Below are 72,089 nucleotides of genomic sequence, written 5' to 3'. Positions count from 1 at the left end.
AAAGCTCAAATCCACATGTGACTGGCATCCAAGCTGTAACGTGCCTAGGTCACGACATGTTTTAGTAGTCCATCAGGAGTCTAATCTAAAAGATGCCGCCTGGCACTCCCACGGAACGTCACAGGGTTTGTCGGTTAGTGACTCTCGAGCTTATTCCGCAACGAAACATATCAGCCAACCCTGTCAGGATCGACCTGAATCTTGGTTAGTGACTCTCGAGTTTCCTACTTACCTAAGGGCACATTAGTGGTAACACATACAAGCAGGTTCCTTAATTAACCCGTTAACTGACATGTTCCTTTACGTAAATTTATGCACTGACACGAAAACACATCAAACAAATTCCTTGAAAGTAAACTTTATATTAAAGTTTCAACTGAGATACAAATCCCATCCATGGGATGATTCTTGCAATCCGTAAGGATGCGTCTTATTTTTCTCCACGTTTTTGCCCCTACACTAGTAACAGGGCCTCGAGATTCCTTCTCAAGTCACGTAGACCATCCGAGTAGGACCGGAGGCAGGGGATTTATAGCTAGAGCCCCCCTAGCACCCAAGCATCCTCCTACGAACATATGTTTCTATAAAGAGACCTCTCACAACGGGTTCGGTCCACATTCTTGACGTGGCTATCAAAAACCCCCTTGGATAGGGTTGGCGACTGGTTGGGGGTGCTCAACACGCCTTTCCTAAGTGTTTCAACCTGAATTTGATTTTGAAAGATTTTCTTCTTATCAATTCCTTTGTTAGATGACTCATTTTCCAAATAGGTGTTCCTAAGTACAAACACAAGCAGAAGTGCACAATATGTACTAGACAATTCCTTGTTCTCTTTGCCGAAAGAAATTCCGATTTGATGCGATAGCATCTAGTCTCGGCTTTATCCCCGTTATCGTTCAAGATTTCTAGAGATAACCTAATTTAATTTCCTCATTCTTTTGAATGAATGAGTGTCCTTGCAATGTTGATTGTAATTTGGGACATTGGCTTCCCTACAACAAAACCCTACGTGTTCAATCACAAGTTCAATCTATGGTTTGTGAGATATATAGGATTTCCTATTATTTCAACCAAGCAAACGGATGCAAATGCATAAAGTCTATCTATCTTAATTGTAGTTTAATGTGTATTCTTGAAACTTTTTATATATATATTAGCATGAAATTTCCATGCAATTTAACGGCTTCTAAGTGCAATTTTAATTGATCACCTAAGATGAATGCAATGAACAAAATTTTCCTAGTATGCTCATTATCTCAAAACATGCTAAATTAAGTTGTGATAATTAATGTAAACGTTATTTTCTCCCAAACTCTTTTCCCTAATACAACGGGGTGCACCAAATTCATAAGAGGTGCATTTTTCGTAGTTGCGGTCCCTTGGTTCGCGGTCCCATTAGTTGTGGTGGGAGTTTCAATGTTTGGAGAAATCTTTCACTTGCGGGCTATCGTCCGCAAAGTGGATTCGAGAGATAAAAAAGGAGAAATGGATTTGAGATGGAAGAGCATAAGAGAAGATGGCTTAGTCGAAGACTGAGATAGGGGAAATTGAGCTAACTCTCTCCCTCACAGCCTCTCGAGATGACTCCTCTCTCTCTCTCTCTCTCTCTCTCTCTCTCTCTCTCTCTCTCTCTCTCTCTCTCTCTCTCTCTCTCTCTCTCTCTCTCTCTCTCTCTCTCTCTCTCTCTCTCTCTCTCTCTCTCTCTCTCATAGCAGTGCACCCTCCAAGAGTTCTACAGACCCTCAACCACCCCCCTCTATAATGAGGACTGCGGCCAACCGACTAGTGGCTCCACCCCGAGAAGTCACCTTGATAGAGCTACAAAGAGAGGCAGAGCTCGCTACCCACACCCAGTCCTCCATGGGAGACATCACCTACAGATACAGAGGATACTACAGCGCCACCGAGGAATGATACCCCGTTGCTTCGGCCTCTCCATGCTAGACAAGCCCATGCGGGACATCTTAAGATGACCACGCTCCATGAGCAGTTCCACACTGCACTTGAAGTGCATCTAGATTGTACCGAGTCTATATACCATTTTGTACCTACTCACCTCTAGTTCACCATAACACCAGATAGTAGCTTTACTAAGACTTGGAAAACTTTCCATACATTTTGTATGTAACCTTTTGGTCTCATAGGCTAACTTGGCCTTTTGTAGACATTAATATAACTCTCTCTCTCTCTCTCTCTCTCTCTCTCTCTCTCTCTCTCTCTCTCTCTCTCTCTCTCTCTCTCTCTCTCTCTCTCTCTCTCTCTCGTAATCTCTTGGAGGGGTATTCTTCTACCTCCCTCTCTCTCGCAACCTCTCGGGGTCTCCTTGTGCTTTCTTAATTGCTCCCCATGCCTCATATTTATAGCTAAACAAGAAAAGAAGGGTTATGGCTGAGAAGAAGAGTTCTTTAAGAAGGGATCTTGGAAAAATAAGCAATCTGATGCTCAAATCACAATTCTGATAGTTCTGTTGGCTCCGAAAGGGGGGTAAAACGCCAAGACACTTGCTTAGAAATCTTCCAAATCATTCCTTCTTCTCCCTATTTGAAGTGTTGTTTACTACTTGTAATCTACAATCGCGACATGCATGATTTCGCCAATCCTTCTTTTTTGTATTAAATTTTCAAAACAACCTGAAAAAATCACTTGCGTTTTTTACATGACATCCTGTTCTAGAAATTTCCATAGCTTTTTAGGATATTTACAATAAGTAATATCTAAAATATACTAGTTTTACCCAAAAATCTAATATTTTTGGACCATCCATACTATACACATTAACACTAGTGATTAATATGACTCTTAACTCTCATTCACGTTGTAACTTCTATGAAGGGTGGCTACAGTCCTTGTTAATGCAAAAAAAAAAAAAGATTACAACTCTCAAATTTTTAATATTTTTAATTAAATAAAAAGTGCTAGTTATTAATGTTTGTTAGTTTTTACTTTAGTTAGTAACCTTACTAACTTATTAATTGACTAACTAAATTTTGAACTAACCAACTAATTTTTAATTGCGTGGAAGTATTACACAAGCATCCAAGATACATCAAGTACATAGCTGTGAGTGTAAGACCCAATAAAAGCTTCAAGCCTATAAGGTCACAGACCTTTGAAGCATCTAATGATGTAACTGACAACTAATTTAAATGTCCTAAGCTCAAATCAAAGCTCAAATGTATTCAATAGCATAACCAAAGCATTGAGCGTCAATGTCATGCACCAATACATCTGATAGAACACTCGGATAGTATGAAAGAGCTCCCTATTAAAAGCTTGTTGTCCAATGTATGTACAGAAGTAAAATGATCGTTAAGTCTGAGAAAAAGTGAGCTTAATCGAAGCCCAAAATCATTCCGTGAGCATGGCCAAGCATGTGGCATCAACCCATAGACATCAATGTATCATCCCAAGTAGTTGGGAAGCATCAACAAGCAATAGGCATCTGCTTTCACTAATAAAATAGCCTTTAGCCTTACTTATTACAACAACAAAAATGATGGTAAAATTGAGCCAAAAATGGGTTCAAATCAGTCCAAAAGCATTCCAATATATTGGCCACATTTTCCAAGTGTTTAGCATCGAATGAGCATCCCAGGAGCATCACATAAGCCAAGAGCATGATATTTCCCAGACAAATAGTATTCCTCCATGTTATGACAGTTTTGATATCTATGAGAAATTTGAACTAAAAGAGTGCTCAATTTAGTCCAATAGCGTCTATCCCTATTTTATGACAGCATGATGTCCTATTTGCACAACTAATAGTTGAAGCTCAATGACTCAAAACCAATGCTCAATGTTAATGGTCAATGCTGGGAGGAGTGGTAAACAATGTCAAAGCCTTTGTCCAATGCCGGGGGAGTGGTTGAGCAAGCACAAGTGCTTGAAAATGGCCATAGCTATAAAAACGTTTTTGTATTTCCAACCTTGAATACTGAGCTAAATACTCCCTCATTGTAGGCTCAAGAATACCCTAAGATATCCCCAATAGGTCTTGAGAAGTCCTAAAGCAATGAGAGCTCAATATGAACCTCAAAGTGGAGCTATGGTTGCCAATGATGAAACCCTGCTTTAGGTAACTCAAATTAGAGCGGAAGCAATGCCAAATTGAACTTGATCTCACGGAGAAGAAGGCTATGATATCAATTGAAGGGAGAAGCCCAAGTGGAAGCATGAGCAAGTGGGAGCAAGAGAGCAAGAGAGACAGACTAAAGATGTGGGAACTTCAATAGTCATAATGTGTGACTAGCCTTCCGCTTATTCAAATGTCATTTGAAGAATAAAGAATAAAGTGAGTGTGATGGGCATCCGGTGCCTGCAATGTGCAAGTGCAAGTATTGTTGCAGTGTAGTAATACACAAGTGGCCCTAGGCACATGCACCTTTACCCCCAACAATGTATGCAATGAACCATCTCACTTAATTACATGGATAAGCTTCATTTTCAACTATGAGCCTAGTGATAGAGCAAGACTATTAGCCTATTGTGCAAGAGGGGAGTAGATAGTTGATAGAGTGACACTCATGCCACAACTTGTAGAGCTCACCTTAGGAATACAAAACAGGGAAGTGAAGTATAAAGGATCGACAAGAGCTCCTACTATCTTACAAAAGTAGAAAGAATCACCAAACCTTACACAACACACTCTCTTGTTTAGTACTATCATGGAGGAGAGGTTGCACATGTCTTCCTTAATGAGGATCCTCAAACACCTCATGGAAGTCATACTTACTAAGGAGATCATAACCAAATATCTAAAGGATCTTTGCATAGAAGGTGTTCACAAAACCATTGTTAAGGCAAAGAAAGTACTCGCTCAAGCTCTTGATGTGAGATCCTCTCAGCCAAAAAGGATGATCATTAACTTTGTGAGTACACTCACTAGTGTGATTAAAGTAGGATTCGAACTCTCCATCAATGCACCATTTGCCCTTGGAATTTTCACACCGCTAGGAAAAGCCGTTACTTTATGAGACACAACACAAGAATAGTCATAGACAAGAGGATCTAGGGAGGAGAGAGGGAAGAAGAGAAAAAGATTGAGTCCAATGAACCCTATGTAACAAAATAATTACAAGAAGTTGATTTTCTATGTCCACATAGCATGATATCGTGCTTTGCTAATTAGAAAACTAAAGCAAAGCCAATTGAGGAAGGTGTGGGTTCAATCTTGATGATTGAATGCCTATGGCTGGGTTGGCTTGATCAGTCAATTAACTTTCCGACACTAGATAAAGCTAATTAGATCATGACCCCCCAATGTTAGTAAAACTAGTTTTTGCTTCTAACAATGTTTTAGGTGGCCAGATGTGAGATTTTACCTTATGGGTAGGGGAATTGTGTTAAATGCTCCTCTCTCACTCTCTTTGAACCAAGTGTAGTGTTAACCATGCTCTTGCCTCTGATTGATTACAAAGTGATCATTGTTAGGTGGGTGCCAAATTGTTATCATGGGTGACCTATCCATCCTTCCCCCATGAAGTAGAACAGGGATTTCCATGTTCAACTAAGTCCTGTGACATTTCCCATGAGAAGACTAGATGGTATTGTACATGGACACAAACCTCAGTTGACAAGGACTCTTGTGGGTCCATTGGAAGAGGTACCTCATACATGGTATCAGAGCTAGTGTTCAAAAGAGCTAAGGCTACAAGGTTAAGTAGTCAATGATTAAAAAGAATTAATGAAGTAACCACACCTATTTGAATGAATTGTTATTGATTGTTTTACACTAACGTCAACATACATATTGTGCCCATAAGAAATCGAGGATGAGGAACTTGCATGTTTTCAAGATATATTTACCCTTGATGTATCAAGTGGCCTTAGGGTCAATCTAATCCTTAGGTAAGCTAGAGAAAGCAAGGGTTCATCATCATTACAATTCTACTTGTTTGACTAGGATATAGTAGTTTTGGTCACACATTGCTTTGCTTAATCTCCTTTCTATTGTTTTGGGTATTTCTTAGTCTAGTGGGTAGTTTCTAGACTCTCAATGAGGCCCTTAACTAGTAGAGGTTGAAGGTTTTTGCATGCTTGTTTCTCCATGTGCACTTTTTAACTTCTCTTAAACATTTTCTTTGTTGTTGTGATCTTGTGTTTTTAAGGCCATATTCTTGGCTTCAACATTGGGATCTATGGCTTTTTGCTTTGGGTTCTATGGGTAGTTTTAGGCCATTAGTTTGATCAACCTTGGTAGCTCTTATGTTGGGGCTTAGAGGTTTTGATATAATCCCTAACATTAAGTTCAATCGATGTTGTGCCATTTATGTTTTTGCTTGTTATTTTCCTCTCAAATCTCTTTTTTGCATTTTTCTTCAAGTTTCTTATTGTCGGAGTTCCTGGTCGGCTTGCACTTCTCATCTTGCTCTAGGTTTATGTTTTAGCATGTAGAGCAGTTGCACTCGAGCCTTCATTAATATTTTCTTCATATGAATGAAGGGATACCACTATTTTTATTGCCTTATCAAGTAAAGCATCACTTTTTAAGCATTATAAACACGTGTGTGATGCCATAATCATGGCACCTAAGTCACTATTTTTCTCATTTAGCTCCCTCTTGTTATATTTTGATTTGAGATTCATTATATATTCATTAAATTTTTGCAACTTTTTACATGCTATCAAAAACTACCACAAATTATATGAAGGCACTAGTTTTCATGTGGTGTGTGCATCTCGAATTCTAGATTAGAGTTGTGAAGGTTAGCCTTGAGGCACTCTTAATTGTAAGAACCACCTTTACAAGGGAAAGAACTAATGCTAAATTCTCATTTTGCAACTACATTGGTGTATGTGTGTGCTTGGTTGTTCTAGTTTGAACAAGACTTCGTAAAAATATGATCTAATCTCACAGTCTACCTTGCTAGTTAGAAAGTTAAAACTTTTTATGTTACAATGCAAACTCGACTTCGAGCTAAGTTCAAGTGCTCTTAGTGATTGCTTGATTCAAGTCAAGTGTCAACATATCTTACTATCATGGTATCGAAGGTGCAAAACTCCAGAAAAGTTCCAACTCCAAATATATTGCAAAACATTGCAACATCGAAGTGGCTCACTTACGACATCATGATACATTGCCATTTTAATTCTAGAGGTTCTAAGGAGTGGACTGCTAAAAAAGAGTTTAAGGCACCTTCTATCCCTAGCTTGTTCTAATGATAAAGTGTCCTTTGTAGGTGAGCGAGCACTTCTTCTTGGCCACCTAAAGTGAGGAACTTCTTGATTGAGCTCATTGGGGATCAATATAATGTCATGACGATCTATTCACTACAATGTCACACTCGTCAATTGCATACCTAATATGAAATGTGGAGGGCCAACACAAACCATGCCAACTCAACCAAACACTAATATTTGGCACACTCAACAAGAAAGGGCTCCTTGAGATGCTGGCCACTAGCCATGAACGAGATGCAAAGTTGCCTATTGTGTTCAAGGAACTTCGTATTTGATATCAAAGTGCAAAGGATGCTCAATGATCTTGATTGTCCACCTTGTAATGGAATCCTATTTTCCAAAATAACTTTTGATCTTCAAAATATTTGGCAATTTTGTCCACATTGCTTGCTAATCAGGATTGTTTTGAATATAAATTTGACATTTTTCTAAGTTTGGAGTGAAACACCAATTTGAAGCTGCAAGAATTTTCATTACATTCTCAAACTATCAACTACATTTTTATTGCAACATGGCAATGATCTGGTTAATTTTGTGATGCTAGACATGAGAGCTAGAGATTCGAGTCCTTCAAGCTCCTATAGTATTCTAAGTGCCCAAGAAAATGTGCATCTTAAAACCCATGAGTTTGTAGTCATATAAACTTTTAAAAAGGTTCAAAAAACTATGCTACTTTTCTTTGGATGTTCATCTAGTCATTCATCACATCTCTTCCACTTTTCCTCTTACACTAACCTAAACTAGCCATCCTTCGGTTTCATAATGCCTCGCCCTCAGCACATCTTATTTTGCATCCTTTAGTGTCCCAACAATGGACCCAAGTTGTCGATGCAAAATCAAGATTCAACACAAATGGAACATGGATGGAGCTCATATTTCTTCAGGAGCCCTACACTATTTCATGGTCTTCTACATCGTTTCCTACCTCTCACCTAGGATGCTTCTTGCTCATTCTCTCTCATAAGTTCAAACAAACATGTTCTTATCGTCAAGCAAGCAACAAGCAACCTTAACTTGATGTGAGAAATTAGATGCCCACAAATCCATCGTTCCCTCCATTGTAGTCTAAATATATGGAAGAACAAATTCATTGCTCTTCAATCCTTGTGCAACCTCTAATGACTTCTTGATCTAAGCTCAATTGCTCTGACTCCAAGCCCAAATGGCTTCAAACACTACTCTCTCACAAGTAAGAAGTGAAGAAGTTAACAAGAAGAGAAGGTGTCTTTCTCTACTCAAGCTAACTCCCTCCCACACTCTATTCTCTCATGAGCTATGGTGGATGGAGGAGAAAATAAGAAGCTAGAGAATACTACATTAGTGCACACACAAGAATGAGTTCTTTCTTCATTTTCCCACATCATGTACATAGGGAATCCCTTTGGAGTTTTACCCTTCCATTCAACTTATTTTGGTTCTACAAAGTTGTGGCAATTGATCATTGAGAAGTTAAAGGATGGAACTTGTTAAAAGGTATCAATAAAGAGAGATATAAAAACTCTTAGTCTAAATCGGTTTATTTAGCTTGGTCTTCAAAACAATGGCTATTCCAACTCTCTTTTCTTTTGGCAAAATCATTTTCTTGAATCAAAGCTCTATTCAATATTTGCGTAGTCCATCATTAGAATGTTGTACAAAGGTTGTTGTTATTTACAATTTATGTGATAAAAGAAATGTTGTAGTTCATTATGAGACAACTAGACCATTTGAGGCATCAAACATGACTTCTTCCAAGTACATCCATGATAGCCTTTAATATGTATCTCAATTACATAACAACTACATCCTTGACAATATTTGACACATAAATTAACTCTAAAACGTATACTTATTATGTAACCACATCACAAGAAATGTTGTACTTCATTATGAGACAACTAGGTCATTTGAGGCATCAAACATGACTTCTTCTAAGTACGTCCATGATAGCCTTTAATATGTAGCTCAGTTACATAACAACTACATCCTTGACAATATTTGACACATAAATTGACTCTAAAACCTATACTTTTTATGTAACCACATCACAAGAAATGTTGTAGTTCATTATGAGACAATTAGACCAATTGAGGCATCAAACATGACTTCTTCCAAGTACATCCATGATAGCCTTTAATATGTAGCTTAGTTACATAACAACTACATCCATGACAATATTTGACACATAAATTGACTTAAAACCTATACTTCTAATGTAACCACATCACAATACACCAATGCATGATTTTGAGATTTCATGTGCTAGTTATGATTGTATATCAAGATGGGTATTAATGAATCCCTAGCTAAACAAAAACTTAGTCCAGCACACAAGTTTCTATCATCTAAATGTTATGAACTTGTTGCTCTAGAGTTGAATTGGTACTTTTGTCATGAAAAATTATCACCTTCTATCATTCCCTTCAAAAGGTTTTGGTGCAAGGAATGATAAAGTTACACCAAAAAACTTTTAATTCAATTGATGCCAAGTTAGTAGATTGCCAATTTGTGAAGAAAAAGCTTTCTCCAACCTTAAACTTTGAGAGAATACATAACATCTTCAAAAGAGAACTTCGATATAGTGGTATCATCAAGACTAGATAGTTAATGTACCACAATCTAACAACTACTTCTAAGAGGTACCCATCAATCTTTGTAGAAAAGACACGCTAAGACAATGGACAATAAGGTTTCCATATTTGTACATCTAAAGGATGCACATACCCGAAGGCAACAGCAATTAGACTCCTCTATTGTTGCCAAAATAAACCAACATTTATAGCTTGATAGTCACAAGCATTAACACAATTCAACACACCCATGTCTTTGGGTAGGGAACCAACAATAGGGTTGATAGGAGGCACATGAAACCATGGCTTAATGAATTAAAGTTTATGGATACGAACTTCCTCATGAAAGTAAAATAGTAATATGAACTACTATTCATCTATAATTTAGAAATTGCATACATCCCACTTATAAGGGCATTCAATATATCGTGTACCTTCTCATTTCAAGATTTGCAATGCCTTCATGAAAAGCTTCCTAAGGTAGCACAAAAAGACTATTAGAACTTCAAAATCAAGTGATAACACTTTTGTGAAGACTTATGATGATCTTGCCTTGTATCTTCAAAGGTCAAGTTTTTCATCATCTTAATTATGCTACTAGATGTTCTTATTCTTGCACGTATGATTGGGGACCAATCATCCTTTTTTTATCTTTTGCATTCCTTCTATGATGGAGTTTTCAGAAAGGGACGTCTATTCATCATGTACCTCAAGATTCCTCGTTTAAATGCAAAAAGAGACTCCTAGTTTAAATGAAAAAAGGACGTTAGAAATAAAAAAAAGGAAGGGCAAATATTAGAACCAATTATTTGTTGTCATTTCCCAAGTCTCATATGCCAACACACTTACCCCAAGTGAGAGATCTAAGTGCTACATCTTACATCACAACTAAGAGATGAGGGTACACACATATTAACTAATTATAGGATCTAAGGAAAATATCAATCTAAGTATCAATGATAATATGATGATTTTAGTTCTTATTTCAAGCTCTAATAATTAGATACAATGCACATACTTACAAAAACTTTTTGGTTTACCATCCATGTGGAAGAGATGTTTCCAATCATGAAGAATCCAAGTATGCAACACATGTGCTTGTTTTAATACTTATAAACCTCACACATGGGTCATGAATGATGAAGCTAACAAAGTACAAGCATGCAAGAAATGTGGGGACTAATTGTGAGGTGATACATGACATCTCATTTAATGTAACAAAAAAAAAAACAAGTGCAACACTTTCATCATCGTTGTAAAAGAAAATGTGTCAAAATGCATGAATAAAGAGATACGATTACCCTTAAACTAGATTAGTCTATTTAGTTTGGTCTTCAAAACAATCGTTATTCCCAACAATATTATCCCACTTCACAACTTTGGCTAAATCGTGTTCTTGAATCAAAGCTTTGTTGATTGCTTGCCTAGTCCATCATAAGAAGGGACTAAATCAACGTCATAGTTCATCAAAAGACAATCAAACCACTTGAGGCAACAAAAATGACTCCTTAGAAGCACATCCATGGGTCATTAACATGTAGCTCACTTGCATAACGACTATATCCATGGTGGGATTTGACATGTAAATTGTTTCTAAATGCATATCCCTTATGTCATCACATTACAATACACTAATGCACGTTTTTTAAGCTTGCATGTGCTAGCTAGATTTGAATATCAATATGTGTATTCATGAACCATGGCTAAACAAAGACGTAGTCTAACATGTAAAGTTTTGCCATCTAGATTTATAACCTTATTGGCTTAGACTTAAATTGCTACTTCTCTCACGAAAAATCATTACCTTTTATCATGCCATATACAGGTTTTGGGGCACAAGAAATGCTAATGTTAGACCAAAAAAGCTTTTAATCGATCTGATGTTAAGCTAGTAGATTACCAATTTGTGAAGAAAAAGCTTTCTTAAGCCTCAAACTTTGAAAGAATACATAAAATCTTCAAAATAGAACTTTAATGTAGTGGTATGGCCAACATTACACTATCAATGTACCACAATGTAAAGATGCTATTGAGAGGTACTAATCAATCTATGTATAAAAGATAAGCCAAGTCAATGGACAATGATGTAAAAACAACAACTAGTAGGTACTCATTTATCATGATTTGGAGAGGCACGTCCAAGATTTCAATAGTTATACATCTAAGGGATGCAAAACCTCCATGGAAATGATAATTATGCTCCTCTATTTTTGCCAAAACAACCACATTTTTAGTTTGATGGTCAGAAGTATTAACATGCTTGGGGGCATGCATGTCTTTGATAATGGACCCAACAGTAGGGTTGATAGGAGGCACATGAAACCATGAATTAATGAATTCAATGTTTATGGGTACGAACTTGCTTGCCAAAGTCAAATATGATTATGAAGTACTACTGATCTATAAATTAGAAACTACAAAGGGCATTCAATATTTATATGTTTGCATTTCAAGATTTGGAATGGCTAAAGCTTTTCAAGCTGTTGCAAAAAGACTGTCAAAACTTACAAAGTTCAAGCTATAACTCATCTTTGCGAAGTCTCATGATGCTATTGCCTGTTATCTTAAAAGGTCAAGTTTTTCATCGTCTTAATTGTGGTGCATCAATAGTGGGGGACCAAAGAGAACTTAATTGGCTTTCAATGGCATCTTGCATTGCCATCTACGATGGAGTTTTTAAAAAGGGACCACATCGTCGTGCACCTCATAATTCCAAGTATGAATGAAAAATGAGAATCTAGAAATGAAAAAAAGTAAAAATTAGTTCCAATCTCTATGTTGCTATTTCTTAAGTCTCTATTCAACACACTTATCCCTATTGAGAGGTCTAGCTAGTACAAACATGTTATTTAATTGTAGGTTGTAAATAAAAAATCAGTATATTTCTCAGTGCCAACATGGTGATTTAAGTTCTTGGTTTGATGTACCTCTTGTAGTTAAAAACAATGATCTCAATTGCATGTGCCCAAAAACTTTTCCCATTTGCATGACATGTTTACATGGTGAAGAATCCAATTATATAATGAAGAATCCAAGTATGCAACACAAGTGCTTGGTTTTTTTTATACTTACAAACTTTACATATGAACCATGAATGACGAAGCTAACAAACCACAAGTATAAAAGAACCGTGGGGACTAATTGCTGAAAGAGACATCACATCTCACTTATAATTTAAGAAAATAAATGTAATGATTTCATCATTGCTTTAAAACTTTGCATGCATGACTTCTAAATGTTACCAAAATTTAGGTGAAGAATGTGTTTGAATGTGGTCCATTGATTTCAAATATTTACAGGTTTAACGTGGACTATATCCTCTCGTCTTTTAACAAAGCTTCAACCACAACAAAGTTAGAGAGACATAGGACAACTTTGACAACTTACCTTGCTTAGAAGTAGGAGCTACTCTACTTACAATGAACGTGAAGCATGTTACCATGGTGACACAATTCAGTAGGTGCTTATATCTACCAGTTGACAATTCCCTTTCTCTAGAAGAGGGTATTGCTTTTTGGAATTACCAACTTAATTTGTTGCAAGAAAGTGGACATGTCATTTCTTGCATATAGCTATGGTTGAGGCATACAATGGATGTGACCTGGTTAAAGGGCAAAGTTCAATTAAGAAACATCTAGTCAATACACATCTAATAGAAAGAATCTTTATGGATGACCTACTTTCAAGCACATTGAATATCGAGATTTTGGGTAAGTTTAACACCTTAACTAATGCCTAAGAGTAGTATTGATGGGTGTATATTCAATGGATAACAAAGTTTTAAATATCCTTTCTCAAAGCAAGCTCAAGATTATGTTATACAATCCATCCATACATGATTTGGTCTTCAAGTAGACAATCTATTTGAGTTTTACTCTTAAATACAAATACATGGCCTATTTATATCAATAAACCATGTAATTGCAAGACTTGTCACGAAACACATCAATTATATAAAACTTTGCCATTATTAGGGGACTTCATTTGAAGAAGATAATGTGCTTACTTTACTAGACAAAAGTCATCAAGCATAATTTTTTCGGTTTCACAAGGCAAACTAGGCCCTCTGTGCACAGGCTATGCAAAGTGTGACACCAGGTTGGTGCTTCACACCAAGGGTTGGGAAGGCTTGCACAAGCAGTTGAGGGTTGGGTAGCACATAGGTGGTAGATTGTACGAGTGGTCATGTGCAAAGGGCACGAGTGGCTAGACATGTGGGCAAGTAATTGGGCATGGGTGGGTTATGATAAGGACTCTCTCTCTCTCTCTCTCTCTCTCTCTCTCTCTCTCTCTCTCTCTCTCTCTCTCTCTCTCTCTCTCTCTCTCTCTCTCTCTCTCTCTCTCTCTCTCTCTCTCTCTCTCTCTCTCCACGAGAGGAACTTCAAGATTCACACATGGGAGAAAGAGAGATACTATGGAGGTCATCCATATGCATATCTTGATAATGCAAAAATTAAATAATTACTTGCTCATTAATAATACCATATTAAAACCTTAAAGATTTATATTAACAAAGCGAGAAAGTTTAAAAATTTTTAGTAGTCATGTAACAAAAAATATCAAAATAAACATAAAAAAAGTGTTGGGAGAGAGAAAGAGAGAACCATAATATAAAGTTAAAGAGAGAGAGGGTAGAAAAATCAAAGAACTATTAGCACTTTAAAAATTGAAGAGCCTCTCTCTCTCTCTCTCTCTCTCTCTCTCTCTCTCTCTCTCTCTCTCTCTCCTTTCTTTTTTTCCTATTTCTATCTATACATACATTTACATACATACATACATACATACATACATACATACATACATACATGTGTGTGTGTGTGTGTGTGTGTGTGTGTACTACAAACATATATTACTATCGTCATTATGTATGTAATACATTAACATATATACTACAAATATATATAATATCGCATGCGTGCGTGTGTCTGTGACACACACACAATTATATATTTATACTACATACACTAATATATATAAATACACACACATGCGTGCATGAGATTAAACGTATAGAATATGCTTCCCCCACCATTCGTTTTATCCACTCTTGGTTGCAATCTATCTACCTTTCTACCTACGAGATAGATGGGGCTCTCACACAGTAGACAAATGGGCACATCGGGACACAAAGCACATAGGTGGGGCTTTAGGCAGGGAAGTCTAGGCATGCTTAGGGGACACGTGGCTGTTGGGGGGAGTGCGAAGCCACCATGTTTCCCCTAAAAAAACCTTTCCTTAATAAATAGAAAGGATTATAGACTATAGATATAGATTGATCTATAAGAAGACATTTCACTACAGGGAATTGCATATGTATGGTCCTATTTCAAACAAGCTTTCCATTTCTATGTTTTATGCTTATGTCAAAGCGATAGCTTTAATACATTCTCATGTGGAGTTGGACACCCTTTCACTACTCTTAATGCCTAAACATATATTTATTGGAGGTGATGCTTTGTGCTCCATAAGAAGTTGTGAAGTCACATTAAAATGCTAGACTTATGTTAATTCAACATGAAAACAATATTAAGACACCCTCCATAGTAAATGGGCTAGATAACATCACATCTAAGACCTTAGCCAATGGAATAACTTGGTTGGTAGATCTAGTGCTCAAACTTAATCATCTTCCACCCCTTAATATTTGGGTTTTGTTTGAAGCAAAGGTAGTTAATGGAAGAATATCAAGCTAATATTTGAATAATTATTTTTCATTTTCCAAATCCATAGTTTTAGTGACATGTTTCTTTTATCCTTTGAAGTGACCTTATAATGGCATGATTGGCCTATATGTCATTGTGGAACAATTGTGGTACATAGAAAAATGTAAATGCTTGTGCACACCTTTTGATATAGTGGAGCTCCTTTGAATCTATAATGGCTATTTTCAAAGTATATAGCATGCCTCTTAAAGCTTTTAGTGGCCAAACATACTCTAGCAATGAAAGTGTATTCAAGTGAGTGGCCAAACATTGATTTTCATTATTAGCATGTGTGTGCGTGCAAAAAGAACTTGCCCATCGAAATGTTTGATTTGTTTTGGGTAGATCCTAGAATGTACATTCAATTCCTAACGTCTTCTTGCTCTACCCTTGCTTGAAGCTCATAAGGCCCCTAGACCATGAGAGATCCATTAGTGTTGACTAGTTACCCAAGGTCTTGTTGTTATTATAAATTGATTGAGAGGGTCCTTGAGAAAGAAATGAGGTGGTAGATTGTTGTATGCGGATGCAAATTTTGTTATCATGCTTAATGCCTTATTGTGCTCGTATTTAAACCATTAGAGAAGCAGTAGTCAATCAAGTTTTACATGGAGCAATGTTAGGAAGAGTTCATCACCTCATATTAAATATTAAATTTATGTAATGAGGCTTATAGAGCATGCCCTTGAATTAGGGCAAAGGGCTAGTGGTAGAATAACTAACTACTTGCAGCTTGTTCTCAACACACACATGAAAAATCAAGCTCTTGTTACCATAGAATGTTCGCACGATCAACAAGGCATATCGAAACTAAAATTTCTCATTGTGATCGTAGGTGGTGTGGCAAAAGTCTCTCTTTTTTCTGAAATGGATGTGGGGTGGACGCCAAAGCTAATGCGAATGCTAAACAATAATGAAATAAAGTTAGAACCATTGTTTGCACACATACAACATATCCATACCAACTTACCCTCATTCACTTGTGTGGAATGACAAGTTTGAAATGTTTTATTATTGGGTCCCTCTAGCACATTGTATGTGTACTGTTACTAGGGGTTGTTCTCCAATTGGCCCTTTGTTGGGTTGTTTAGAATGGCATTGGTTTGGTAGCCAAAGGGATTCTCATCAAGTTGATAAACAAGCCAAATGGCTGAGGGTTTGCAAAATGCATTGTAGATTTACTTGTGAAGTGTGCCATCATGTTGTGTGGCAACATGGAGCTAGGTGTGAAGTGGTTAAACAACTTGAAGCTAGCAAAGAGAGAGAATTCAAACAATGTAATTGGAGAGAGAGAGAGAGAGAGAGAGAGAGAGAGAGAGAGAGAGAGAGAGAGAGAGAGAGAGAGAGAGAGAGAGAGAGAGAGAGAGAGAGAGAGAGAGAACGCATTGAGCATACCTTGTTGCCATGGATACTATTGTTCTAATGGGGAAGGTTTGCAAATGTTCTATGAGCTTTTGACACTAAAAAAATTGTGCATGCTTCAATTTCATCTAGTGGAGTAATGTAGGGCATCAAATTTATTTCCTCACATCACCTCACTCTTCTAAACCTCTACACAAAAGGATTTTCCCAAATCTTAGCTACATAAAATTCTAGAAAGGGCATTGGTTAGTTGTCACCAAACTAAACAAGCCCCCTTACCCTATAGTCAAGTTGATAAACATGTCCCTTATATTTTGCTATTGGTAAAGTAATGATGATGGTGTGAACACGCTCTACGTGTAGGGGAAACTCCTTTTCTTCAATTTCTTGTGTTCTTGGTTTCTAACGCACAATGCATTTTCCCAACATGTGAAGGAACCAACAACGATACACACACAAGCTCCCGAGTCCCCCCCCCCCCCCCCAAACTCGCTGTCAGATTCCGCTGAGGTGCCCAATCCTCTCTCTCTCTCTCTCCTCGTAAAGGGACGAGACCCACCACTACTTCCTACCATCCCATCCCAATCATCACATCACAACGGCACAGAGAGAGAGAGAGAGAGAGAGAGAGAGCTTCCCCTGTGTTCCGCCATCTCGCCCATTTTTCACTTTCTTCTGCCAGTGAGCCGTCGCATTTCTTGGTGGAGAGACGACGAGGCGCCCCACACACGCATACATACACTCACTCTTCTCTCTCTCACACGCACGCCCAGAAAAGAGAGAGAGAGAGAGAGAGAGAGAGAGAGAGAGAGACACCTTAACGAAGAGGCAGAAGAAAAGAAGGTTGAAGGAGGAGAAGACGGAGAACAGAGCAGCAATCACCAGCACGTTGTTTTTTAAAAAACAGCTTAAAATTATCAGTAGGAGAAGGGTCATTTGGTCATTTTGGTTGGTTGGGATAGGCAGGCGGGTGAAAGGGTCCCTTCTCTCCCTCCCTCCCTCTCTCTCTCTCTCTGTGACTGGGATGATTGCTCAGCTGCTCTGTTCCTCTGTTTCTGCAATTGAGGACCTTTGTATACATCTCTCCATTGGGCAGTTTTTGTATTGTCGTATTCGCCTCTGCTCGAGTCAGGAAAATCACTTGCTATGTACAGCAAGCAGTAAGCATATTCAATGCAGGTAGCTCTCTCTCGCCCCAAACATGGGCTCGTGAGTTTTCGAAGCAGAGATCTGCTTCCATCTCATATGAATGCCTCCTCCTCTGTTTAGTCTTGCCCTTCTACCTTCAAAATGGCCAACGATGGGGATCTTAGCAGCAAACTCTCTCAAAAGACCACCCTCTTCGGCCTCAAATTATGGGTTTTAATAGGTGTGGCAGTGGGTATCTTCATCGTTCTGATCCTCTTCCTTCTGTCCATATGGTTGATATTGCGAAAGAAGTTGAAGCATTCATCCGAGAAGCCATCATCTAACAGCATACCAGTAGACTCCAAAGAGATCAAGGAAGTCAAAGTGGATAGGGTCATGCCATCAAATGGCGGTCTTATTCTGACCATCACTGATAATTCGGGGGAGGGTGCACCAGAGAAGGTCATGGTTCGTGTTGGTGTGTCAAGGAAACCATCTAGTGGTGACAAGAGGAGTACAAGAGGGTCATCAAGCAAGGAACTTGTGGAGAAGCAGTCCCTTTTACATGATGATCATCAAATGCCAGCCTATCAGCAGGATAATAGTTTGCATTTGGAGGATCAAGAGGCTTGTGGAAGAAACCCAGGAGATGCAGGTTCTAGTGCTAGTGGGGAGCTACAGCTTTCTATATCTGGAGAAGAGCTGCATTTTGGGTGGGGACATTGGTTCACTCTAAGGGATCTGCAGATTGCAACTGATGGGTTTTCTAAGATGAATGTGCTGGGGGAAGGAGGCTATGGGATTGTTTATAAAGGTCGACTCAGCAATGGCACAATGGTGGCTGTCAAAAGCCTACTCAACAATATGTAAGATGTTTATGATCTATTTGGTGTAGGATTTCAATATTATCTTTTTGGCATTGGGTTTGAATGCACAGCTACCTGGAAATTGTTGCAGGGGCCAAGCAGAGAGGGAGTTTCGTGTGGAAGTGGAAGCCATAGGGCGGGTGCGACATAAGAACCTTGTGCGATTTTTGGGCTATTGCATGGAAGGCACACACAGGTTGCGAGCTTTTCTCATGTTGGGGGGTAGTATCTGCCAAGAATGAAAATGACAATGTCTCTGAAACTTGTTATAATTCCAGTGGTGCTGGACTTCGTTTTTCCAGGATGCTTGTCTATGAATATGTAGACAATGGAAACTTGGAGCAATGGTTGCATGGGTCCCCAGGCAGGCTTACATGGGACAGTCGAATGAAAATTATGATTGGCACAGCCAAAGCGTAAGGCTAGCTCATCCTTACTCATCTCAGAACTTAGCATTCTGGTTTTTTCTGTTTCTATAATGTGATGCACATTGCTAATTTTCAGGCTGGCATATCTCCATGAGGCTTTGGAACCAAAAGTAGTGCATCGGGACATAAAGTCCAGCAATATATTAGTTGACAGTCAGTGGAATCCCAAAGTCTCAGACTTTGGCCTGGCAAAGCTTCTAGGTGCAGGGAAAAGCCATGTTACTACTCGCGTGATGGGAACTTTTGGGTAAGGAGTCGAAGTCAATTCTAGTACTTCTTTGTGCATTGTACACAGAAATGCCTTTTGATGGTAGTCAATGGACTGTTAATTTGCAGGTATGTGGCCCCTGAATATGCTAGTAGTGGGCTGTTGAATGAGAGAAGTGATGTGTACAGTTTTGGAGTCCTGCTCTTGGAAACTATTACAGGCAGAGATCCAGTTGATTATGCAAGGCCTGCAGCAGAGGTATGCTTGCATCTGCATACAGCTATATATTTGCTGTTGCATTCAGGCACATGCTTAGGGTGTGCGCTCCTCTATTTATGTTTCTTTAGATTTGGGCATTTGAGATTTTGGCAAATTATCTCTGTATATTTATGTAGTCAAACATCTATTAACTTGGTTGCATTGGGATCTTCAAAGGGTTTTTTCTACCTATCAATCTGTTAAGCAAGATGTAAAACTTTCTTTTGGGTGCTTCTCTTAGATGAGAATGTACTGGAAATCACGATCGCACAGTCAACACAATGCCATCTTCCTTTCTTTAAAGAATCGAAGTCTATTTAACATGTGAACAGCTTATCTGTATTACGGCTTGCATCACAGAATAAGAGCTGCACCCTAAACCTAAACCTATCTTTGCCCTGATGTGGCTGTGTAAGGGGTACTTTCTGTACTTCCTATCACAGGGAAGCAGTTGATTTATGGTTTTACTTTTATGGTGCCTTTTGTTATGCATATCGTGAAGGCCCCTATTGATTCTCAGCTTAGATTCTTGGTTAGTGGAGCTGTTCATATAGCTGTTGTGCAGCATTGAGTGTATGTTTGTGAGGATAAGCAATTCACAAACTTGTTTTAAGCTCTACTCCTGATGCCTCTGACTTTAACAGAATCCTGCCATAATGCCCATACCTTTGGTGTCTCAATGAAGAGAATAGATCTGAAGGTGGATGCACACATGTTGAAACTCTTTATACCAAATATGTCATGCTGCACAAGTGCTGCTTTATCTTGCCTAACTTTTTGCCATGAAAGACCCTCTTTTTGTGAGCCGTAATCAATATCTCCAATGTCACCGCACCATCCAACCTAAAACTAGAAAGGGAAGCTAGCAATAAGGCAGCAGAAATAAAAGACTAGACTTGAGTAAAACCGTTTATTGGAATGTGTAGAATGAATGGCCAAGCTTGTATATAATCACTTGAGTGCTGGTCTTTTGTACAAGGCTCAATGGATTGTGTGCAAAATAGGGATCTCTGAGCTTATGCATAGACAGCCACCTTTACTTAGCTTCATCTTACACTAAGTCCAAAGAAGATGTGCTCAAGGTGATGGATATCATGCATGAAAATATTAACTATTTGTTGAGGAAAAATGTGTCCTCTTAACAACCCTTAGTATGCTTGCTTTTAGAGTTTCTAGTCAATGCAAAAGTGCTATTTGACGAGTGGAAACAAACACTACAACCAACAATGAACATACCTTTGTACATCCTTGGACATCCAAGATTGGAATCCACAACATTGGTCACAATCTTGAGTCACTTATTTCTACATTAGTATGGTTTGTGTTGTGTCCATACTAGGTTGGATCTACACGGGCATTTCATTGGTTTTAGAGCAACAATTTGCTTTGCTACATTGGTACAATGACATGTACAAAATCATTGGAAGCTCACGAGACCACGATGAGCCCACATGTTGATGGATCTACTCTCATCTCGAATAGGTGGTACAAGATTGGAACATTTGTGTAAGGGGGCACAACATGCAATGAGAAAAATCTTATACTTGATTCTTGTGTTGGAATGGTTTATACTCGTTGGTTGGTGGGTACAGACCTTGGGATGCTCCTAGAAATCCCAACAAACCCCTTCGGAGTTCAATTAGGAACCACGAGAAGAAAAATGAACATTTGGTGCTCAAGGAGTTTTTGTTGCTAGAAAAGAAATCAGCATTGCACTACTCTTCTTGGAGTATTCCAATAAATGAGGGATCAACTTCAAAAGATTAGATCCCAATATTAAAGCAGTAATATGAACTAGAGATTAGCTATAGAAAGATACTCTAAAGACCTCTAGCAAGCTTGTAAGATAATATTATTCCTTTGTCCACTTGCCTCCCTTGCCTTGTGTCCTCTACCCTTTCTTCTTTCATTTTTGCTTTATAGTAAGGAACATGAGAACTTTGAAGGTTTCACTAGGGTTACGTAGTCAATGAAGAAGAACACGTGGTTGGCCCATAGTTGCATACGAAAGCCAACACCTCAAAGTCTCTGGTAAGAGACCATCCATTGGATGTTGGTTTGCTGCTTAAATAAGTATTCAAAATTGAATGGGCTGCATATTTTTTGCCAAGGAATAAAACACAACTATCGGCAATAGCAAAAAGGGGCATTATGACTATTGGTGATTGAAGCAATGTTATAGTGAAGGATCATTGTGGAGGGATCATGATTAGCAAATGCACCTTTGTACTTCACATGGTTATTACCCACATACACATGGTCATATGCTCTTGTGCATCCATCAACATGTGGACATTGGACACACCCTATTGGCCCCAAAAGTGGCTGGGCTAATGGCCCCTTGATTTTCACCTAGGACTTGCACAAATGGAACCACCAACTGGCCAAATGCTGCCCTAATTTACAATGGATGGGTTGGTTTCTGAAACCCCTATCAATTCTACGAATTTCAGGTGCTAATTTAAATGTACGATGCCTTCTCTTGTTAGCACAGGTCCCAAGGTGGCTGTCAAACCCTAATTTTTACTAAAATTCAGGATTTATAGCAGAAATCCTCCTGCTGACCACCAAATGTGACTGAGATTTGCTCCAAATGGTTGAGAAATTCTGAGCTCTCTTGAGAATGGGTCGGAGAAGGTAAGAGAAAGCCAAGATGAAGAAGAAGAAGAAGATGTTGGTGGCAGGCAACGCTGATGGAGGGATGGCAGAATAAGACACCTTTCAAATGCAAGGTCTTTCTGTGGCGGGTAATGATTGGTGGTCTTCCTCTTGCCTCGGCCCTTTCCAAGCGTCGAATCTCGAATGGCAATTGCTTCTTCTGCACCACTTCGGCGGAATCGGCCCGACATCTTTTTCTTTCTTGCCCGCTCGCCAAGAATATCTGGTCACTCTTGTCGCAAATCTGGCACGCGGTGGTGGGGTCCTCACTGACTCCTTTCGATTGGGTTTTTGTGCGCCCGAAGTATCCCACGCCGCCACCGTTACATATGAAGATCCTATTCCATTTTTTCAGATACTGGGGATGCTGGCACATTTGGACCACCCGAAATGCTTTTCTCTTTGATTCGGCTTCTAATGTACCGCGACATATTGCAAGGCTTAAAGGGCTCTTGCATTGGCAGCTAGATCTCATCAGGCACTCTGACTTGCTCCCTTGGGAGGATTTGCATTCCTGGCATTTGGCAATTGCCTCTGGGTCCTTGCCATGATTGGTGTAACCTTTTAGTACCCTAGTCCGGGGATTTCCCACACGTTGGCCTACGGCCCTCATGTCTCTTGTACTCGTGTAATCATGTAATCTTGTACTTTTTTCGTCATTAATACAATTACCTTTTACGAAAAAAAGAAAGCCAAGATGAGATAGAAATTTGATTTTCTTCTCGAGAAAGCCCTAAAATCTATTGCCAAACACCTCCAAAATGCTCACTTGATCAACAATGCTGTTGCCAGCCCTTGGAAGGCACCGCCTTGTTGTCTGTCACTTGTTGAGACCCCTAAATGGTTGTCTTCTACAGCAAATTGCTGTTCTCTAATCAAAAAATGGATTAACAGTCCCTCCCTCTCTCCTAGGTTGTAGAATTTAAATGGTTGGGACCTAGCCCCCAACAACCTTTTCTCAGTTTGCATGGGTATTTTTGCAAAGTGGCAACCTTCTAAACCAATTTTCAGCATTATCCAGCTATTTAATGAATTTTCAGAATTAAATCATCTTGAAAATTAACTTCAGCCCTTTTGACTTATCCAAAATTAAATGTGCCTATCCAAAATTAAATTGGCTTGGCCATTTGCAACCTGGAGTGTGTTGAAACTTGCAGAAGATAATTTGTGAAGGACTAGCCATATGGGGGAGGACAAATATAAATAGACCTTGGGCTGAAAGTTGGTTGATTGTTGCCAAAATATGCCCAAAAGCTGATTGACTTGATAAAATAGTAAAGGAGATGCTATCACTATTGTAGATACTAGTCACCCCATCTTGGCTAGTGTGAACGCAATCCAGACCAATTGAAAAAGAAATACACAAGGTGGAAAATAACCAGCTAACCCAAAACCGATTTGAAAAGAAACGCGTGCTCTAACAGAGCTGTCTTTTTCGTTAAAACACGATAGATTGAATGTTAGAGCTCTTGATGTCCCCATTTGACTCAGGCTAAGGCTCACAGGTAGGAGATAATTACACGACACATGATTGCTAATATGTATATGCAATGAGTGAGGAGATAAATAGGCCATGAAACTAGACTCCAGACAATTGGTCTAGTCATTAAAGGCCGCCCAAATGGCTCCTTAAGTGGCTGCCCAAGGGCCCAAATGCAACTAATAAAATCCACGAAATGTACTAATGCTAACAATTTTCCTCTCTTTTTCTTGTCAACATGAACATAGGTATCACATCCAAAGATGCAAAATTGGGCAATAGAGGGCTTTTATCTAAAGAAAGTCTCATGGGAGTCATGTGCTATAATGCAACAATCCGGGAGACTGGTTATGAATGTAAATTATTGTAGACATTGCTTTAGCCCAAAGGATATGAGATGACCCTCAGTGCTCGAGCGTGGAACATGCCATCTTCAACATGGTTTGGTTTTGTTGCTCCATGACACTATTCTTGCATGGTGTGTTGGGGTTGGAAAACTCCATCCGTATCCCACATTGCGTACAAATGCAACCATAGTTGTTAGGTACGAAAGGTATAATATCGTACAATACAATAAAATACGATACTAAATGGCACTTTAAGATTTTGTAAGGTACGTTACACAAAAATCAATTAACTTGATTTAATTTTTTTAAATAAATGATAGAACCATGTTTGAACTGAAAATAACAATGCCAATACAAAATAAGATAAATATGTGAGGTTAAAAACCATAATTTGCATATGCTAGGCCCTCGTGATTGCATACGCAACATGCGATACAACTAGTATATACATGGATCATAGTGGATACAATGATACAAAAAAGAGAGAGGTCTATGATGAGACACTCTCATACTCATCTTCACTGATGAGAACATCATCATCAAATGATGGCTCCCTAGGCAATGGCTATGTAGGCAAGGGGGAATGTCATCTTGAGGCATGGGATGAGAGCTACTAGAGCTTTGCTTCATATATGTTTGCAAACCATTGCAACCACCCCTCCTTGATGTTAGAGGGCGCCGAATGACCACACCCATGTTGCCACCTACTTGAACTCCTCACCCACGAGCACGTCGACTGCGAGTGTCATGAGTATCTGTTGCTATAAGCTCTTTATAGAGCTTTGCAAAGATGATCTTCCCCTCATCAATGCCTTGATGTACACTCGGAAGAGTGTCACTTGTTAACTTGAATGTATCAACATTCATCTATATAATGCACATAAGATTGTAAATACTAAATTGTGAAGTATAAAGTTTTAAATAATAAATTAAAACTTGACTTATCCTTTTGAATTTATGAATCGTGATTTAAATTTTATGGTTAAGTGTTTACCTGCTTTGGATTACTAATGCTCATCATAACTTGAGGCTCATCATGGGGAAGTTCGTGTAGCAATAGACTAGCTGATCTAACTATTGTGTACTAAGATGATTGTGAATCTTCATGTGAACGAGAGAATAGGCACTCTAGTTTCTCTTACATGCATCCAAAGAACAATCGTGAGCAAGGACTCTCATGGCCAAGGGTTGAAGAGTGAGTCTCCAATGTGTATCCAAAAGTTCGCCACTAAAAGAGAGGCTTCACAAGTGAGTCTCTCCTCCAACAAGTGGGAGAAGGAAATGCCACATGCTCTCTCGGATTGAAGCATATTGGCTCCTTTAGCACTACATTGTGGTCATCCATAGGGATCACATTGGTCAAATATGCAAGCTAGTCCGAACGGAGTGTTCTATCATTCATGTTTGCAGGGGACTTGTAGGCTGAATATACCAATGCTCCAAAACCATGGATGGGCTTATGCATCCGTGCCTATGTCCTCTCTACTTTTTGTAGGACATGTGCACGTTGTTTCTTTGTGATCATTGTGCAAGCGTGTGCCTCCATCAATGCCGCTCTAAAGAAGTGAATGAGAAGGCTTGCAATCACTCATACGCAACACCGTATAGAAAGGAGTCATGACGATAACAACGATACAAACTTTCTACCAAAATTGTTCGTTGAGTCATAAGCACCACATGGCTTTGGCCTCCTTTGTCTCATGCTCATCCCGCTCATTTCATAGAGTGGACACCACTATTTGGCATAGAGTGGACCACACCTCATAAAGGTGCTGCAACAACAACCACATATAAGCAAACCAAGTTGAAGAAGGTTTCTTCAACTCAAGTGTGCTATGCTTGTGACACATCGCAAGCACCTTTACCTTTATGGTGAAGAAGATGACAACTAATGTAGCTTTGTGGACTTGAGCTTTTCTCTGTCATCCATGAGTAAGTCTAAACAATGACTTGCACATGAAGTCCATACAATCGTAAGAAACTTGGCCTCAAGCAAACGGCCCATGCGTCAACAATTGGATGCAGTGTCGGTAACAATGTGCACCACATTTGAGAGGCCCACCTATAATCACAAATTACAATGTTGAGAGAGAGAGAGAGAGAGAGAGTTGACTCTTGAGCCTCTTAAAGAATCAATTTTCAAGAGAATGAAAGGCTTTGGGGGGAGAGACATAGATAGAGGGGTGGGGCTTCATGAATCATGATGTTAGTTATAATACAAAACTAAAAATTATGATAGCAACATATTTAAAAGACAATGACAAATGTATACCTCAATGATAGCTTGCCGAATGTGGTGATAGATAAATGTGCCTGCCGTTGTTTTCCTCCCTCTCTTGCTGGTGTCTATGATTTGCAAAAAGTAGGTGCCAAGTGGACAAGAAACGAGTATGTTGATGATGCCCCATTTCTTACAATTACTCCATTCGCTGGTGAGAGTGGTGCAACCATATTTTGAATAGGATCAAGGGCTCTATGAATCCTCTCCTTCTCTTGATCAGTCTTTTTTGTCCTCATGTCATTGAAGGTGACACTAGTCCATCCTTTGTATGGATCCACATTGGCAATGAATTTTACTATCTTTTTCCATTGCTCTTGCTTTGGAACATTGAATGCAAGATTGCACTCAATCACCATGAGTGTAATCTTAATCCCATGAGTGTAATCTTAATCCAAAAGTCATTGCTTTTTTGTAAGAAAGGCAAGCGACCCATCCGTCGGTGAGAATGGAGCCACCATATTTTGTCCATGCAACTTGAATAGGATCAAGGGCACTATCAATCCTCTCCTTCGCTCGATCAATCTTCTTCATCCTCACGACACTGGTCCATCCTTTGTATGGATGGACCCACATTAGCAATGGCTTTTACTATCTTCTTTCATTGCTCTTGCTTTGGGACATTGAATGCAAGATTTCTCTCAATTGTCGTGAGTGCAATCTCAATCCAAAAGTATTTGCCTTTCTTAAAGGAAGGCAAGCGACCCATACACATGACCGGGGCTTGAGAGAGAGGATTGCTTCTTCGGTGTTGCATGAGCCTCCATTCTTTGCCTTTTGTCGAAGCCGGACATGGATGTGGACTTGCCATTGCCAATGGTGGAGGCATTGGTCGAAGATAAGCCTACATTCAAGGCTCTCTCATGAGTAGCCATAGGTGTTGGTGCCGATGCACCACATTTTTCTCCTCTAGTGGATCCCTCTCTCATCTTGGTGAGAATCTTGTCCTTGATGCTTTGAGGGATTTCCTTGCATGCAGCAACTTGGCCCCCCATCTTGGAAAGATGTTGGAGAAGTCGAGTCGGCGGTCGCACTACTTGTGTAGCACTTCCTGAGATACTTGCATGTCAAATGGTGGGAGTTGGACTTTTTTGTGTCCCTCTTCACATGGATGGCATGCGAATTGAAGACCTTGTGCTTCTTACGAGTCATGATGCCAATGGAAGACCAAGGCTTCAAGCTTGGAAGTTGGAAGTTTGAGTGGGAGAGAGGAGAGTGAGATAGAGAGGCTCTCTGGCTTGAGAGACAAAGGAAGAATGAGAGGCTTGAAAGATAGAGAGAGAAGGGGTGGGATAGGCTTGATAGATAGCTTGCTTGAAGATGGAAGGGCTGGGGAGAGAGGAGAGAGTGAAAGCTTGACCCCCAAGATTGAAGTGGTGCTTAGAAACGGAGATGAGAATGCTTGTTGATTTGTTGTGGAAGGTTGGAGGGGGGGAGGCTGGAGCATCTTTATAAAGCTAGAAAAGAGTGTGGAAGAAGAGAGGCCCAAGATCATAATTGGAATCCAAGGACCAAGTGAAAGAGTCAAAAGTGCGCTAGCTGGGGCTTGAAATCCAAGGGGCCTGGGTTTAGGAATGTGCCACTCAAGGCATAGGCACACTCCAAAGTGTCTGTAGGCTTTGATAGATAGCTTACTTGAAGATGGAAGGGCTGGGGAGAGAGGAGAGAGTGAAAGCTTGACCCCCAAGATTGAAGTGGTGCTTAGAAACGGAGATGAGAATGCTTGTTGATTTGCTGTGGAAGGTTGGAGGGGGGGAGGCTGGAGCACCTTTATAAAGCTAGAAAAGAGTGTGGAAGAAGAGAGGCCCAAGATCATAATTGGAATCCAAGGACCAAGTGAAAGAGTCAAAAGTGTGCTAGCTGGGGCTTGAAATCCAAGGGGCTTGGGTTTAGGAATGTGCCACTCAAGGCATAGGCACACTCCAAAGTGTCTACAGGCTTAAATGGGTGGAAAACGTGCAATCGGTGGCTGTCAAACAAATGCAAGAACGTGCCTAGACGTGATGGTAGAAACAACCTTGTTTTAACGTACAAATCCGTATGGATATATATTGTACGAATTCTATTGTCTGATCTTGTTCGTACAACATAGTAATGTATGAAGGTAACTATGAATCAACAATTGGAGGGTCTATTGCAAATGTTAGCCCAAAGGTATGAGGCCACCCTTGATGCTCAAGCATGCAATAGGGCATCTCTAGCATGCTTTGATTTTGTCACTCCATAACACTATTTTCGGATGATATATTGGTATTGGAAAAGTCTTATCCATATCTCATGTTGCCTACAAATGCAACAATCTATCCACAAGCCAAGGCTTCTTTGTGAAGAAGCTAAAGCATAGTCATCCACCTCATAGAGATGAACAAATAATGACTGTAGGTGTGGCGGTGTAGCCTTGGAATCCTTTGCTCCATCTTTGGTGCAAGGTCAAAGATGGTTATTTCTTTCAAAACTTACCAAATGTTGCAGTGTTATGGCAGAGGAGTGACTTGTGGGGCCAAATGAAGGTGATGCAAATAATGATTGTTGGTGTGGCGGTGTAGCCTTGGAATCGTTTGCTCCATCTTTGGCAGTAGATCAAAGATGGTGCCAAATGTAGGTGATGTAAATAATGATTGTTGGTGTGGCGGTGTAGCCTTGGAATTGTTTGCTCCATCTTTGGTGGTAGATCAAAGATGGTTATTTCTTCCAAACCTTTCCAAATGTTGCAGTATTATGGGAGAGGAGTGACTTGTGGGGCCAAATGTAGGTGATGAAAAGTAGATGGCAGCTTGTGGGGTCAAATGTAGGTAATGGAAAGCAGGCTGGTAGCTTTGTGGACCTTGCTTAGTTGATAATGATGATTGCAAGGGTTTAGGGCAGCTTCTATCTAGAGAATGTTTTGAAGCTACAAGAGAGTTGAGAGAAAATTGCTCCTCATTTGAGATTAACCTTTGGGCTAATTTTGAGATATCTTAACACCCCCTCTCAAGCCCAAACTAGGAAGGGAGGTTAGAAGTAGGCGTTGTGTTGAACCCAACAGTTTCCACCCCATGAACACTAAGATATGTTTCCATGGATCGCTTGGGGGTCTACCAAGAATCACAAGGGCGGTGGATATCTTCCTTTGAGTTGCCCAAGAGGTCTATCCCGAAGAGATTAAGACATTGACCAAGATTGTCATAGAGGACTGCCCTAGGGCTTAGGCATGCCATGATTGCTAAGGCACACTTTTGTGGTTCTTGTGGTTCTTTTGTGTGTGGTAGTGATGTCAGAAGTGGTGCAACAATGGAAGCATAGACAAGTGCTGAAATAAACTGTTGAACACAAGATAGAAGAGAAAGAAAAGAGAAAAACACTGCAAAGAAGACAACTCAGAGATGTGCTTGGGGCTGGCTACTCTCCCCAACGGGAAGTGCACATGAAGAATGATGATGACTGTATGGTGAGGAGGAGGAGCCCAATAAATAGGCCCAAAATAAGCCATAACCAGCACTTGGTCAGCCAATATCAAATGCTGGCTGATTGGCATAAAATGCGAATTCAATAAATTGCCTAAAATATTGACAAATGTGCCTAGCCCATTGGGCATGCACAGACTCACATATGAGCTGATAATCCTACTAACATCCTCTCTTGAATTATGGGTGTTCTGATACAATACAATGATACAATAATAATGACTCATCATAGTCCATACAAATGTGCCTTGGAGAGAACTTGATGTCGATGTCGATTGTACCAGCTCCTGAAAATAGAGAAGAACCATAGTATGTCTTTGTGTCCGTAATCAATGTCTTGTAGTAGCATACAAGGCCATCTTGTCAAAAATGCCTTTGGACATATGTGACCATGGATTCCTTGCCTTTGGCCGGGGACCGCCAAATTGTCCGCTCATGTGAGCTCAAGACTAGGAACCAAGCCCGCTCTTTGTCAAATAACTAGCTCATCAAGAACCTAGATGTCAATCCGAGCTCTAGGGTTTTAACTTGCCCAACTTTGGTCAATGTGTCAAGGATGTCTCTCTTGAGAACTTGTGCACGCGTATACTTGTATAGATGAGGCTTGGCTTTCCCATCTCACCATCCTCTCACACTCCCTCTTTGGCACTAGAGAGTCGTAAGGTATGATTGCATCATGTGGACACTCCCTCTTTGGCACTAGAGAGTCGTGAGGGAGGATTGCATCATGTGGACTAGAAAGTAGCAGAGGAAGGAGTAGTCAAGCCCTTCCCTCGATTTGAAGAAGAGGATCCCTTCCGTGCCTTGGACTTCTCCTTGGTCGGAGGTTTGTAGTTGGAGTCTGAGGAAGAAGATGACTCGTCGGAGGAGTTTGCATCCCGCTTCTTATGCTTCTCCTTCTTTTGTGAGGGCGCTAACTCCTTGCAGCCCTTCCGTAGATGGCCCTTATTACCATAGTGATAACACTTGGCCTTCGACTTCTTCTTCTTATCACCCCTCTTTGAAGTTGTAAAGGCCTCATTCGAACCTCCGTAATGAGATAGAAGCGTGCCTTGTTAATGCAAAGATGCCTTATGCTCAAGCAACATCAAGGACATGTGTGTAAAGCTCATAGGTGTAGATGATGTCTGCGTCCTCAAAGCATTCGCCACTCCATGAAACTCTGAGGGAGCTTGTAGGGTACCATTCCGACAAGATGTGTCTCTAGAAGGGTGGATTGCATGTGTCGAAGTTGGTCTTGTACCTGTGTAACATGGAGCAAAAATGATTGATTGGTGTGGGGTACCATTCCGACAAGATGTGTCTCTAGAAGGGTGGATTGCATGTGTCGAAGTTGGTCTTGTACCTGTGTAACATGGAGCAAAAATGATTGATTGGTGTCCTTTGGCACAAACTTCATTTGTTGAAGGTGGCCATAAAGGGTCACTCTACACATGGTGGGAGGTGTCTCGTACAACATTTGAAGCTTTGACCATGCTTCGAGAGAGGCCCTGTAGGAGGTAACCGTCAGTAGAACTTCTTTAGAAATACGTCGAAGAAGAGTAGAATATGCATGTGCATCATCCGAATCCCATGTAAGCATGGCTTCCTCATGGTTATCCTCATCAGAATCTTCAAGAAGTGGAAAAGGATGTTGAGGATCGGGAATAGTTCCACGAACAATGTACCAAATTCGTTTCTGCACAAACCAGGCTTTCATCACAACACTCTATGTAAGATAGTTAGGTCCATGTAACTTATCATTTGTAGAAGTGCACGGAGGAACCATATGGAGAGGATAAGAAGAGAAGATAGAAGGTATACAGAGAGAGAAACCAGCCAAACCAATAGCAAAAACTTCACAAAATGAGAGTTTAGATGCAGTGTAACAAAAAATCTGATTTGACTAAAGGGCGATGACTGCAAAATGAGATAAAACCAGTTAAAAACTGCCAAAAAACAGCAAAAACGATCTGTAAAAACAGTCACCCAGCCTTTTTGCAGTGCAACAAAAAACCTGATTATAAATGAAGGGCAATTATTGCAAAATGATGAAAAACTAGTCAAAAACTGCTAGAAACAACAAAAATGGTCTGTAAAAAAAGTCGCCCAGCCATGATTAGGGTGAGAAAATGAAAAACATAGGCTGGGTGAGCATTTAATGCAGCAAACTGATGATTGTAGGCTGTAATCCACGTGCATGCTGAAAATGCAGAGTGCTGGTCTGAAAACGTAGGCAGTAGTGGACAGGGTTGTCCATGCTCGACGGACAGGTTGACCTGTTCGATCCATACTGTCTCGTACGACTTGTTTGATCGTGTTCGATCCCATCCATATGTGTCCGATGCATTCATTGCGCTAGTCAACTATGCCAGGGCGGATGTCAAAATGACCGTTGTTTAACCATTTTTTGCTTGCTTTCGACTAACTCTATCTTCTCTACCATATAGTCTCCTCCAACAACTCTCTTCTCTTCTCTCTCACCTAGAGCCTCTCTCTCTCTCTCTCTCTCTCTCTCTCTCTCTCTCTCTCCTACTCAATGCAACTGTAACTAGCCTTCCTTCTTGGAATGGGTGGTGATAACCTGATTTAAGAGTTAATTACAGCAATAAATAAATACACATAAAATGAAATACACACTTTACCATAACATTCTTGGACAGTAGATACCTTGTTGGCCCCAAAATTGGCGTCCTTGTGGTATTTTTTAGCTTTCATTCAATTGGAAGGAGTACAACTTGAGATTCTTCAATCTCCTCCTGCTAACCAATTGCTCTTGCTGTCATAAATGGCCAGCAAGCCTTTTGGGTCATTTGCCCCTTGATTCACCCAGGACCTTTTCTCCAATTTGACCCTTGGCTGGCCAAATGCTGCCCCAAATCAAATCGGGATGGGCTGGCTCCTGAAATCCCTTGATAATCTTCAATTATTAGCTGCTGATTTCAGTCCCTTGAGCCTTTAATCTCTGGCATGGCTCCCAAGGTGGCTGCTAAACCCTAATTTCTGTTGTAAATTAGGGTTTACTGCAGAAATTACAGATTAGCCCACAAAAAATGGATGAGATCTCCTTCGAATGGCTGAGAATGGCTGAGCATAGGCTAAAGGAGATGAGAGAATGCTATAGAGAGAGAAAATTCTGAGATTTGTCGCGAAGAACTGATCAAAATCAGCTGCTGCCGTGCTATACCAGCCCCAAACGGATGCACCAACAACAATAGGAGCATCAGAGACTTTGATCTTCAAGAGAAAATGCATTAGCAGCAATTACTAGCTTCCCAAGGTCAAGAATATGCAATCTCCATCACCAAAATGGTCTCCAATGGCTGGGAATTGGCCCCAAAAGCTGGCAGCAACAATCCAACACCTCTTCCCAATAGCTCCAAAATGAAAAAACGAGATTTCCCTCTCTCTTCAGCCCTATTTAGCCTTTCCCCCACTTGCATGGGAAAGTTTTGCCGAGTGGCAGCTTTCTTAATCCATTTTCAGCAATTTCCAGCCATTTAATTAATTTTCAGAAAATTAATTCACTCCTTGATCCATGCCCAGAAAATTGACATTGCCCATCCAAAAATTTACTGGCTACCATTTGCAACCCAAAGTGATCCCATGTATTAATTGACCCTTGGACAAGCATTAATCCATTAATTAATGCCTAGTCCCTACTGTCACCAACTGACACTTATGGCCAATTAGGTCCTAGGGGCAAATTGACACCAAAATTCACCTAGAATCTAATAAGTGTAACTTGTTACAACTTTTGCCTTTGACACCCATCTTTTTCACAAGGTCCTTCGGCCTTCAACTGTGAAAAAGTAGTTTGCATCTCACATGTGCATATTTTAATTGCACATTTGATTAATCCTTTAATTAATTGTCAATTAAACATAAGCAAAGCTTCAAATTTTCACGTCCTTGTGACAGCAACCATCTCATGCTTTCTCATTCTCTCTCATGATACATACACAATGTAGCCCCTTCTCTCTCATCATTTACACATTCAAATTTGAAAAGCAGCCCCCCCCCCCTCCCCCCCCAAAAAAAAATTTAAAAGAAAAAAAAACACAACCTACCCATACTCTCTCTCTCTCTCTCTCTAAAAATCTCTTCCTCTTCCCCATCTCGTTCATCTTTTCTACTATCTACTAATTTGAGCTTCCCACACTCTACTCCCTCAAGCACTCTTGCCATCTCAAGCTCTTTACTCTCTCATGCTATCTCTATTTCCTTAACCTCTCTACCTTTCCTACTTCCTTAAGCTCTCTCTACTCTCTCAACATCTTTATCCCTCTAATTTGAACTCTCTTTTGCATTTACTTTAAAATAAAGTCTCCAAATGTATGTTTTGAGTCTAAGATTGTCAAGTACTCAAATTATATGTAAACTTTTTTTAATGGGACGTAGGTTTAGATTTATTAGTCCGATTAGTAATGTACTAGTATTGGATGTACTAATCAGATGCCATTGGATGTGACAACATTGGTAGTGATCTCAAATAGGCTGAAAATGATCAGCAACAAGTCGCTTGATCAGCAAAAGGGAAGATGGACTCGTAATCAGCAGAGAAATTGTGGCAAGAACCCAGATCCTACAATCTAATACCATGTTAGAAGTGGTGCAACAATGGAAGCATAGACAAGTGCTGAAATAAACTGCCGAACACAAGATATAAGAGAAAGAAAAAGAGAAGAACATTGCAAAGAAGACAACTTAGAGATGTGCTTGAGAAATGGAATCCATATTCCAAACACGAGATAGTCACGTGCAACAGTGAGTCACTAGATGCGTGGGCATTGGCACCAGCTTCTCTCTCCAATGGGAAGTCCACTTGAAGAATGACGATGATTGTATGGTGAGGAGGAGGAGAAGCCCAATAAATAGGCCCAAAATAAGCCATAACTAGCAACTAGTTGGCTAGCAGGCTGACCAGTATAAAGTTCTAAGCCAATAAAATGCCTTAAATACTAACAAATGTGTCTAGTCCATCAAGCATTCATAGACTCACACATGAGCTAACAATCCTACTAACAAGTGAGTTACAAGCTCTCAAGGAAAGAAACTATACTTCTTAAGCAGCCTCCAAGCATGCTAGTGAAGAATATCAATGAAATAAAGAGTAAATGCTGCATAATGGTTATTGGCTTGCTCAGGATCTAGTGCGGTAGGCCCAAAATAAGCCATAACTAGCAACTAGTTGGCTAGCAGGCTGACCAGTATAAAGTGCTAAGCCAATAAAATGCCTTAAATACTAACAAATGTGTCTAGTCCATCAAGCATTCATAGACTCACACATGAGCTAACAATCCTACTAACAAGTGAGTTACAAGCTCTCAAGGAAAGAAACTATACTTCTTAAGCAGCCTCCAAGCATGCTAGTGAAGAATATCAGTGAAATAAAGAGTAAATGTTGCATAATGGTTATTGGCTTGCTCAGGATCTAGTGCGAGCATTGCATCCCCTAGTCTCTACTAGATGAGGTTAAACGAGAGCATGCTACATAATGCAAGGGTTTTTACTTCGAAGGCCACCTTAATGTGTTTTCACTCTTTTAGGCAGACATGCACTAGGATATAAATGTGTTAGCATTTTGACTTACTAGCTGGCCTTAAACCTATATAAGAATCTAAGCTTACTTAAGGCAACATAAATGAACGTATATGATAGTGGATCTAGATGAGTGCAATGATGAGTAGGCATTGAAATTGGGATTGATTGTATCAACTATAAATCATTTTAAGTAATACTCAAGCTTTGAGGTATACTTGTACTTGATCTTCCTCTTCTACATCCTTTTTAATGAAATTTACGTACTAGCATGGTTTGGGTATTTGGTGTGACTTATGACGAATGCCTACTTATCAGAAGGAGCAACATAGATAGAATGTGGCTCAAACAAACTTGAAGGCACATACAAACTTGCCACCAAGCATGGTCAATAAGAAGATGTTGAATCACTGATTGTTCCCTTGATGGTATTGTCTCCTACAGTTGTAGGGTGGCAAGCCTTAGCAAATGGTGCCTTGATAGAGATGCACATTGCACCTTCTAAAAAAGGAATATGGAGAGGATCCATGGTTGTTGTAGGTGATGGAGATGGAACAGTGACACTCCCCTTAGAGGCTCTAAAGAATTTGGATGAGAGGGTTTAGGCTTTGAAGATGGATGATTTAATGGGAAAGATTGAGATATCACAAGTTAATTTGTGCTACTCTTGCAAACATAAAATGCAAAATGCAAAATGTACTCCCATGGCTCTCATGCAAAACCCAATGCTTCTTGAGCTAAAAATACGTTACAATTTGAATTTAAAACAACCCTAAAACATCTAAATTACCAAAAGTTTCATTTAACAGTGTGTGGTCCTAGAGAGTTTCTATGTCCCATAAGCAAAACCCTAATTTTGGAGGATCCTTTTGCATCTATAAATAGATAGACTGCCCACCATTTAGCCTATCCTTGTCTTGTAGGTTTCTGCCCCATCAGCCTTCTTCCACTAGTTGTCTAGCGCCCAATAACTGTTGCAATGTGGTCTTTAGCTATCACCCCAGCTTCCCACTGTTGCTAGTGATCAGTTGCCATCATCTTTAGGTGGTTACATTGCTGCATTTACTAGTTCCAGGCTTAGAGATTGCTGTGTTCTGGTTTTCAATCTGCTACCCTTCCATTTTTAGTATCGCCTAATTTGTGTTTGTATGTATGGTAGGTCGTTTTTGTGTTTTAGCACTTTTCTTCATTAGCCTCTGCTCCGACTGGTGGTTGATGCACTTGGGATCTGTCTCAGGTGGACGACGCACATTGATACCTCCCTTAGCTCACTCCCATGAGGACCATTGGTTGTTGAACAGCTTTGCCCTTCAGCATTCTATACTTTCTCGCACTCATTTACAATATTGATTCATTTACTTCAGAGTCGAAACCAACCTTCCTTCTCGGAGAGGGTGGTAATTTTTTGCTTAAGTACTAATCACAACAAGCATAAATTTCACATAAATTGAAAATGCACACACACTTTACCACTTTAATCTTGGACATTGAACATCCGGCTGGCTCCAAAGTTGGTGCCCCTTGCGGTATTCCTTCATCTTATATTGCAAATGGAAGGAGTATAACTTAGATCCTCCGATCTCCTGCGCTAGTCTAAGTGCCTCTTATTGTCAAAACTAACGAGCAAGCCTCCCAGTTTTTCCCTTGGTTTGCTTGGGGATTGACCTTCACCTTTCTCCTTGAAAGACAAATTTAGTCCCAAATCTGATATTGGTTGGATGGCCTCTTGAATCTCCTTGAAATACCTCAATTTCAGTTTTTGGAATTCAAGTCCTAGGCCTTCAATTTTGAGCATGCATCCAGAGGCGGCTGCCTCCTTGAAATACCTCAATTTTAGTTGTTGGAATTCAAGTCCTAGGCCCTCAATTTTGAGCATGCACTCAAAGGCGGATGTCAAGCCCTAATTTATATTGTAAATTAGGGTTTGCAGTAGAGATTGATTGAACTCTCTTCCTTTGATGCCTCAAACTGTTGGAAAATGCTAAGATAGTGGCCAATAAATTGGTCTAGGTCAAAATTTGACATCGGGTACCACCTAGTACTTGTGAGGCATAACTTATTATAACTTTTTCCTTTGGTACCAATTGATATCTTGTGAGGTCTCATACTGAAAACTTGTGAGGTCCCACACTGAAATAATCGACTTGCACCTCACATGTGCAGGTCACATTAGCACATTTGATTAACTTTTTATCAAATGCTAAGCAAAGCAATAAAATTTCATCCCCTCTTGATTTACCACTCCCTTGAAATCTTTGCAATCGTCCTTGATTACGCTGCATTGTGCCAAAGGAAAAGCATGCTGTAGTGGGATTTTCATAAGGCATCATTGTCACAACATTGGCCAATGTTGTCCAACCATGCCATATGCCCCAAACCTGTTGAAAATTTCCATCCAGAAAATGCTAAGCAAAGCAATAAAATTTCATGTCCTTGTGATAGAACTCCCCCTTGAAATCTTTGCAGTCGCCCTTGATTGCACTGCATTGTGCAAAAGGAAAAGCATAATGCACTAGAATTTTCATAAGGCATCACTGTCACAACATTAGCCATTGTTGTCCAACCATGCCATATGCCCCAAAGGTGCTGAAAATTTCCAGCCAACATATACATAATGTAAAACTAGAAATCAGTCTAGAATTGTTGCTAGAAACCCATTGGATGCATCCATAACTTATGTTTTTGAATTGTTCTGACTTCAAAATCATAGTAAAGCATGTTCTTAGAATAGACCAAGGTTGAAACTGTCAATGCCATTTACTAACATGCTGCTGTCCATGGAACCAATTGTAAACCACTGAAAATTGAGAATTAATTGATCATAAACTGATCACTTTCTGATATGAGAATTGATCACAAACTGATTCCTAAAACTGAACAATGACTAATGCTAAAATCGATCCCAAAAGTGACCATAAATGGTTCTCAAACTATCAAAAACTGATTAGAATTTTTGTCTCAAAATTGAGGCAAAAACTCATGCCAAACTGATCATAAACTGATGCAAAAGTAGAGTTTTAGTGCTGGGTGAATACATCTCACAGTGGCTAGTACAATAAATTGTGACGCCATGGTAGACATACTATCAACACAAAACCTTGGATGCATGTTGAATACATTCGAGATCCACTATATATAAGAGCTGTCCACAATTGGTGGAGTGGAAGTGTTGAGAATAGCAAATGATGCTTGTATGTACGCCTGTAGAGGCTAGATATATGCCTAAAAGAGGCTGCCCATAAGAGTCTTTGTATGGAAGATATGAGAAAAGATGTATGCTCTAAAAACTCAAGGGAGAGATGCCTTGAATCCCGTAAGCACAGTGAGAAGAGTGGTACTATCCAAAAAGCTATATAAGCATGTACTTGATACTCATTTCAATTCAATGGAACTACTAGTTTGAGTCTCTGTCAGTGTCATTGTCCATCTTACACAAGAATGTGTTTATGAGTCCAAGCTTCCATCTTGGAACCTAATTCACTTGTGTAATAGTTTGTCTATCTAAGTCCATGTCATCATGAGTAGTGTCTTTATCTTTCATCCACCATAGCTAAACCTTTGCTCTAGATCCATTCACTTCTCTACTCAAGCTAGTTGGGACTAAAAGTGAACTAAGAACTTGTATCCTCTCTTGCATACTTTTCTTCTTATGTTGCCTCCTACTCTAGCCTTAGCGGTGATAATAATATCTTAGCTTCATTAGGGAAGAAGAGGGAGAATCAATTTGATAGTATAAGAGAGAGTTTTGTTTTCTGTTCTTGGTGTAGAGAAAGAAGCAAAAGGGCATAGATACAAGCTCAAGTAAAGATAGATTTATCAAAGAAAGAGCTCTTAACATTGAAGTACGAGGTGCAAGAACTACATATCAAGAGCGGGAGTACAATAAGAAGATCCGAAACTTGCGCTATAAAGAGGAGAAACAAGAGGTGGTGTCTTTTGTGTGGAAGGCCAGCTTGAAGCTCAAGCTTGAGTTGCTACTGCCAAAGTCAAAGCCAGAGAGGTCACTGCTGAGATTCGTCAGCTCAGTCAATGCCTTCCAGCTCACGTATCTACATGATAAAGACAACCCATAGAGTTGAGAACCGGGCAAATAGATAGATCAGACTATGAGCTGCATAAGGTCGTTCTCTTAACATGCGGTGAAATCATTAGCACATTAAGAAAGTCTAGACTGCGCCGGTTCATTTTGACCCAGTTCGTTTTTTCTTAAAATCATAAACTCATTCTTTCTAATCTAAGGTTAGAGCACTTACACATAGAGTTGATTCACACTGGCTCACAAACTACATATATACTTTCACAATTTGTCCTCTCAATTCGACTCAGTCTGAACCCTGTGTACACCTGTTGTTATACAAACCAGCTCGTCTAAAGCCTTATTCAAACTTTAGAATTTATTCACATTGGTGAAAAAGCCTAGTACTACTACCACATCAATCGTTTTGCCAATTTGCATTAATATTTGGACCTCATTGTAAAAGGGATTAGACATTGCCACTGTGCGAAAAGTTAGTCCGGTAAGACCTTCCCGCATTTAAAATGATTTGCTTGCACCATGCACAAGAGTCCAAAAGGAAATCCAATGCCATGTTAAGCCCTTTCATTAAGCCAAAGTGTTCCAAAGAGAAATATATCTATCTTACAAAGCTACAAGGAACTCCCAAAATCTATGTATCCCAAATTTATGTCATGTCAAGCTACATCAATGTATCTGTTTGTATCCATCTCAAACTCATTGAGAAAGAAGATCAAAAGGACCTCGCAAAAAAGACTAGAGCACAAGATAATGAAGAACAAAAAGATAAAGAGCATGAAGAAAATAAAACAAAGAAGGTCGAGGACATTACCAAAAGAAGCCAAAGGAAGATGAAGAAGATACTTTCCGTTGCTGACAAAAAAGAAATTCCCATAGTGGATCTTGTTTCCCATAGTGGATGTTGTAAAAACCCTACTAAAAATATAAAGTTTCAAGCCTTAACTTGACTAGGCTGTCAAAGAGTCTAGTTTCCCGAGCCACGTCATCATGTAGGGGGAGGGGGGGAGGGAAGCCAAAAGCCAGCAAGGGTAGAGACTCATCATTTAAGGGGGGGTGTTGAGAATAGCAAATGAAGCTTGTATGTACGCATGTAGAGGCTAGATGTATGCCTAAAAGAGGCTGTCCGTAGGAGGCTTTGTATGGAAGATATGAGAAAAGATGTATGCTCTAGAAGCTCTAGGGAGAAATGCCCTGAATCCCATAAACACAGTGAGGAAGAGTGGTTGTTATGAGGAGATGTATTTTTGAAACCTCACTTAACATGTAGATTAATTTTTAATCACATGATTAAGTAAATGTTGCACATGTGAGGTGCAACTGGGGTTAAGTAAATTTACGAGACCGGGGCCTGAAAAAATCACAGGATGTCAAAGGCGAAAGTTTCCATAAGTTATGCCGTATAGGTACTTGGTAGTATCTGGTGCTAGTTGTTAGCTTAGGTCGTTGGGTGGCACTAGAGAAGTGGCATTTAATGGTACCTAATGCCAATCTGATGGTCAAAGATGACACAGAGACGCTCGGGAATGGAAGTTGCCTAGCCAATTTAATTATTGGCTAGTTAGATTATTTTTCAGGGCATTGAAATAATTATTAGATTAAATTTCAGTATTTAAAGGTTGAAAATTAATATTTAATTATGAAAAATGCTAGAAAAACCGTTTGGGAAGGCTGTCACTTGTCAAAAACGCCCATGTAAGACTGAAAACGTCTTTAGAGGTTGGAGAGATGCATTTTTATAAATTCAGCTTGCAAGAAAGAGGGAGGAGAGGTTGGTGGTTTGATTTGCAGCCATTGGAAGACCTTCTGAGGCAACCAAGGGTAGAAGAAGACCAATCAACAGCACGTGACAGCATCTACAGGCTGTTGAGACAAGGCAGCAGTAGTAAATGATTGATTTTCTTTAGCTCTTTGCATCTACATGCTGTTGCGGCAGGTCAGCAGCTGCATTTGACTGATTTTCAATCATTCTTCGTGACAAAACTCTGAATTTTCTCTCTCTACAGCTTTCCCTTTCATCTCCTAGCCATTTCACAGCGTTGCTCCGAAGATCTCAGCATTTGGACCCTTGGAGACTGAGAAATTTCAGATTTCTCTGCTGCAAATCCTAATCTGTAGCAGAAATTAGGGTTTAGCAGTAGCCTTGGGAAGTGTGCAAGAAAATAGAAGCTTCGAGACTTGGATTCAATAGGCTGAATCTGTTTTTTAGCCTATTCAAGTGGAGGGACCAGCAAATAATTGAATTTGGGGCATTTTCTATCTCCATCAAAGTGGGTGAAGGCCAATTGATTGTCTGAATCAAAGGGCAAATCAGGTTAAAGACTTGCTGGTGAATTTGAACATCAAGGGGAGTTGGAATACCGAAAGGGATTGGGAGAATCCCATTGAAAATCAACTTTTCTTCAATAAAGCTAAAGAAATATCGAAAGGGGTGCCGATTTTGGGGCCAATCGAGTGTGCATTGTCCAAGATCAGTAGGTAAATTTGTATTTTCTGATTTGCACTAATTGTTTGCTATTGTAATTAAGTTGTAATCTGGGATTTACCACCCATCCACAGAAGGAAGGTTGGTTACTGTGGTACTATCCAAAAACCTGTATAAGCATGTACTTGGCACTCATTTCAATGCAATGGAGCTACTAGTTTGAGTCTCTGTCAGTGTCATTGTCCATCTTATATAAGAATGTGTTTATAAGTCCAAGCTTTCATCTTGGAACCTAATTCAGTTGTGTAATAGTTTGTCTATCTAAGTCCATGCCATCATGAGTAGTGTCTTCATCTTTCATCCACCATAGATAAATCTTTGCTCTAGATCCGTATTTATCAATAAGAAGTGCTACCTTGCCCTTAGCATCAAGCAATGCTTTGGACCCCTGCTTTGCTAAACTTGATTGAGCCCAAACCAAAGTAGACTCTAATTGAAAGGCATCTTGGTAAAGTTGCAACACTTGAGTGGTCGGTAAGTTGTTCTCTTCCATCTACTTTGTATCTATTGGTAAAACAATGCTAAAGCTTCTCTAAGAAGCATATGGAAACTTTGCCTCTTAACTTTACTTGCCTCAAACCTTTACTAGTTTGCACGCCTTTCTCACCCTTAAGCATTGCGATGTTTTATACTTTCAAATTGCTGCAATTCCAACTTAACTAAAATGCAACATTGCATTCAGTTGACTAGCTCCTCATGTATACTTGATATGCTAGACCATTGTAATGTGATTGTGTATGGGAATTCGCATACTACTTGCCATACCAAGATACATTTTTCCATACATTGCATATATTACTAGCATCATTTTTTCTCATGACCAACACTATATGGATCATTTGCATGACGAACATTAATACCAGGAGTCCCAAACACAGTGGACTGTATATATGCATTGCCAAACTGTCACTTTGTGCCCTAGTATCATGCTAATATTGCTAGACATGGGGTTATGCGTATTACTAGCCATACCTAGATACACTAGGCCTTGCACATCACACATTGGTTGCTACATACCATAAGGAGTTGTGCCATATATCCTTGTATGCGGTCCCAAGCCCACCATAGCATGGAAACTAGTGCCACCACCAAAATATCTTGGTTGCCCTATCATTGCATGCATGCCTTGCTATCCAAAAAGCATTGGATTGGTACTTTCAAGTTGGCCTTGCATATGCATCAATTGCCCCACTGGCACCATTTACTTATGCTCACTACCCACACATTGGTTGCTACATACCATAAGGAGTTGTGCCATATATCCTTGTATGCGGTCCCAAGCCCACCATAGCATGGAAACTAGTGCCACCACCAAAGTATCTTGGCTGCCCTATCATTGCATGCATGCCTTGCTATCCAAAAAGCATTGGATTGGTACTTTAAAGTTGGCCTTGCATATGCATCAATTGCCCCACTGGCACCATTTGCTTATGCTCACTACCCACATTTGGAACATCATGTTGCTATATTGGCTCTTCCTTCAGTGCATCTTGATATCTCGAAGCTCTTGAAGGCAATTTTTCTTGTTGCCTTTGTTGCCCTCCTTTAAGGGGTTAAAAAAGTGCACGAATCAGGATCATTTGCCAATTGCATAAACATTTCGGTTGTTGTCCTTAGCTGATCTTTAAACCGGTCATCAAATTCCTCTTCCTCTTGTTGATCATCAGCTTCTAAAGGCCTAGAAGGACCCGCATTTTGGTCTAAACCAACATTATTAGCTTGCTGTCCATGTTGTGCACCTTGTCCAAGATCAGGCATTGCATTTTTCCTAACACTGTGAATTTTCAGATTGAGATGAGAGGCATCATCCATGCTTGATCTTATCTCAGTATTTGAAGATATTATTGTTGTAATGCTTAGTTGAATACAATGTCAGCACTACAACAAAGCTTTTGACCGTCAATCAAGTAGCTCACTAAGGCTGACCAATTTGTGGGAATTGATGGTGTCCCGGCAATGGAACCAATAACGTAATTAATCCCTTAATTACAACAATTAACAAATTCACAAAACTGAAATGTATATATACTTTACCATACAATCTTGGATATTGGACAGCATGTTGACCCCAAAACTGGCACCCCTTGCAATATTTCTTTAACTTTTTATATCAAATGGATGAAGTGCAAGTGAGATCCTTTGACCTCCTTCACTAATCCAAGTGCCTCTTGCTGTCAAAACTGACTAGCAAGCCTCCAAACCGATTTGCCTCTTGGTTTGCTTGGAGATTGGCCTTCGCCTTACTCCTTGATTGACAAATTTAGCCCCAAATCTGAAATTGGTTGGTTGGCCTCTTGAATATTCCTAAAATTCCTTGATTTCAATTGTTGGAATTCAAGTCTTAGGCCATCAATTTTGAGCACGTATCTCGAGGTGGTTGTCAAAACCCTAATTTTTTGTTGTAAATTAGGGTTTATAGTAGAGATTAATTGAAATTTCTTTAATGGCTCAAATTGTTAGAAAATGTGAGATAACTTGAGAGATGGCCTGGGGATGAGAGAGAATGTTACAGAGAGAGAATTTTCAGAGTTTCATCGCGAGAAACATCGAAAAACTTGCCCTACTCAAACAGCCATGGAAGCTTGTGACCACTAGAAAGACTATTGCCCCATCCTATATGTTGTCATCTGCTCCAAAAGGCCAAGCATAACTTATTACAACTTTTGCCTTTGGCACCAATTGATATCTCGGGGTCCTAGGTCCCACACTGTGAAATAATTCACTTGCACCTCACATGTGCAAGTCCCATTAGCACATTTGATTAAATTTTAATTAAATGCTAAGCAAAGCAATAAATTCACGTCCTTGTGACACCAGCAGCCCTCTTTTGCTAGCTGTCCAGCCCCCAACAACTCTTGCTACGTGGCTTACAACTATCGCCCAGCCCCATTCCTGTCTCACTGATTAGCTGCCATCATCTTTAGGTGGTTACATTGCTGCATTTACCTGTGCAAGTCCCATTAGCACATTTGATTAAATTTTAATTAAATGCTAAGCAAAGCAATAAATTCATGTCCTTGTGACACCAGCAGCCCTCTTTTGCTAGCTGTCCAGCCCCCAACAACTCTTGCTACGTGGCTTACAACTGTCGCCCAGCCCCATTCCTGTCACTGATTAGCTGCCATCATCTTTAGGTGGTTACATTGCTGCGTTTACCAGTTCCAGCTCCAAAGACTGCTACCTTTAGGTTTCCAGCTTGTTACAGCCTTTCCATTTCCAGCATCAGCCTGATTTGTATTTGCATCTGTATCAAAGGTTGTTTTTGTGTTGCCTTTGCTCCGACTGACGGTTATTGCACTTGGGATCCATTTCTGGTGGATGACACACATTGACACATCCCTTAGCCCGCTCCCCCGAGAGCCACCGGCTGTTGGGCAGCTTTCCCCTTGAGCATTCTGTAATTTTTCTCATTCATTGACATCATTGATTCATTCGCTTCAAAGATCTCATTCTTTTTTGTTTATGTTTGCGTTTCTGCATTTTGGGTTTGCATTTTGTGTTTTGCGTCTAGGATGTGTGCTTATTGCGTTATTGTTTGAGTGATTGTGTTTCAGCTGTGTTCATACAATCTGTGTTTTCTCTGTGAAAACCCTGGCATATCTTCACAATGCCCACAACAGTTCAAAGAGCAAGCAGCTTTGATACTACGTGAGCCTTGAGAACCAGCCACAATAGTTTAGGTAACTTTGATAAGAGCAACCAATTTTGATACCAACCAGCAGAGCATCCATGCGAGTCTTGAGAACCAGTCACAATAGTTCAGGTAACTTCGATAAGAGCAACCAGCTTTGATACCAACCAGCAGAGCAAACAGAGAGTGTATAGACACAACTAACAAATGGGCTCAACACAAGTAGAGAGGGAAGGATTTGGAGACCTCCATGCAAGTAGATTTAAGATTATGAAGATTGCACCATGGAGTTTGAATGGAGTTTCTCCCCAGATTAAGCAGTGCAAGATGTGATGAGGCGTCTATGAAGGTGACTAGGATGTTTTTAAAGTTGTTGAGCATAAATAACATCATTTTGCAGGCAGCACTTCTTTTCATAAGGATTATACTGGATTTACAGTGGCAATGCGGGGGTTATGTTTGCCATCTGATCATTGTCAACCTTCTTGATTAGACAAGGTGTCCATGGGAAATTTCTCATCGTGGAAATCATGTTTGAGAATGGGTTGCTATAGTTGTTGGGTGTTCATGCTTTATATTCTACAACGAGTGTTGTCAATTATGGGCTGACCTCAAATGTCTTTCTTTGCTCGGTTTAGGTTCTTGTTAGGAGATTTTAATGTGTGCAAACATTCAGCTCATGCTACATCACTTCAGTAGTCTTGGTTGCTCCCCTTAGAGTCTAGGTATACTTACCATTCTCAAGAGCATAGCACTTGGGCTCATTTGGATAAGATTTATATATGTCAGCAGGGCATTTTCTCAGTAGAAGTTGTTAATACATTGATGAAAAGATAACATGTTCTTGCTGATCATGATGCAATAGTGCTCAAAATGTTGCACTCAGCTGGTTAAGGCTTCCAAAGCTTTGGTGGGGTGTTTATCATTATGCTTCAATCAAAGTTTCCTATAGCAAGAACAGGTCTTTGACTGTATGAAGCTGTGGTTCTTCAATTCAGCATCATGTGCATTCAGAGGGCTTTAAATCTTTAGCCTATTTTCAGTCGGAATGCTCAAAAGCTAGCTGATTATGGGGTGCAACATGCTTCAAGAAGTGAACCTCATTTATAGCATTTGCAAGGTTAGCTGGCAGCATCACAAGGCTTGGTACAGGTTGGATCATCTTGTTTCTGTCTAGGGTGCTTTGGATGTCCTGTTTGTCTAGGCGAGACCCTTGCAAGAACTTTTCAATGCACCACTCCTTGGCCATTGCATGCTCATCTCAAAGTGGCACAGAATGTTATGATTAGTATGATTTTTTTCTTCCTACCATTGTTACCTTGGACTCAAGTCCTTGGATAAATGAGTGCAGCCAATTAGATGATGCTATGGAGGAAACAAAAGAATTGTTTGGGTCAAACTTGTGTTTCATGGGACCATGCTACTATCCAAAGCTAATGGGTGGGGTTGCTCTTTTGGATGTCAACAAACACATGGTGGCACTTGGTGGATATTGCGAAAGGTTTTTATTGAGGAGGCGGGGATTTCTCATGGCAATACGTGTATTTAGACTCATGGCATGTTTTGGATTCTACTCAAAGAAGTAAGAAGTAAATGCCCTAAGTTTTATTTTCACACTTGATCTCTCCAGCAAGGCCTATTGTCATTTACTCGTCACTGCCTGCCGTAGTCTAGATGCCAATTCCTTATGAGGTGAAGTGTTGGCTGTTTCTAGATTGCTTCATTGGTGAGGTTAGCAATCAGGTCTGAAGATGGTGGGAGATTTTGCTATTCCGCATCAGTCAAGACTTAATGCTTTTTGTTATGCGTGATACTCCTCTGCATACCTAGAAATCATATGGTGGTGGTCGAGGTTGGAGTAGAAAATTGGCCAGCTTCTTCATCTTCTGGCTATTGACTTCAATCCTTGGTGAGATTGGAGTTTCACCCATCCTAACGATTTTTTTGCAGCTTTCGGCAAATGCAATGTACTATATGTGGGTTACTGAAAAGGCTAGTAAGCTGTCACATAGAGATGGGTGTAGAGAGTGGTGGAATAGATTGCTACAATTATGAAGGCAAAGATCCTGTATTAGGGCAAGGTCTTCATTTAGAGAGTTCTTATGGAAGTCTCCCTATTGGTGATATGGTGTGTCTACACAAGATTGTTGGTGGTCATCGTGTATTTTGCAATACATCTGTGGAGATTGCATGATGCATCTCATCTTTTTACTTTTTGCCAATAGTGGTGTGGGGATCAAGCCCAGCTAGAAATGATCTGCAGGAAGTGTTCACCAAAAAAAGAGGGAGTGGAATGACTTATTAAGATAGAGAAGCAAAGGGAAAGCTCAAATAATGAGCATCATCACTTTGAGAAAATATAATGAAAGGAAATGGAGTCGAGCTTAAGGCAAGACATAGCAAACCTCATGCAAGAGCTAATGGGAAAGCGTCAAGCCTCAAACCCAAGCTGAAATAGAAACAATATACATGCATCCATTGTGGTGGCAACAAGTTACCATCAGTGTGATGAATTTGCTCCAATCTTGGGAGATATGAGCATGTAGCAGTATGTTGTGCTTTGAGAAGGCTTTCATATCCTTAGTTGTATACAAATAGTCCTTATCAAGCCAATGGAGGGCTGTCATATGCTAGGGGAACCCCATGAGCTCTACCTGCATCAAATGAGTAGAGACTTCTGGTGTGTAGGGGAGATATCAATCCCTCAAGGATTCGTAGACCGCCTAGTCCTATAATCACTCACTTGTTGAGTGATGTTCTAGTCCACTATGTGGAGGAATCAATTGAAAAATGAACCTTGCATGAGTCCTTGCACCCTGACCCCTTATGATGAGTAGGGAAATGCAACCCTGATGGACTATAGACCCATTTTGGTGATGATCCTCAGACATGAAAGAGACCAGGAAATGTTGAAAATTAGGGAGGAAAGCTCTTGTTGGCATTGCAGTCAATTCGGACATGTAGTATCTTAAGAAACAAGAGTAGTTGCTAGACAGATTTTAGATTTTATCCAAGGTTTGGACTTGAGTGAGTGCACGTGGATCTTGGGAAGGTTACCTCAGATTGACAGGTTGCAGCTGAAAAATTCTCATTTGTTTCATGTCTTGTATTGCATTGGACTTGGGCACATGTGACGTGCTAGGGATGCTTTTATCTTCAACTTTGGCTTTGGAATTCGTATCATATTGGTTGTATTGTAGGCTTATTCTTGTCGCAGGTGGCTTCTATGATATCAGGAGTTGTTGTCATCTACCATGCGGCTGCTCTAGGGCTAGTCACTATTTGCACAACTTAAACCATTGCTTGTTTGTGATGGGCAAAGTTTCTTTTTCTTGCTATCACCCTCCTGACATTTTTTGGATTTTGTTGTTTCTAGTGGGTGACTATGTGGCTTTTGCATGCTGGCCAAGGCGGCCTCTTGTATGTCTGATTGTTCTTTAATTTCAGAACCAGAGAGAGAGAGAGAGAGAGAGAGAGAGAGAGAGAGAGAGAGAGAGAGAGAGATGTGTGGGTTTTTGCCAGGTGAATTTGGTAGACTGGTTAAAGGTGATGGTTGGAAATCGCCGGTCAGAGGAAGTGGTTGATCCAACTTTGGTGGAGAATCCAGCTGCTCGTGTGTTGAAGAGAACCCTGCTCATTGCTTTGCGTTGTGTGGATCCAGAATCTGAAAAGAGGCCTAAGATGAGTCATGTGGTTCATATGTTGGAGTCAGATGAGTTTCCTTATCGTGATGTGAAGAAGCTATTAACATGAACAAGGGCAGACATTACAATATGGATTATGGGATGTTGCTATTCCAGTTGAGAGAGACTGCATGGTTGTTCTGCAGATGGAGCTGAATGAGGCCATGTATGAATGTAGTGTTGCTAGACAGTAGCAACAGTTTCTCAGCCCACCTCAAGAGGCTTTTCTTGTGCAGTGACATAGGAACAATTCATAATCTAAGGCTTGGTGGTTGTAACCTTACTGGATAATTTCTAGGTGTACATAGGTTCTCAGAGCATAGGAAATGGCTCGAGTATTTTGAAGCAAGGCTAGATTTAATTGATGGTTGCAAAGCATAACCTCTGGAAGAGGATCTCATGGCAGATCACAAGTTAGTATTAGCTGTATTCCATACAAGTGGCAGCTTCCTAAGCTCCATGCATATGCTCCTTTGTGTTGATGTTAACAGGTGGTCATTTTTTTACTGGTGTCCAAGATATGGCCAACAGAGCATATTGATTGTGACAACTCACATTCCGTTGTATTAGTGAACCCTTTGTACTTGCACAGCCTTTGTCTGTCTGCATTCTTGTCATCTATCGCAGCTAGAGGGAAGTGTGCTGGAGACCAGAGATGTATGGTGTGGTTTAAACTTTCTTCCTTTCCTTCCTACCGGCGTTTGGCAATGCTTGAAGGGAGATGTGGTGATGTTTTGTAAGTGGCTGGCAGCCCTGTATAAAACACACACATACGATGGACTACAAATGTGTTTGTTCAGACCATTGAATTCACATGTGCGCTTTCACATTCAAAATGTGGTGTCATCTTAATGTGATGTTACAAGACACTTCTCAAGTGCTTTTCAAATTATCGAAGATGTCCCCACAACATTCTGCCGGGGCCGTCTTCGAGAGAGAGTCTCACACTCTATCCACAACCATAATCGCACTTTCACTAGTATTGTCGCATCATACTTCGCCCCAGTATTGTGACGTTGGTTTGTAACTAGGATGTCTCTCTTGAACAGTTGTTATCTACTTGTATTAGGCATCAATTTGCTAGCCTCACATATTGATAATAACTACATGTTCATATTCTTTGGCTTGCATTGCGCCCTGTGATGTGTGGTTACATAATGTTGATGTAAGTAGGGATGGTGTATTATTTTCTCTCTTCTTTGTTATTGTAATAGATTAGTTGTCTGTGTCGATAGAACTTGTAAAGGGTTTATCCGTGTGGAGCTTTTAGCACACTCTAGGTTCTATACTGTTTGTTAGGGCATCTTAGGCTTTAACTTGGTCTAGTATCAGTCAAAGGGGTCTGGGTAGATAATGGTGTTTTCCTTTGGGTGGCCATTGGGGACTCGTTTACATTTCTAAACACTGCTCGAGATCATTTACTCAAAACAGTTATTGTTTCACTTCCAAGTACTTAACAATTGGTTTCTTTGGTGGTAGCTGAGGAAGGTTTCCACTTTCCCCAACTCATGCCTGCATCTAACTCAATTAGGTTGATCCAGTTATGCACTAGCCTTCACCATGGCTTGAGTTTGCTCCCTTTCGAGAACTCACGAAAACTTACCATGGCTTGGCTTGCTTTAGAATAAGTATCCACTTGTGGCAAGCACATCTAAATGTCCTTGTGGATATTTATTCTAATAATGTGAGTGAGGGCAAATTTTTAAGTAATCCGAGTATGCATGGTGAAAAGTCGGTGATTTTATAAGTAATCCGTTTCTACGGGCCCTCATTAGGGTTAAAGATTGCATCATTACTTGCTCTTTTTGTATATATACAATGTTGATTTCTAAAATTTTTGATGCCTTGGATTTCAAAGGCATTATCCAAAGGATCTCTGTTTGCTTGAAGGGTGTATTATCTTAGCATTGGAAACCTTTTTTAGCTTTGCTTACAATGTTCAATGTAACTTGATAGTAGGCAACTTGATTTTTTCTAGTTAAGGACACATTTCAAGGGTTGGTAGCACTTGCTTTCCATGCTATTGCACTTTAGGTGTAGTAAATGATACTTATCATGCATCATACTATAGGCACACAACATCACACCCACAAATAATTACATGGACGAGTATTGACACATACTTACTTTGACTTGATTTTAACCTTCACCTCTCTAAAGATGATATAATTTCTATTTATCCATTTTGCAACCAAGTGACCAATCTTTGCTTGTATTTAGATGTTTGGATTGCATTTGGTCTTGGGTGTTTGTGATGAAGTAGGGATGCAATAATAATTAGACTAGGTTCTAATTGCTTTGAGTGGATTGTCACTAGAGATAGGATTATACCAAGAAAAATGGTTCCTATTTAATTTTGGTGCATTCTTGAAAATATGAAAGTGTAGAGTGACTTGTTTGATGTTTTGCTTTTCAATTTTGACTATAGATGAGCCAAATGATATTTATCTACTGAAAGAGAATAAATTTATCTCACCTCTCCTATCTTTTCTTAGAATGTTTTATTGGCCTTCAATATTTATTGAAAATGGAAAAAGAGATTTTTCTAATCAAGAATACATCCTCTTTTTATAAAAATTTGGTGCATTTATATCGCATTTATCTATATTGTTAGATTTTTCTAGTCAAGAATACATCCTTGTTTTTGTTCCAATGAGTGGAAACGTTGGATGTTGAAACAATAGAATGTGTTTTTTGGTTTAATAATTTAGCTAATCACTATTTAAGAGGATTTTTTGTAAGTAAGGGTGTCTTATTCTACGAATGACAATGTTTTTTGGTCTCCAATGGATAGCATGCAAATAATTCTTTTTTAGTTAAGGGTACTATATCCTACCATTGGGGACTTGCCTTCGTATTTAGTTTAAGCTTAGCAACACTTTGGACTCTTTATTTAACCTAATCCTCAAACATCTATTCTATTGATATATCTTACTCTTTGGGTTTCAATTTTCATTAAGCTAATCTTCATTGTTTATTCAAAATCCATTGTGCTTCTTTTTGTTCTTTTAATCTAGGAGGATGGTACTTACATTGTGGGACCTTCCAAAGTAGTGGGTGCTCCTCTTGGGTTAGATTGGGTATAAGTGTGCATGCATGTTCACATGTAGACTAGATGGTAAAGACATAGATGAAAGTGAAATCGTAGAAGGAAATTAAGTATTTGACAAGGATAAAGCTTTCTTGTTGGTGAAAATTATGGGTCGAAAGTGGAGAAGGGGGAAAAAGGAGATGAAGAGATGTAAAGAGAGAAGAAGAGGAAGAAAAATTAGTTAATGATAATTTCATTTTAATTTTCAATTAGAAAATAGGTTGCACTTGAGCAAAACTGAAGCAAACACTATGATCTTACCTATAGTCACTATGGCAATTCACTAGTTTGACGTAGTAGTGCTTGATATGTGCACAAGAGAATAAGGCATGCTTCAATGGTGAAGAGAATGCAAGAATGTAAAAGGTCAAAAAAGCATCTAGAATGTGGCATGTTGTTCCTACACACAATTTGCTTCCTAGTTTTGATATCTCATTTTCAATTATCTTCATGATGTACATTTTCAAAAAGTTTTGTAGCTAATGTTGGGTCATCAAGAGAACATATGATGTGGATAAACATATAATTTGGAGATAAAGACTCAATTTGCTACCAATCACATGCTTATAACCACCTTGATAGGGAAATTTATAATATAACAATTTGGCAACATATTTGTTAGAGATTGAATTTGCATACTGATGAAACAAAATGGACACTTAAAACCAATTGGGCTACAACTTTATTGGCCTATTGGAACAATGTGTTGCATTCAAACCTACGATATGGTAACTTTGATCAATGTTGCTCAAGTCTTTCAAATTGATGACATGCAAGAACCCCTCGTGTTTTTTGAAGCATGTATTTGATTGTCTTTTATAGTTGTCACTAATGCCATTGCAAACATTACTTTGTGAACAATATAGATCATGTGACACTCATCATTACTGAATTATTGCAACATCGATGGTATAATGAAGTAAAATTTACACCATGAGCCTTTGTAAAACCTTTTAAAACCTCTACCACTTATATTTCTAGAGTTTACTAAAAAAGGGAACAAGGTGCTAATGTAAGGATCTTTTCGGCTCATTTACTAAATTTTATCATCTTGATTTAGCACTAGCTTGGGGTGTGTACCGAGAACATTTTCTTGTACTTTCCTTAGTTTGCTGCCATGGCTACCTTATGCCATTAGATAATAGAAGATTTGATCTATGGCATGGCCATATTTGGGTAATTCCTTTCTGTTTCTTTGTTTTATTAGGAGTAGTTCAATGATATTTCATGGTTAAAGTCGGATTCTTTTACAATGGTATCAGAGCTTGATTTTTGGGTTTGCTATGAAGTCATTCTCATGTCATGTTTGAGTTTTACAAATATCAAGACAAGAACTCGCAGTCAGAATTTGAGTCACATGGTTTTGTTACACCATAACCATGATTAGATAGGTTCTTCTACTATAAATTATGGCTTGCTAGACATGGCCAAGATCTAGAGCACAATGGTGGAGATCTTGCCATTTTAGTAGGACATGAACACTTTTGAGAGGTATTTTGAGGAGTGGTGAACAAATAAGGGTTTATTAGACCTAGTGGAGTGGAGACTATCTTCTTCATTGCTTTTTTAACACATGGTTTTACCTTTCCTCTTTCAAGCTTGTTGAAAGCTTCCATGGAGTTGCAAGCATGAAATCCCTTCATTCCCTTATCACCCTCATTGATCTTGAACTAAGGCTTCAATCATGGGATTCTTGGCATCATAAGCTTAAAAATGAGCACCATAGTGAGGAGACTTGGATCCACATGTGCAACAACAATAACAATGCAATTTGCACTGATTCTCAAGGCTATGGGTATCACGACTACATAGAAGAGCTAAATCTTACTCATGATCATGCTATTGATCTTTTATGTGGCAAAAGGGAGGTCATATTTCAGCCCTTAGAATATTATGCTTCAATATTTCCCAGATTTTTGAATAGGGTAGCACGGTCAAGCCTAAATACTCCTGTTTTCAAGCATTCTTCTCTTCCACAAATGATGTATGGGGCTTGAAAATGCTTATTACTATAAGCTTGATCTTCTTCAAAGCGATTTGGAGGTTCTATCTCACGTCTTGAGATCTATGCTTCACTTCTTTGTCTAGTTCAAATAGGGCAACAACATAAAGTCTCCAAAATCTTCATAATTAGAGTTCTAAATTGGTTCTATCCATTGATATTCATCATAAGGAAGCTTCTACTATGATCCATGAAGGCATTCTTGGGGATTCTACTTCTTCATGTTCTTGGGAGTGTTCTTAAGGCCACACATAAATCATTTCTCCAACATTAAACCATTCTCCTACCATTTGAATAATTTCTCTTCTCTTGTTCACATTGGACATCAATATAGATTCGAGGCCACTTGAATACTTGAAGGCTTACCAAGATTAACATTTAATCTTGGCAAGAGAATGCTACAACATCAAGTATGGATTTGGTCTTGATTTCAAGTTCTATGGTTCTTGAAAGCTTGAGAATATAGAGCTATCAAACTGGGGGTTAACATTCGGGAGTCCTATTCAAGCAAGATTGAAGTTTGGCATCAATATTAAGCTCAGTTGGAGGAGATTTATTGGAAATTTTAATTAGTTACATCTACATCATCTATTTCCCTATTCAATGAGGTGCTTCTATGTATGTTTTTTCTTTTAATCTCTCTTAATCCATTTGATGGGCATATTATATTGCTCTTAAGGAGAGAGATTAATTGATCAAGAAGTCAGTGAATCCCACATTGCATTTCATATAATGGATTCCTGAGGATTGAATCATGACACGAATGCCTATCTTACTTGGTTCCTTTAATTTCAACTCTCTTTTCAAGCATTAAACATTCCATCATCATTATAATACCGAACCCTAGCATTGGCTTGATTGAGTGTCATTCTTGAAATATCTTGATTGAAAATATATTAAAGAGAGTAAGAGAAAGTTGTAGAAGCAGCGAGTTACTGCTAATTGGTAAGCCCTATCCCATTCCCTTTTACAACCAACCCTTGTAACATTCAATTCCTTGCATAGCATTGAAAATCTCAGAGATTCCTTTTGGCCCTACACTTCATCCCTATTTTCTTAGTCCTAGAATGGCTTTGCCATGTTCAATATTCATAAGGAAAAGTAGATGCTAGGTGAGATAGGGAGGCAATAGAGAGATGACCCTTCGTTGTTGTTAAGGACCATGAAGGGATGCACAATCCCAACCCAAGAGGAACTTTGCACATCCTTGGTGATTCAAAGCCCAACAAATTATTTGCAGGTGCAAGTATCTCTATGATTTCCCTATTTTGGTGATATTGGGATTGAGAAATTTACAAAAATGCAATAGTAATTCTATTACCTACAGAGTTTTAGGCATAAACAGGGCCAAAGAACATGGTATTATAGGTTGAGTCAACATGTATTATAGGATCATTGTAAGGATTACACAAACATATATTGATACTTATAGGGTATTAACCTTTCTTAAAATTGCATATACTCCTGTCCATAAGTCCCACAATGTTTTTACAAGTCATTACAAGAGTTAAACTTGGGTTAAATGTCAAAAAGTGGGTGGCATAGGTCATTCACAGGTTGTAGAAAAATCACGACAACCACTAAATTTTTACTACAAAATTTTCCATAATAACCCAAATGATATCTTTGATTTCTCATTATGTAGAGGGAAGCGTAAGCTTTAGTTTGAATCAGAAAACTCAATGTTTGGACACCCATAGCTCAAGTTATTGGCAAAATACTAACAACAGAATACTAGGTCAACACTACTTCACCTATGACTAAGAACAAAAACAAGGATCTGATAATGGAAACTATACATGAGGGGTTGAGAGTATAGCATAGTAAGTGAAAACCCTATCAAGCGGTTGTAAATCAAGGACAAGAAAAAGTGGAAAAATGAGTGCAATTAATCCCTATAATGCCCAAGAAGCCAATTGCTTTGAAGAGGCTAATCCATCTTGTGTATCTTGCAACTCAAACAATTACCAACAATTGTCTAATGACATCAAAGGCATGGAGGAAGGGTTACAACAATAGACTTAACAACTAAGTATGAACTTGGATACTAAGCTTGACAAGCTCATAGCTTTTTTTGGTGAGAGAATGATACCTACAATAGTTATTAGCTTGCAAATCCCACCTACACCTAAAAATCCAATATCTAAAATTGTGAATCATCAAAATGGTGGAAATTTTTAGGTTGGAGAACCTTCAAGAGCAAGGGAATGTAATCAACCCTTTCAAGCAAAGTATAAACAAAAGGAACAGGTCAAATTTGCATGATGAGCATGAGGGAGTGCATTTGAGTCCAAGACAAGAAGAGGACAACCATGGTTGTGATCCTTTGTATAAATCTTTTTACGGGGCACCTTTAAATGTACCCAAGAGGGTGGAGGTTAATCATCAACCCCCACATGAAAAGAGACTTGATGAAAGAAGACTATCACATGACCAATCAAGTGGTGCACATAATTCATTTGGACATCATCATTCTTATGGCAATGGTAATGCTAATGGAGGCCATAATTCATTTAGAAAGCATCAAACCTATGCAAATAATCATTCTCCAAGTCCAAGGAAATCATTACAATCATTTTGGACAATCATTCTTCATATTTTTCTTTTTCCTCCTCTTCATGTTCCTCTTCTTGCCCCTCTTCATCTTCCTCTGTATTATATAAGTGATTGAATACACCAAAACATTAATATAAAATTCTCTTGGATTGAATGGAAATCCATTAAAGAAGTCATCTTCATTCACAATAATCATACATAAAATCATATATTATATCAACTCCTCTTGGGCCATAAGGAAACTCAACCTTTCCATTAAATTCCACACAGTCTTTCTCATTCAAATCATGATTTCATGTTCTTCAATGATCTTCCTCTTCTTGCTGTTGATCCTCATGAAGATTGTCTTCAACATAACCTTCTATATCCTCATCATTCAGTTCTTCACTATATAATTCTTCAAAAAGTAAAGTGTTTACCATGGCACTACTTTGCCCTAATAATTTCTCTCTCCCTCTCTCATTGGCAACACAATAGACACAAGAGCAAGAAGAGAGCTCCAAGTTTGCACACTCCAAGAATGAGCTTATCATCTTATTTTTTGGCTTATATACATGTTCTCTTTTTTAGGCATCCACCCACCCTTTGGTCCAACTATGCTCCTTTCTCAACACATGTCTTGTATTCTTTCTAAGCCTATAAAGCACAAATCATTATGTATGTTGTTGTGAACTCTTTGATTTTACAACTTGCAGAGGAGGGAGACTAGTACTCATACAACAAATTAATATTTTCCTCATTTGGTCCAATTCAAACTCTTGGTCTTGTGCTTTAAAATTTTATTGCACTTTTTCTTTCTTTCAATGCTTCCATCGCTTTCGTCTTGGAAGGGATTCACATTACACCCCTCCTAGCCAAGTGCTAGTCCCATTATTGATATCCAATGGGATCCATGTACAATCATTGCTAGTTTGGAGATGTAGAGAGTACTAGTAGTATCCTTGTGCTTTAGGCTAGTGCATGACGAGAATGGAATTAGCTTTAACTAAGTCTTTGGAGATAGGCTCACTGTCGAGGTAGAAGAGGGAAAGATCAAGATGATGTGGTTCACCAATGTTGGTTTCGTCGAGCTACTCTTCAAACCATGTTCTCACCATAGAAGAGTACGTATACTACCCAGGGCATCATCTATCTCATTGTGTTGTGACTTTTGTGATCATGTGGGTGTAATTGGGAGATGAGTCAAACCCCAAGCATGCTTGGAGCATTGTCTCACACTTGAGGACCCAGTTAGTATTAGGGGAAAATGTGTTGCAAAACTCAGGGTGATAGCTCTCTCAATGTTCTCGGGATGTCCTCCCTTAAGTTAAGTAAAGTGGGGAAGGGCTAGGGGTTATGGTCCCCTAGGTATTGTGACTGTGTGTGATCCTACACCTTTTTCTTTTCTCCCTTTTTTTTTTGAAACATTTGTGCACAAGTAAATGAGGATGAGTTCATTAGGGCCCTTTGTGATCCCTGGGTGGTGGTCGAGGTAGAGGCCACAATGATCTTTCTAGGCATGATTTGCTCATTATATAAGTCTTTAGTGCAGACCTTGCTACCAAGGGTTTTGTTGGGAGTAAAGGGTGGCTACAATTGGTGAATTGACTAACGTTCATGTCTTCTAGTAGTTCAAAATAGTATATCGGTAGTAGTGTAGCAGCACAAGCACAAAGGAGTAATCTCACCATGGTGTACCTATCTATTCTTGCATTCACATTGAAAAACAATGGATCGAGACCCTCTTCTTCCACATAAGCAATCTTAAATAATTGCACATTGTAATGAAAGTGGGATCTGAGTAGTAAGAGAAATCCTCTATGAATATTTTGAAGGAAGGGATCAAGTCCTTCTCTCGGAACTTGATGCTATCTTTTGGACTCTTTGCATTGGCATTGTATCAAAGGGAACTCATGCCTACCATGCCTTGCAAAGTTGTAGTAAACTCCATGTCGCCTAGGATAAGGCATGTAAGTGGGGTTCCCTCTTTCAAATGATAGTGAGATGTAGAAGGCCACCCATGTTTCCATGTTGTCATCCAAGATGTTTCTTCTCTAGGCAAGCTAAGACTCGTAACCTTTTACAATTCATGTCACCTAAAACACCTTGTCATGCCAATAAATTCATAATTCATGTTCCCACAATATAGGGACTTGAATCTTTTGCTCCAACCATCTTTCCCTAGCTTGAATTACCTTCTACACAACGTTCAAAGGTAGCACCTTTTTGAGCCCACATGAAAAGTTAAAAGCAAATTGAATAGGCGCTTCTTGAGCCTGTCACTCTTCCCACTTGATTGATAAGTACTTGCTTCTCTGCAGATAGGGTATGTTTGGTACTGGTTGAGTAGTAATAGTGAGCTTCCTTTGTCATGCTATATTATCACTTGAAAATTATCACCTCAAAATTGTGTTTGAGTGCCTGTGCACCCGTTCTTCCTTTGTCATGCTATATTATCACTTGAAAATTATCACCTCAAAATTGTGTTTGAGTGCCTGCCTAGCGAGTTGCATCTTCTTCTTGAGGTTGTCCATCATCTCATCCTCACATGGTTGCTACACCTCAAGTAATGTGTTGATGAAGCCTTGACACTAGAACCTACATCATTGCTTCAATTGTGTTAGCTCTTTCTATTGCTTTGTTTCATTCACATTTTTCTTGTGTTAAATGGGTGGCCATGTTCTACAACATGTCCACTTTCTTTTCTTTTTCCTAAGGACTCACCCTTTCCTTTGCTATCTCTAGCCCGTGGTTTTGCCATTTAGCAAGGATTTCCAACATGGTTTGCTATTCTTGCCAAGTTTAGGCAAGGATATTTCTTTGTTGCAGTTCATGGTCTAATTGCTTTTGGAGTTGGGCATAGTTATGTGCAAATTTTTCTATCTCATGTTGTAACTCCATTAGCTACTAGTGTTTTGTTGGGCCTCCTCTTTGGCTCACTTTGCCTCCTCCATCTCCCTTATTCGTTGTCCCTAGACTTGCTTCATCTGCTCTAGTTCTACTTTTAACTTGGCCTTTTCTTTCATAGCTTGGACATACTAGCCTTCGAGTTACACATGATTTTTTCTTTCTACTTCTCATTGTTCATGCAACTCTTCATATCCTTTTCCTTCTCAATAATGGCCTTCCCTTATTGTAGCTAGTTCTCTCGTTAGATTGAAAATCTCTCTTATTTTCTGTTGTTGGTAAGTGGTACGAGATCTCTTTTTCTTTTCTAAAGCTTCCAAGGTTGACTTCAAACATCTTACCCTCTTTATTCGGAAGACCATGGCTATTTGAAGCACAAGCAAGGACCGATTGGTTAAGAGCACAAGCATCTTTGGGGTTTTGTAAGGAGTTTTGTTGAGACACATTATCTCTACACAAGAAATATTAACAAACCTTGCCAAGATTGAGAAGATTGTAGCCCTAATCGTACCAACTATTCTAAAATAGTTGAGAGGATTTCTTGGCCATGTGGGCTACTACTACGAGAGGTTCATAGCATATTTTGCAATAAAGGTAGTCCCCTCCGCACAAGCTCCTGAATGAGAAGAGATGTCGAGTTTAATTGGACAGATGATTTGAAGAAGCCTTTAATACCTTGAAGTAGTGTCTGATCAGAGCACCCATCCTATAACCTCTAGATTGAATGAAGAAATTCTATGTACACATTGATATATGAGTCGAAGGGCTAGGTGTAGTTTTGTGTCAGAAAGACTCCTCAAAGCTCAGCCAACCAATTTGTTATGCAAGCCAAAAAGTCATTGATAGAGAGATAAACTATACAGTGATAGAGTTGGAGTGCTTGGAGATGGTGTTCTCCTTAGACAAGTTTTGGCATTACCTTCTGTCACCCCATTTCAAATTTTACATTGATCATGAGGCTCTATCCTTCCTAATGAACAAGGCAAATATTAAAGAAGAAATGATGAGATGGCTCCTTCTATTCCAATATTTTGATTTTGAAATGGTCACTAAATGTGGTTGTTTCTATGTCCTAGTAGTGGATCACCTATTACGAATCCCTTAGAGTAACAAAGGAGAGCAAATGATCTAGACCTTCTTGATGCATACTTGTTTCTAGTAGAGACCATGACCCCATGGTATGCAAACATTGCCAACCTATTTGCCACACAACAATACCTCCCTGGTATCTCTAGTAGAGGAGAGAAGAAAAAGCTCATGTTGGAATCAAGCCCTTACACCCTGGCAGGTGGCTCTTTATACAAAAAAAAGTAAAGAAAAAGTATTACAAAGATGTGCCACAAGAGATGAGATTGGAATCATTCTAAAGGCATCCCATGATGAGCCATCTAGTGGACATTTTATGGGAAAGGCAATAGCTAGGAAAGGCTCTCCTTGCAAGATATTCGTGGGGCCAACCCTCCGTAAGGATGCCTATGATTACTGCAAGTGATATGATGCTTGTCAATGAATGGGAAAGCCCACAAAAACCACTGCAATGCCATTACAATATGTCATTCCCTTTGAGCCATTTGAGAAGTGGGAAATCGACTTTGTGGAACTAATTAACCCTCCAACCAAACAAAAGCAAGACAAATATATTAAGGTATGTACTGATTATTATTCAAGTATGATTACTACAAGCCTTGTGATGGCAATCAATGAATGGGAAAGGCCAACAAAACCAATACAATGTTGTCACAGTCTATCCATCCCTTGAAGCCATTTGAGAAGTGGGGCATTGCTTTCTGGGACTAATTGACCCTCCAACCAAACGAAAGCAAAAGAAATATATTCAAGTATGTACCGATAATGTGATGAAGTGATGTGAAGCCAAAGATCTCAAGCAAGATGATGGCAATAGTGTGGCTCTATTCCTATACGAGAACATTATCACCTACTTTGGTAGTTCCTTGGAGTTGGTCAGTGATTGACAGAGGCACTCCCTTTTTAAACAAGATAACAGAAGAGTTAATAGAGATCTGTAAGATCCACCACCGTAAGTCCATACCCTACTACCCGAGAGCCAATAATCAAGTTGAAGTCACTAATCACATCCTCAATTTGATCCTCACAATGACAATTGCTACACATCATCATGATTGGGATGATCGACTTAGAGAGGCCCTTTAGATGTATAGAATCTCCAATAAGGCCACAACAAGACATACATCTTTCTAGTTAGTCCATGGTATAAAAGCCATATTTTTTATTGGGCTAGAATTTTCCTCTTTGTGAGTGGCTATCATGGAATGATTAGGAGATGCTAAATCCCTGCAACACTGCCTCCTACACTTGGAATGCTTGGAAAAAATATGGTGGATGGCCTTACAATGCATGAAAGCCACACGGGCTCGACGCAAAGCTCACCATGAAAGCTTTGTTGAATAGATTGAATTCCAAGAAGATGACCTCATCCTAGCATATGATTCATGCTTTGGCAAGTTCCTTAGAAAGCTTTAACAATGCTAGATGGGCCCTTACACAGTATTTACAGTCAACCCTAATGGCTCTATGTGGATATAGATACAAATTGTAGAGGCCTCTCATGATCCCCCCTCATTAATTTCTATCATCTGAAGAAATATTTCTCTCCTTAGGGATCTTGAAAATCACAACAAATAGCTCCTATTCTCCTTTGGCATCGCTCCTTGATTCTTTGCATGCTACTTCGGATAGTCATCATCTTGTGGATTCTGTTGACAAAGTAGATGATTTCTTATGTACCCTCTATTCCAGCACTTGCCTTTTTTTTGTTTCCCTTTCTCAATCCAACAGATGTGGCATGGGTGGTCCTGAACACTAGTATTCTGCCTTTTTTTATAAAAGAAGAAGAGGAAAAAATATAGGTTATGGGAGAAAAGTACTTCGGTCCTTGCCATGCCGACCTACTTTTTGAGAATAGGTGAAAGTATCCTTGAGAGTAGGGAGAAAAAGAAAAATCTATTATGGAAGAACTTCTCTATCATAATAGCCTTGCTTCAAGGAAAGGTGCCAAATATCCTTGGGCAGGAAGGTGGTCGAAAAAAAGGTGGCGATACCTTATAGTCCAGATACTATTACCTCTCTTGATGATCTTTCCATGATATAGTTCTGAAGCCATCTCCCTTGGTAAGCTGTGTCCATATTACTTCAATGGATGTATCACTTCTACATCAATAGACATACAAGATCTTCATTTAACCCATATTCCTTATTTATTGGCTACTGCCATGGGTACACCTTTTCTTCAAGGGATATATGATATTGGGTTGCTCTCCTATATTTATATCAAGAGGGCATGAGACATAGAGGGAGGAGGGTATTGCAAGTGACTGATCTTCTTTCTACTATAATAGAGAAGTAAAGATTAAAGGATGCTATGAAAATTGGTGATTAGGTATGTTCTCGTTTTTCTACATATAGGATATGTCCCTCTGTTCTATCCATTGCACTACAAACGATTCCTTGGCCTTCCTTCTTGCACCTATGCTAGCTAGGTTGGGCTGCACTAATGCACCATCAAATGCCCATGCTAAGATACTTTCTTTGTGTCCCTCAATCTTAACTGGGTATAAGTTATGGGTTCCTCTTATCCCTCTTTGAGTGATGTGAGCCATGGGGCAAGAGATAGATCTATCATTCCAAAATGAGTGACTGTTGAGTTGTGTGCTATATTCTTCATCATCAATGGCAAATTAGTGGTCTTTATCAATAACACAACCTCCCTGGGTATTGCTCCATGTCCCTGTGCCATGAATAGAGCATGTTGTGCTGAGTTGTGGTACCTCCTAAAGTCAACTCTTACCCCTCAATGCGTGCCAATGATTGTTTCTCATAATTCGCGAAATGGGTCAAGTGTTTCTAACCCTACTCTTGCATATATGTGTGTATGCTATGTCTTAAGTATGGGGACATCATAGTCCAGTCATCTATTAGTGCATAGGCCCTATTAGTCCTTTTTACTTGATTTGGTAAGGTTATAAGTGAGGGAACACATCCCTACACATCTACATGTCCATCTTGCATAAACCCATGTGAACATCCTTGATAGTTGACTGATTGAGAATTTTTTTTTCTAAATCTTGATGGGATCCTTGCTCCATCCATCTATGATGTTACCATAAGGATGCCTGTGATTACTACAAGTGATGTGATGCTTATCAACAAATGGAAAAGCCACAAAAACCAATGCAATGTCATCAAAGTCTTTCCTCCCTTGAAGCCGTTTGAGAAGTTGGGTATCAACTTTGCAGAACCAATTGTATCCTCCAACCAAACGAAAGCATAACAGATACATTATGGTATACAGTGATTATGTGATAAAGTGATGTGAAGTAGAAGCTCTCAAGCAATATGATGACAATAGCGTGGGTTTGTTACTATAGAGAACATTATCACCCACTTTTGTAGTCCCTTGGAGTTGGTTCGTGATGACAGAGGCACTCACTTTCTAAACAATATCATGGAAGTGTTAACAGAGCTTTACAAGATGTTAATAAGATCCACCATCATAAGGCCACACCCTACTACCTTAGAGGCAATGGCCAAGTTAAAGTCACCAATTGCATCCTCAATTTAATCCTCATAGGGACAATCATTGCACATTTCCGTGATTGGGGTGATCAACTTAGAGAGGCCCTCTAGGGGTACATAACCTCCTATAAGGCCACAACAAGACATGCATATTTCCAATTGATCTACAGTACAAAAACCATCTTTCCTATTGATCTAGAATTTTCCTCTTTACGAGTGGCTATTAAGGAATGATTAGGAGATATCGAGTCCCTACAATACCACCTCTCTTACACTTGGAATGCTTGGATAAAATATGGTAGATGGCCATTCAGTGCATGGAAGCCACATAGGCTTGACACAAAACTTGCCAGGACAACTTTATCAAAAGGATTGAATTCAAAGAAGGTGATATCACCCTAGCATATGAATCACACTTTGGCAAGTTCCCTATAAAACTTCAACAATGCTCGATGGGCCCCTATAAGATACTTGTAGTCAACCCTAATGGCTTTGTGTAGATACAAGCCATAGACACCTTTGATAATCCCTTCTTGTTCAATTACTATCATATGAAGAAATATTTTCATCCTAGGGAATCTTGATAATCACAACAAATAGCTCCTATTCCCCTTTGGGGTTGCTCATTAATTCTTCTCATGTTTCTTCTTTTGATAGTCATCACCATGTAGATTTTGTTAATGAAGCATATGATTTTTTCTATATCCTTTGTTCTAGCTTATACACTTGTTCTTTTTGTTCCCCTTCTAATTCGACAAATGTGGTACGCTTGGTCTTGAACATTGATATTCTAGTCTTTAAAAAAAGAAGAGGAAAAAATATAAGTTATGGGAGAAAAGTACTTCGGTCTTTACCATGCTAATGTAATTTTGAGAAAATTTAAAAACACCCTCGAGAGTAGGGAGGGAAAAAAAAGAAAAAAACATAAATAAACAATTTGTTATGGGAGAAAAGGAAGAACTTTCCTATCATAATAGGCCTCACACCAAGAAAAAGATGCCAAACACCCTTGGACGAGAAGCTAGCCATGAAAAAAGTGGCGACGCCCTAAACTTCATATACATTATCTCTCTTGATGATCTTTCCAGGATACAATTATATGAACCCACCTCCCTTGGTAAGTTGTATCCCTACTACTTCGACAGATGTCTCATTGCTACAACAGACATAAGACGTTCATACAACCCACGTTTCTAATTTATTGACTACTGTGGTGGGTACACCTTTGCTTCAAGAGATGTTTGATATCATTAATAAACGCCGAAGTTAATCTTCATTGATAATCATTGAGAGTGATGTGAGCTTTTATCCTAATAGGATAGGGATGTGAGTATGGGGGATTATCCTCTATATTAATCCATATAGCACGGGACATCGAGTGGGACGAGTGACAATCTTTTTTCCTTCAATTCAAAAGAGAGGTGAGTTGTGTGAATGGAGCATTACATGCAAGGGTTGGGCCTCTCAATGCACAAAACATGATCTATTTTGTGCATGGCACTATAAGGCTCCTTGGATTTTCTTCTTGTATCATATGTTGACATAGAGTGGGATGCATTCTTGCACCATCAACTATGCACAAGGAATACAACCTTTGCACAAGTGACAATAATGATTACATAAATGGAAGTTAGGAATCGGATTGCCCTCTTATATCTATCAACAAAGTATAAGACATAGAGGGGGGACATAACGAGTGACTAACCTTCTATTTTCACTAAAATAGAGAGGTGAAGATTGAGGGACTTTACGAAAATTGGTGATCAAGCTCTTGATTCCCTAGGGCTGCACACATAGGATATGCCTTCACAACAACCACAATAGGACATGTCCCTTTATTCTATGCACTACACTACAAGGCTCCTTGGTCTTCCTTCTTGGATCTATATTAGCCAAGTTGTGGGCTGCACTAATGCACCATCAGTTGCCCATCTCGACATGATTCCTCTGAGCCCTTCAATCTTGTCCATTTCTAAACTGGGTGTAAGTTATGGCTTTCTTTTATCCCTCTTTGGGTAATGCGAGATATGGGCCGATAGACCGATTTATCATTCCAACATGAGTGACTGTTGAGCTGTTGAGTGCTATATTATTTATCAATGATAAATTAGTGGTCTTCATCAATAGCAATATATCTCTGAGTGGTGCTACTGTGTGGTCCCTACCATGATTGGAGCATGTTGTGCTAAGCCATGGTACCTCTTGAAGTCGACTCTGATGTCTTGATGTGCATCAACAATCGTTTCCAATAACTTGTGAAACATGCCAAGTGTTTCTAATCCTACTATTGCATATACATGTGTATGTTATGTCTTAAGAGTAGGGACCTTACAGTCCAAGCATCCATTAGTGCATAGGCCCTATTGGTCATCTTCACTTGATTTAGTACGGTCATAAGTGAGGGTATGCATCCCTAGACATCTATACGTCCATCTTGAATAAACCCATGTAAAATATCCTTGAGTGCTAATCGATTGAGAATGTTTCTTTTCCAAACCCTGTTGAGGTTCTTGTCCCATCCATCCATGATGTTATACCACAAGGATGCCTATGATTAATACAAGCTATGTAATGCCTATCAATGAATGGGAGAGCACACAGAAATAAGTGCAATGCCATTATAGTCTACCCTCCCTTGAAGCCATTTGAAAAGTGGGGCATTGTGGGATCAATCGACCCTACAACAAAACAAAAGTAGAACTAATATATTATGGTATTTACTGATTATGTGATGAAGTGGTGTGAAGCCAAAGCTCTTAAAAGAGAGATAACTACACAGAGAGAGAGAGAGAGAGGGAGAGAACAAAAGACAATTTAAAGGGTGAGAGAGGTTTCAAGTCCCACAATATTCCATATCCTTCATCTTTCCCCTCTCTTCCCTATACTCGTAATCATTATCTAAACTCTAATCATCTACCATTACTCTCAAAATTCTTCTCCCAAGTCTCTGTCTTCCTCCCAAGATCAAAACCCTATTTCTTACCTTAGTTCATAATTCTTGCATTTAAGTCCTACATTTCCTCTCCCAAAATCCACAAGAAGGCCCATCCTTCAAAGCCTTGGAGAATCCTATCTTGTACTAAGATCACACCCTAACCAAGGCCTGTAAAATATTACACGGCGCAGCGAATAGAATCTGAGAAAGAGATAGAGAGTACACAACAGATAAGAGGAGAATCAGTAAATTCTTTAACTCCAAACAACTGATACAAAGATGGCTCTGTCCACCCGTGCACTTCCACTGTGTGAAGCTTAGATGGCGATCTAGACAGAAGATAGGTGAAGAGCTTATGGCTAGCTGAAACAACAACTCTGACTGGGTGAAAGATGAGTGAGTGATGGCTGCGAAGGGGTTTAGCTTTTATAGCCCGCGAAGGTCGTTAGGTCAGCCTGCTGACCGACCTACCATATGAGCCTCCACTAGTCGGCCATGGAATATTCCAGGGAATATTCCCTTTACCATCAAGCCGGGGCGCTGCCCCCGGACCCCCGCCAGGGGGGCCGCTGGGCCCCCTGGGATCCCCCAGCCCGGGGCCGCTTCCGCGGACCCCGGACCCCACAATAGGGGCCCCTTTTAACTCCCTTACCACGCAACTCAATGCAATGCGCCTCGAGTTGCTACCAGCTTAACCACTCCATCTAACCCAAAGATTAGACCCACAACAGTCACCTTTTTGCCATCCGGTCACATAGACCTCATCTTATATACAAGTCAGAACTCAACCAATGTCTGGGCTCACATTTGGCTTCTCCTCATAATGGGGGCCTTACAACTTTGAGCACCATGGATCATTGGTAGCACCTAATGAGGGTGGGGCATTGATCATATCTAACAAGGCCATCAATTAATGTAGCTAGACCATCTATCAGGACTTGTTATCATCCCCTTCAAAATCTTTAGATAAAAGATATTCAAGTTTTAAGATCGAAAAAAGGAAAAAAGATCGAGACGAGTGATGCAACATTAGAGCTCATGCAATGCAGGAAGAAGACAAGAAATAGCATGCACAAGTGATGTCGCACCAAGTCAAGCTCATGTGCCTTTTTTAATGCTTGCAATGTACTTTAATATCTTAAATAATAGTTCATTATTAATTATTGATTGATTATTAGTATGTATAATCCAGTCACCGGGTTCAAGCGGCTTATAGAATTTCACAACTCCATAGGTGGACTTTCAGATTGACACCTTAGGAGGGAATTTCCAAAAGGAATATCCCCTCTTATAATGGCATTTAAATCCCAGCATTGCATGATAAATTCTATGATAGTTAGAGTAAACTCGATATCATTAAATGATTGTATAATTACTAGATAAGAAAAAAAACAATAACCAAATTATTACGATCAAAATATTGTTAAAATTTCATTCATTGCCTTATGTTTGAATAGGATGCTAGGTCATACTTATTTAAAATCTCATTTAATGGATGTTAAGCCTAATCTAGGTTGAGAGAATTGGACTCAAAAGATATTCATAACATCAAGTTGAACAAATATTGGATTATTTTGAAGGTAGGAATAATCAACTAAATACCATCTAATTTTTCTTAAGAAAAAGAGGAGGCATAGTTAATTCCAAATTAGCACATTGTGCATATACCTATTTCAATCAAGAATTAGTTATAGAAGCATTAGTTGGGGAAAGTAAGTACATATTGGCAAAAACGAATGTAATTTACTTGTATGAGTAAGTAAGGGTTAAATCTTACCCTGATAGATAAATGATAGATAAGTAGATCAATCCAATAAAGATATAGGGGATTATGCATGCCTAAAGATCCCCTTTCAATGATCCTTGTGTAAAGAGGTTCTTTATAGCTTTGATAAATCATGAAGTTAAGCCTTTTCTTCCCAGAAATGGGGACTATAGTTCAAGGGAGCTGTAAAGATCCTTGAGTCCCAGATACTTGACCTAGAAGAACTAAAGATTCTCCAAGGGGAAAATCAAACCACTTTAAAGATGTCAAAACAATTAAAGGATTAAAATCTCTTAAGGGGGGCTAGAGTCTAAGCCTTCCCTAAGTTCATGGCAACTTAACAAGACAATGGAATGTCAAAAATTGGAAGGATGGTACTTAAAACAAATTCCAAATTTCATACATTATATCTCAAGGATTATTTGATACATTAGTAATGAGTGTTTATTGATTATATATCCTGATTAAAGTTTAATCAAGTTGAGCTTGGATATGCAATAGGTCTATCCCAATGCTAGGTCTTTTCCAAAGGCTAGGAGCCCTTCATCACCAAAGGGTTGATTTTGTTGCTCCACAATAGTCTAATCCCCTACAAGCCTAGGATAGTTCTCTTGTTAGACCTTGATGTTAGCTAAGGGTAGATTGGTGGCATCTAGCCTACGAGTGAAGTCCTACACCTAGACTATTGATCTAATGTAAGACAATAAGTTATCGATATTAAAATTAAATAATGTTATTTTCTAAAATGATTATTTTTCAATTGTTATGTTGTGATTGAATCATGTGGTGAACCTTGTTCCTAATGGGTTAATTAAGAAGCTTATTTTTATGTATTGAGCTAAATGTGGTAGGTAATTAGATAACTAAACAAACTGATCATGAAAGGGAAGTGAGAGGGCGTATCCCCAATGGATACATCCTATGGTAGGGTGATGCCCATGAGCCAATAAAATCCCCTCAGAAGAGATAGATTGGGAAATTTTAGAAAGGGCTAAATGATGACTATCAAAGAAAATTATATTATATCCCAACCTCATGTCATTTTAGGAGGCTAGAGTAAGACATAGCCTTATGGGTAGAAGGGTTGATGTGTTATCTCCCCCTCATTTCTCACTCTCTTTGAGCCTTGTGTGACACATGTTTGCTTTAATTTGGTTTAACTTTAGAATCCACACTAGATAAATTGTTAGATGCTTATTTAGAAACCTTGTTCTTAGGTCAACCATTGGGTATGGATATGAGCTTCTTTGTGAGGTAGAATGGTCAACCTAAGAAGGCAATAAGGTTCGGATATTCCACAGAGTTTTAGATGGTTTCACCTAGGTATAGGCTACCAAAATCATGCCATCAAGGGTCTATTAGATAGGAATGTCATCCTTGCTTTGATAGCAGCATAATAATTCTAGTTCACAAGTAGCAACCTAGCCAACTTTATGATGACTTGAATTTTTGTGTGGTTGATTTACCTTTCATCTTTGGCTCCCTAGGTTGATGTGATTTTTCTTGCATAGCTAGACTTCATTGTTACTCCATCCTTTTTGACATTTTTGACTTTTCTCTTGCTTGATGTTTTAAAAATTTTCTTCTTTTGGGGCTCAATTTCGTCAATCTTTGTCTCTTCTTTGTTTCCTATAACTCTATAGCTTGTATTGGAAATGGCAACCTCTACCCCACCTCCTCATCAATATGTTACTCTTTAGCTTTCTTTAGATAGTCTTTTGTGTAGCAATCTAGACCCTTGCTTGCATTAATATCATGAGTCTAGGAAGCACCCAAACTAAACATGTAGCACAACTTCACAACCACTTAGGCTAACAATCTCGAGATACTCAAGGATCTATTTGTATTTTTCCCAAAGGATTCAAACTTTTCTCTTATTCTTGAAGAGGCCACCAAATGGTGATTTCACTACTAGAATATATATCAACCACCCTAGTGTCCTTGCAATTGCCACCACCACCTACCCAAATAGCCAAGTTTCCCACCGTGATCCACACTTGACATTCAAATTGTGCTATTGATTTTAGAGAGCATAAAAGGGCTCCTTAGCATAGCTAGTAGTGTAGAAGGCTTATTTTTTGTCCCACAATGCAATCGAATGCCCACTCTCACTCTCGAATTAAGGAGGACCATGAAAATACCTTTATCCCCATTAAATTGCAAGCTTAAGTAATGGCCTTATCTTGATACATTGTAGAGAACTAGAGTATTAAATTGTCTTTATGTGGCAAAAAACCCATGAAATATAGAAAACCTCCAACTTATGAAATATAGAAAACCTCCAACTATTGTGCAAGCAAAGGAGAGATCCACTATTGCCTTGTGGTAGCACTTTCCTAGAATAGTATTTAGATTTTCGTTGGCCATTGATGATCCCTTGGTCTTTCTTGATGGCCTTCTCCACCTCTCCCATATTAGTCGTAGTACCACAAGTTGCCACAACAAAGGCAAGTATTGAAGCCCCATCATATCATGAGTTTCTTCTCACCCTAGCAAAAATCACTTCCCTCAAAGGCAAGGGACCTCTTGTTAGGCCCTAAAGCTTCCATTCATGGAAAGATTTTGGATTTTCCATGTGCTACTAGAGAATGGTGTCTTTAAATGCCTTGATTAGCTTGAAATCCACTTAGCACCTAGACACAGTATCTTAATCAACTACCACATTCAACGATCGTCCATGCCACATTTGCTCTCTTCCTTTAACATTTCATGAGAGCAAGAGCTTAAATTGAGAAAAGGGTTGTGACCTGCTCATAATCATCACCAGTAAACATGATTGAAACACCATTATTTGTGTGACAAGCCTAAGGAGCCTAATTAGAATGGAAGAACCTAATACTACTTCAAGTTAGCTAGATCCTTCCCTTCGTATGAAATTTTTGGATTTTATTATTTACATTAATGGTTCTTGAGAAGGGGAATGAAATGAGACCCCCCCCCCCCTCCAAAAAACCCTCACCTTTAAAAAAAAGGCAATCCATAAGTTTAATCTATGAAGGCTAATTGATGTTGATATTTAATGCTAGAAAATAGCTAGTCTAACAAAATGTAGCTCACTACCA

The 72,089-nt window shown here is 39.3% G+C and overlaps 1 protein-coding gene across 2 annotated transcripts; it reads left to right on the top strand.

The window, feature by feature from the left end:
- Positions 1-17,395: 17,395 nt before the first annotated feature.
- LOC148028259 (putative receptor-like protein kinase At2g42960) lies at positions 17,396-50,357 on the top strand. 2 transcript variants are annotated; one of them, XM_087690046.1, is made up of 6 exons: positions 17,396-18,786; positions 18,878-18,982; positions 19,065-19,202; positions 19,291-19,461; positions 19,551-19,680; positions 49,078-50,357. In XM_087690046.1, exons 1-6 carry the CDS (start codon positions 18,083-18,085, stop codon positions 49,306-49,308), a joined length of 1,479 nt encoding a protein of 492 aa, XP_087546172.1. In that variant the 5' UTR covers positions 17,396-18,082; the 3' UTR covers positions 49,309-50,357. The 2 variants fall into 2 exon arrangements, with proteins under 2 accessions (XP_087546172.1, XP_087546173.1); XM_087690047.1 differs by having other exon boundaries at positions 17,398-18,786; positions 19,089-19,202.
- Positions 50,358-72,089: the final 21,732 nt, after the last annotated feature.

This window comes from Lygodium microphyllum, chromosome 12 (genome assembly GCF_053477565.2).
Source record: "Lygodium microphyllum isolate KBCC chromosome 12, Lygodium_microphyllum_v1.1.10, whole genome shotgun sequence".
NCBI classification, from domain to species: domain Eukaryota; kingdom Viridiplantae; phylum Streptophyta; class Polypodiopsida; order Schizaeales; family Lygodiaceae; genus Lygodium; species Lygodium microphyllum.
Note: the sequence above shows the minus strand (reverse complement) of the source record. Positions and strands in the feature narration are given on the sequence as shown.

Coding starts and splice junctions, on each gene's coding strand:
- LOC148028259 (XM_087690046.1), top strand. CDS start 18,083: ATGGCCAACGATGGGGATCTTAGCAGCAAACTCTCTCAAAAGACCACC. Junction 18,983..19,064: donor TGCATGGAAGGCACACACAG/GTTGCGAGCTTT, acceptor TTATAATTCCAG/TGGTGCTGGACTTCGTTTTT. Junction 19,203..19,290: donor ATGATTGGCACAGCCAAAGC/GTAAGGCTAGCT, acceptor GCTAATTTTCAG/GCTGGCATATCTCCATGAGG.